At 45.0% G+C, this 72,089-nt stretch overlaps 1 long non-coding RNA gene across 1 annotated transcript; it reads left to right on the top strand.

Moving 5' to 3' along the window:
- The first annotated feature begins 41,276 nt into the window (after nucleotides 1–41,276).
- LOC115082494 lies at nucleotides 41,277–66,432 on the top strand. Its single transcript, XR_003854182.1, has 6 exons — nucleotides 41,277–41,352; nucleotides 55,977–56,003; nucleotides 60,431–60,448; nucleotides 61,648–61,680; nucleotides 66,259–66,288; nucleotides 66,406–66,432. It is a non-coding gene; the product is annotated as an uncharacterized LOC115082494 (long non-coding RNA).
- The last annotated feature ends 5,657 nt before the right edge of the window (nucleotides 66,433–72,089 follow it).

Raw genomic sequence — 72,089 nt, 5'->3', positions numbered from 1 at the left:
ACGGCCGACTTAAATAGGCCGTGGCGTCTGATGTCAGGAAGCGGGCAGAGCATAGAATGGCGGGAAAGGGCCTACAAAGGCGTACTTCTTGCGCGCGTGCGCGCCTAGGGACAGGGCGTCCACCGAAGGCCTCCTATCAACGTTGCCCCCGTGGGGACACCGCCACACAGGCCGCAAACTCCACCAGCTGAACAAGGAGCGAGACCAGGAACATGGAAATAAGGGCCTGGTCGCGGCACTCGCAACCGGGACCGTAACATGAAGCATCATATCATGACCCCAAGTTCTACATCTTAATTTCCAACAGAAAAGTTTTGATGTCCCTACATCTCTAATACCATTTTGATATTTAAGAGTCTATAACTTCAGAGCAGGCAGGAGAGCTTTCCAAGATGGCGACCTGAACGGTTGTGGCGTCAAGAGCTCTGGCTTTTCACAATTTTTCACCTACAAATTTTCCTTGTACGATGCCGCACACAAAGCGAAAAGCACGGGTGAGGGGAGGAGAGAATACCTCCACCCCTATGGATCCATCGCAACCCAGAATTGGTAGCTTTTTCGCCGCTATCCCCCCTCTATTACTGGGTGAGGAGGTCGCTGGGGAGAGATTTCCTGAGCGTGAAAATATCTCCCCGACCGAAACAACTCTAAGTTCCCGGTCTCCAGCAAGACCTGAGCCGCCGGGATACAGCGTGGAGAATAGCAGCGTGAGCGCGGAGGGCCTAGCGAGTGGAAACTGCAGCGAGGCCGAAATACCGACGCAAATGAAAGAGGGACTTACCATGCAGGAACTGAAAGACAAGGTGAGCCCTGAAGGGAAGGAGGGTGAGTCGGGGCAAACCCTTGTAGTAAGGGTGAAATCCGCTGTTCCTGAAAATGGAGTTGGCTCGGCATCGGGAGGGGGAGCAGGAGTGAACCCAGAAGGTATGCAGGTGAAGACGCTGCTCCCTGAAACTGAGATATCGTTGTACTCTATCTGGAAAGCTCTCCAATCTATAGAGAAAGCCATATTGGGTTTAACTAAAGAAATAATGGAAGTTAAACAACAAGGTAAAAATAATGCAACTGAAATCCAAGTGCAAAAGGAAAAAATTGAGACTTTGGAAAAAAGAGTTTCGGGTATTGAGAAAGTTAATACAGAAATGATTCTGAGTCAATTAGAGATAAATAATAGGCTAGAAAAAGTAGAAAATGCCTTAAGGTCACACAACTTAAGATTCACAAATTTCCCAGTCTTTAAGAACATTACTCCGGTTGATTTATTTAAGTTGTATGTGACACAGGTATTGAAGATACCGGAAGAACTCAAGCCTATGATTTCAAAAGCATACTGTCTATATTCACCTGATCAAAATCCAGAAACTGCTGAAGATCAAAATATTCCAGATATGACAACAATATTGAATTCCTCGCAGGATATGACTGTTTCATTTCGTCGACCTTTATTGGTCACGTTTACTTTTCTCATGGACAAAAATAATGTCTTTAAACATTACTTTAGAAGTAATCAAACTTTGTTTTTTGGATTTAAAGTGTATTGTTTTCAAGATATAGTAAAGCAAACCCAATTAAGAAGAAAGGCATTTCTCGCTTTAAGAGGGGAAGCGTTGCAGAACGGAGCAACTTTTAAATTGCAATTCCCTTGCAAATGTTGCTTGATTTATCAGGGGCAGCGATATGTATTTTTTGATCCTTTACAACTGCATGCCTTTCTAGAGGCAAGACCTGAGCCCCCATAATCCTGATTCCTTGGAGTATATAATGTGTGGTGGAGGGATAAGTTCAGGTCGCCATATAAACATTTTCTAATTGTTTTGTTCGCTCATTTTTCTTTAAGCTCTCCCAGCTTTTTCTTTTATTTTACCACAATACTAAGATTGTAATTGAGAACAGATATTCTTTATTCTTATGATATAAAAGAAGTATTGTTGTTGTGGTATATTTCATTAACAAGTGGTTGCTTGTAAATTTGAAAATTGTATAAATAAAGAATTAAAAAAAAAAAAAAGAGTCTATAACATATCCCCTCGCCTTGACTCTCCTTCTGGTAAATTTATTTAGGTTTGTTTGTCTCATTTCATAGATTTTTCATTTATGTTCATCTGTTTCATGTTGAAATCAGGTCACAGAATATGATGTGATTTGTACACGTGTCCTTCCTTGGATTAATAATGATCATGCGTCAGTTAGGGCATCGCTGTGTTCTTTCTTACAGAAGGTCATGATCAGATGTAGGATGTTTGCACTTGTACAAGGCTTGATATTTGCAGAGGCTCCAAAGATCTCACAAATGACGACACCAGGTGCGTTGTCTCCTGAGATCCTGGGTGGAGCGAGAGGGGCATTCAGTGAATATATGAGCTCGAGCACTGACTTCTCTTCTCAGACTCCTCTGTGTATCAAAGCTCAGAACTCATTATACAACCAACCCAACCATGAAGATCGCAGTTGCCTTTCTGGTGGTGGCTCTGATCTGCCTCTATCAGGGTAAGAAATCTTTATATTATCTAAGAATATTGAGCAGAAACCTCTAGATTACTGAAGTCTATAGCATGTAGAAAGCTCCTGAGCACCTATTTGATTACCCTCTCCCTCAGAGTCATAAAGTCATTTTTTTAATACTTTTTATTTTAACAGACTGGAATACATTTGAGAGCAAATGTTAGAACATAGTGAGAGTAAAATGCTCACATATTCACAAAATATAATACTCAGGTTCTTGTCAGGCAATATTGGACCATCCAAACACCCAGAAAACATGGAGGGGTTTAACCCCAATGACCCACACAGAATACGCTGGATTTATTTTTGCAGACAGTCCCAAAATTTCCTCCAGATATGATTATATTTATCAGTTGTTTCTCTTAAGGAATAAGTAATTTTCTCAATAATTGCAATTTCATCCATGTGGGACAGCCACTGAGACATGCTGTGAGCCCTCTTCCACAGCAACACAATCGTGTGCCTGACAGCATGAATACAGTGATCAGTAAAAACTTTATCCATGGCTGAGATTCTTTCCATGGTGTCTTTCCAATAATGCAACAACCCCTAACAGTGAGTTGGAGAAAAAGATTTATTACACATTAATCTATTTCCCATTCCATACTCTGCCAAAAAGACACCACTAGTGGACGTGGCCACCAAACATGTAAGTAAGTACCAGTTAGCCCACAACTACTTCAACGCAATGATCTAGAGAAGCAGTAAAACCAGAGGTACTGGTATGGTCAATGCAATAGCTTAATCATTAGGTAAGTTCTTCTTGCACATATTGATATGGACTGTGCCTCCTGCCATATCTCCTCCTCATCCATGTCATCCAGAGTAAGCTGCAGGTCATCACTGCACAGCTGTATTAGAGAGGTAATTCTATCATGGACCTCATCTGTATAAGTTATAGAAATGTAGATATGAGAATGATCTCTCAAAAATCTCTCTAGAAAATGCAGTGCCAGGGGTTTCACCCTTTACCCTTCAATCTTTCCAAAGCATCTCTCATCTGTAAGTAAAGGTGATGAGCATTCTCCATGATCCAGTACTGATTCACCAGATCGCTAAAGGCCACTCTATTGTCCCCTTGCACATTTACAAATGTAATGGAGACCATATTTTGCTAATTGGCCATATCAGGAAAAAAGGAGCAGTAAGAGAGAGAGGGATTTTTAGCCAGGAGCATCACTGGAGAGCATTCTGTCCAGAAGATGCTCACATAGTAACATAGTAATGACTGCAGAAAAAGACCAAAATGGTCCATCTAGTCTGCCCAGCAAGCTTCCCAAGGTAGTAACTTTCGCTCCATGCAGGTTACCCCCATGTTTCTTTTAAGGGTAGTAACTGCTGCTCCGTGTAGGTTACCCCATGTTTCTCTTAAGGGTAGTAACTGCCGCTTAGTGCCGGTTAAGCTTTTCTATTTATTCCTATCCTCTAGCCTTTTAGGGATCCACAGTGCTTATCCCATGCCCCTTAGAAATTCTTCACAGTTTTAGTCTTTACCACTTCCTCTGGAAGGATATTCCAGGCATCCACCACCCTCTCAGTGAAGAAATATTTCCTGACATTGGTTCTTAGTCTTCCTCCCTGGAGTTTCAAATCATTACCCCCTTGTTCTACTAAGGTTTGTTGACGACCATGGATCATTAAAACCTTTCAAGTATCTTAAGGTCTGTATCATATCAACCCTGCTCCTCTTCTCCTCCAAGGTATACATATTCGGGTTCTTCAACCTCTCCTCATATCTATTTCAACTATCCACAAAACCACCTATACATCTTGGAAACGACCTACATCTCTTATCTCAGGAAGACAGTTCTCTAGTTTACTTACTATAAAAGGTGTTTTCCGTAGATAGCAGGATGAATTAGACATGAGATGCCTGCCCTCCTCCCTGGAGAGTAGACTGGGCACCTCTTAACTTTCGTATAGACTGAGGAGACTCTGAGGCATGCTTGTGTGGGAACTCCTGCACATGATCAGTAGAACTCAGAGCTGTATTAGCTTGAAGAGACTGTTCTATTCAATGCTACTGGATGATGTCTAATTCATCCCTCTATCTATGGAAAACAGGTTACTGGAAGAAATCTTTCTTTTATTGAAAAAATAATTAACTACACCCAAGCAAGGCATAGTTGTTTTATGGAAAATACTGCTTTGTGTGATTCTCCACATGTAATTTTGCTGTGCTAAGATTGCTAATGGGTGGATTTGTATGATTCTTGAGCATATTAGCAATTTTGCATTTTTGTAATGGCTTCACAAACTCAAAATTAAGAGTGGAAAAACCATGGCAAATATGAACAAATCATTCAAGATTATTGAGTGTAATTTTGAGTAACTGTGCAGCTGCCAAGTTTAGGGGTATTTTTATAACATGTATTTCTTAGCTAAGGGCATACACATGTTTTAAGAAGTTATTGTATGGAGGGCAGAGACTAGAATATAGTGTGCATGCTTTTGAAAATCCATGTTTATATACTATGTTTTTCTCCTGCCGTGAATACTCCCTCTGCTCCTGATGGGAGCACCTCTTTTTAACTTGCCAAAATTTATAATAGTTATGGAAGCCTGCGTGTACTCATAGCCAAGCAGAGGAAGGCAGTTTTTAGCTAGTCCTGTTTACCTCAGTAAATCACTATTTACCTATTTACCTAGGTAAAACGGAACTTTTGGCCAGCTTGGGGGGGTCAGGAGGCCCCCCCAAGCTGGCCAAAAGTTCCGTTTGTGTCCAACGAGGGGTCCGGGAGCGGAACCGCGGTGGACCACGTGACGGCCGCGTCACTCCGACGTGACGCGGACGTCACGTGCTCCTCGCAAAGGAATAGAGGAATGGCTTCCTGACTCCCCGCTGGACCACCAGGGAATTTTGGTAAGTCTTGGGGGGGGATTAAGGAGGGTGAGGGGTTTAAATTTTTATTTAGGGAACCGGTGCACGTATGTACATAGACTCAACTTATGGAATTCTCCATATGTCCATATTGACCGAAATTGACCCCCCTTTTCGACTTATGGACTTATGAACATAAACTTTTTGTCTGCACATCCCTAATCCTAGTGAACATCCAGCTCAATCAGGGGTAGCAACCGCCGCAACCAGCAGGCCACACCCCTGCCCCTTACCCACCCCTGTTTTGTTTGCTTGTTTGTTTTTTTTTTTTTGTTTTTTGAGATGGCAGCCCTCCATCCTTCTGCTCCGTGAAGGTGGAACACCAACCACTGGCCACTGGCATCCCGCTCCGTGAATGCCTCTGTGGCTACTGCCGCTCTGTGCAGTGTTTTGTTGCATGAAAGTGGAACACCAACTACTGGCCACTGGAATCCCGCTCCGTGAATGCCTCAGTGGCTACTGCCGCTCCGTGCAGTGTTTTGCTGCCTGAAGGTGGAACACCAACTACTGGCCACTGGAATCCCGCTCCGTGAATGCCTCAGTGGCTACTGCCGCTCTGTGCAGTGTTTGCTGCAGTAGTATAATGGGTACACGATCAATCAAACTGATTGACAGGTGAGATAAGGATGACAGCAGCCAATCAGCGTTCACTTCCGCTCTAAGCCCCGCCCACGCCCCACCCACTCCCATAGAAGTGAATGGGGTGTAGCCACGCCCCCTCCCGCCCCCTCCCGCCCTCGACCACGCCCCCATCCACGCCCCTTCTGCCACAGGCCCCACCCCTTCCGCAGCCAATCAGCATTCACTTCCGGTCTAAGCCCCGCCCACTCCCCATAGAAGTGAATGGGGGCGTAGCAACGCCCCTCCCGCCTCATCCCGCCCTCGACCACGCCCCCAGGCCCCACCCCTTCTGCCACAGGCCCCACCCCTTCCGCCCCTGGCCCCGCCCCAGACCCCATCGATGCTCCTCCCCTCCCAATAGAAGTGAATGGGGAGACCCTCCCACACCCCACCCCCAAACCGCCCCCCCATGATGTCACGGATGACCCCGCCCACACCCCAACCCCAAGCCACACACCCCTGTGACGTAGCGGGTATGACATCACCAGAAGTCCACCCCACACCGCCCCCCAAAAACACACCCCCTAAAACGTCATCAGAAAGGGTCCTGTCACTTTTTTAATGATGTCAGTATTAATGGACTCTGGCTGTTTTTGATGATTTCACCGGAAGTACAATACAAAAGTCCCGAAATATGCGCTCCTAGAACCTCCTGATGCCTTTTAATGATGTCGGAGCCGGGTAGTATGCTTTTAGGAGGCAGGAAAACTGCAGGAAATATGCTTTTTTTTCTAGCCACTCTGTTTTTAAAAAAACAAAACAAAATACAAGCTGTTAGGAGGCAGAACAACTATGGCTCATTCTGTTGACAAGGATTTGGTTTTTTTTAAAACAAGTGATTGAAGCTACCGGTGGTGAATTGCATGAACTGCAGGATCAAACTTTGCAAAAGACAGGTTTTTTGTTTTTTTTTCCAAAAGACTAGGGACCGGGTAGTATTATGGGTATGCTGTCACTCAAACCCCCAAGCCAAACCCCCCCCCAGTGATGTCACCAGAAGCCCAAGCCTACCCCTCCAAGCCCTTGCTGTAGATAGGCATGCCCCAATAAAAAAAAGTTACCAGAGAGCAGGCAGAAAGCCGTGACTCATTCTATACACAGAGACAGGGAGAATCCAACAACACCCCTTCCCCCCGCCCCTCCCCTCTCTGCCTCAATCCGCCCTTCCCCCAGACCTAAATCTGAGCAGAGGATAATTGAAAGCAGTGGGGGGTGTAGGTTTGCAATGGTGAAACACAAGGCTTTAGTTTTGTTTTTAAAAAAACAGACTTCTGTATCTTACAGCCATATAAAAAAACAAGAATGCACCAGCGGATCTTAAAGAAAATTTATAATGAGCCAGGAAATACCGGCAGTTTTGGCGGTAGTATTATGGGTACGCTGTCACTCAAACCCCCAAGCCAAACCCCCCCAGTGATGAAATTGAAAGCAGTGGGGGGTGTAGGTTTGCAATGGTGAAACACAAGGCTTTAGTTTTGTTTTAAAAAAAACAGACTTCTGTATTCTCCCCCACAACCCTTCCCTCCTCCCCTCTCTGTTAGACACGCCCAAACTTGCAAGACCGGATATAGAAGTAAGCATGTGATAGTGATCACGTGAGAACAATCTTCAAGCAGAGTTGTTGTAATTGTTCCTGAAAATGGCCGTATATGAAACACCTAAGCGTCTTGAAATGAAAATCGTTCAACAGCCAAAACTAAAGAGGAGCCATAAATGAAAGCGGAGGGCAGAAGAAGAAGGAGGAAGCACTGACCCAGATTTTGATGAACTTCCGTTGGGACAAAAGCTTTTTGATTCGCAGGATCCAAACTTGATCAATGAAAATGACTCTGAAGATTTAGAGCTGCACAAAGCTGCTCTGGATGCCGAAGCAGATTATTTGTTGGAAAAGCTTGAGTGTAAGGTAAGAAAAAATCTCTTTCCTTCTAATGATGCATTTTAGGGGTGGCGTGTTTGGGAGCTATCTATAATAGAGAGTTTGTTTAGAAGAGGTTTTAATTTAATGTTTACATTATGTTTTATAGGAAAATGAAGGATCTTTACAAACAGAAGAATATGGAGACACACCAGGTATCAAAATGAACTGTATTTGCTGCTTCTGTCCAAGTATAAAAGAACCAGATACATGTGATAAAAAAAAAAAAACAACAATCCTGAAGATGTGCACGATTTCAGCTGGTGGATCTATATAGGATTCCCAAAACCACCGCCGGTGCATGGAGTTTTTCGAAAAACAACATTTAGATCAATCGTAAGGGTGGCTGTCTATAGTATTCTTAAAAAATGTCTGTCTGGCATACGGTATGAAAATTGCGAAGGCTGTGTTCTCGACGATCCGAGTCAGGATGATCATAGTTGCGTTTATTGGACTGCCTCTGACACACAGGAACAATTAAGGACCGCATGTAACAGGTTATGCCTAGAACGTGTTTTGAATCTTGTGGTATTAGCAGCATATAAACGAGGTAAACAATGACAATATGAATCTGATCATATATCTTATACACAGCGTGAAAACTGCTGAAAATCCTGTTCAAAAACTAAACAGTTTGCTTAAACCTACAGATGAGATTTTAATGATAAAATATATAAATGCCATCATCTATGGGAGAAAACACCAGTCCTTTTTTAAAAATGTATAATAAAACAGTCTTTGTTTTTTCTTGTCTGTATTTCAGAAGTATGTATTGACAATGAAATACTTTGTAATATTTTAACAAATTTTGCCATGTGTATAAATTAGTTAATAAAAACAACTAATAAATATATCAGAATTAACAAAATGTGTCAATTGTGCTTTAAGGTGATATGGAAGTTTTTAGGGGGGGATATCTTAAGGTTTTATTAAGTCTCTTTGATATCAATGCACAGGCTGTAAAATGTTTGATACAGCAACTATTTCATTAACTAAGGAATGTATATTGCTACGAGCTATGTGTGGGGGGGAAGTTGTCTGGATCCAAGATCTGTAAATGGTTAATCTAATCAGAATGAGACAATGTTTGGAAGGGAAAAAAAAAAGACCAGAATGACAAGACATTCAAGAGATGCCAATTTTTTTTTTTTTTGTAAAATGTCCCAAGACCTAAGAGGGCGCTGGTAACACACTACCTTTCATGAACAAAAGGGGGGATGTATATTGTAATGAGGTAGGTGCAGATAGCTGTCTGGGACACATAATCTAATTAGGGAGAAACAATGGTCAGCAAACATTAAATTACAAAAAAAAAAAAAAAAAGGTTCAACATACTATAGTTTTGTGAATGGGCTTCAGATCTAAAGAGATATTGATAATACATACAAAAAGCCCTGTAAATGATAACCCAAGCAAGAGAACAATCTTATTCTATAAGATGTCCATCACATGACAGAGAGGCCAGGTAGCTTTTTTTTTTTTTGTTTCAATACACAGGTTTTGAGGTTTGTTGGTGGTTACGCCCCACCTAATGCTGGTGATAAAAGGGTATAGCAGGTGACCAGAAAAGATTCAGCAGTCTGGAGTTTGAAACAGAAATGGATTCTTCAAACAAAGAAAGGCAGAAGCCTGTGTTTATTAATAAAATGTCACTTACTAAACGAAGAAAACAAAGAAAATTAAAAGGTGAGTTAATAGTTTTAATGTATATTTTTAGATATGATTTTTAAAAAAACAGTAGTAAAAACAGTGTTTGTCTGTTTTATCATTAGAACAGGAAAATATTGCAAAATCAGACACACATTTGAACATAGAAGAAGAACAGCCTGGATGCAGTAATGCCTTAGAGAAAAAAGACCAACAAGGCATTTCTGACAGCAATACAAATAATGGTGAGAAATAGGTTTTCCTTAATGTCTATGACCCCCCAAATGTCTCTCTTTTTTTCCTTCATAACAGTCAACGAAGCAGAGATCTATTTACAAAGACATCAAAAGTGTGTGTGACCCTGTGTTTTTTATTTTATTTTGTAATTTTTAGAATGTGAAAATGGTGCAAACAAAACTATTTCCAAAAGAAAGAGAAAAGAGTCTGAAGATGCAGTTGAAGGTAAGAAGTATTTTTTATATATCTGTACGGGTAAAACAACAATTACGGTAGTTCACAGCTGTGTAAAAGAAAAGGTATTACCATTTTTTGTTTTTTTTACATAACAGACCATGAGCAGCATATGCCAAAGAAATCTGACAAAAGACCATACAAAAAACCGAGAGATAAACAAAAAAGTAAGAATCTATACTGTTATAGTTTAAGAAAAATTCTTCTTAAAATATTGCAAAAAAAAAAAAGTATGAGCCCACCCATGTTAATTATTATTATTATTTTTTAATTTTAGACCGTGAAAAGACTGCAAAAAAACCTATTTCCGAAAGAAAAGATGAGAGAGACAGCAACAGACCTGTGCACAGGGTGGAAGTAGAGAAAGAATGTGAAAGCATGTTCTTAGATAATTGTACCGATGACAATGTTTCAGGGGGGTTGGTAAATAATTGTATACCAGAGACCTCTGAAAATGCAGCTGTAGAAAATGAACCGGTTAATTTTGTGCAATTTGTGAGAAGGTGGAACCGTGATTTAGAAAATTTAATGGCGTGCTTTATTCAGAGGAATTTTGTTTTATTAATTTAGATAGAATAGATTCTTTCATAGATGCGCAAAATGTTGTGAGACAAGGCATACAGCATGTTCTAAATGAAATAAGCCATAACGTGTCCCCCCATGATTATATACAGATTCATTTACATTCTACAGGTTTTCATAATTCTTTGTATTCGGGAAAGTTAAACCCTCAGGATTTGAACGCTGATGATTTCTTAGATCAAGTTAGTAAACTCCTGCAGAGTTATAGAGAGATACAGTTTGGTGAGACATTCCGCATAGTCATTCTTGTTATAAGGAACAGAGGGGGCGGGTCACGAAGGGTTTTAAGGTCTATTCTGTACAGTCAAATCATACATAAAAGAGAAGGCATTTAATAGACTTGAATAACACAGATAATAAACTATGTTTTGCAGGGAGCGTTACAGCGCTCATGTCACCAACAAAGCTTACAGATGCAGAGCTATTAGACCGTGCTAAAAAACTGCACACAGAGCTAGGGTGGTCAGAACATAAAAAGGTCATGCTAGATGATGTCTCAACATTTGAACAACGTTTGGGTATAAACATAAGAGTTGTGCTTTATACAAAAGAATGGGGGTGTTTTAAGACAAAGGACAGACCTGAATTCCAGAAAACTGTATTTATATTGCTACATGATGACCATTTTTATGGAATCTTAGATGTAAAAAAGCTCTATGGGGAGCGAAACTTCTGTCATTTTTGCCAGAAACCATATAGTCATGATCATAATTGTACATTATGGTGCCGTCTCTGTTTAACAGCAATGTGTGTAGACAATATTGGGGTACAACAGAGATGTCCGAAATGCAGGCTGTATTGTCGTTCTCAAGAGTGTTTAGAAAGGCATACGGTTCTGGCTTTAAAAAAAGAAGTTGAGTGTTTGCTTAAAATACTGTGTGAAAAATGTGAATCGTATGTTGATAAAAAACATAAATGCCGGGTCAGACAATGTAAGCTTTGTTCTGAGCCCTTGATCGCTGGCGACAAGCATTTGTGTTTTATGCCCCCTATTGATCATGCACAAATATCTGAAAAATATATATTTTATGATTGTGAATGTGTTCAGGAAACAGGCTTTCATGTTCCAAATTATATATATGCAACAGATTTAAACAACACAAGAAACTGGGAGTTCAAAGGTCTTGAGAGTATTTCTAAGTTTGTTAAGATTTTTTGTGACAAAAAGTTCAAAGGATACACCTTCATAGCGCATAATTCTAAAGGCTATGATGGTTATTTTGTAGTTAGAGAGCTGCTAAAGGAAAAGATGGATGTGCGCTTGTTAGCTCAGGGTGCTAAGCTCTTAGAATCACGATAGAACCCCTGGGTATACGGTTTAAAGACTCTTTAAATTTCCTGCCCATGAAGCTTAGCAAGCTTCCGCAAGCCCTGGGGTTTCAAGGCTGTAAGGGTTATTTCCCGCATTTTTTTAACACCAGGGTTAATCAAAATTATGTGGGACCTATGCCCGGTGTTGAGTATTATGGAGATGGGTATATGATGTCTGGAGAAAGAGAGGAGTTTTTAAAATGGTACAGGGACAATCAAATAACACCTTTGATTTACAAAGGAGCTGGCCTATTATTGCCAACAGGATGTGAACATTCTGAGGCAAGCTTGTGTCTTATACAGAAATGAAATCATGGCTTTGACAGAGAGAGATGTGGTTGTAGAGCAGGATGGTGGATCTAAAACTGTGAAAAGGTGTATAGACCCCTTCCAATATATAACACTGGCATCTGTGTGCATGGCTATGTACAGGTTTATGTTCTTAGAACCCAAGACCGTGGCACTCGTCCCTCCAGACAACTATCACAGACACACAAAGAGATATTCAACACCCTCTATACAGCGGCTGATGTATACAGAGGCCACAGAGCAAATACAGATCACCCATGCTCTAAAGGGGGGTGAAAAGCAGGTGGGTCCCTATTTTCTTGACGGTTATGCACTTATTGATGGGGTACCAACAGCTTTTGAATTTAACGGCTGTTTTTTCCACGGTTGTCCGAGCTGTTATAACGATAAAGACCAGAACCCCTTAACGGCTACAACCTTTGGTTTCTCAATTACAAAACACAAATCAAAGCAGATTTCCTGAAAAGAAGAGGGTTTAAGGTCATAAGCTTGTGGGAACACGAATGGAAGAGAATGGTGAAAGAAATATCAGGGGTTGTGCAGACTTTCTGGTTAAATCAGGCCTGCCGCAGCAGCTAGTACCCAGAGATGCCCTCTTTGGTGGTAGAACCAATGCTACATGTTTGTACTATAAAGCCAGGGCTGATGAAAAAATACATTACTATGATTTTACCAGCCTCTACCCCTTTGTCAATAAAACCAAGGAATACCCTGTTGGCCACCCGCAAATCATTTATTACAGCTTGGTCCCCTCTCAGACTATTTTGGGCTTGTTAAAGCCAAAGTGTATCCACCACGAAAGATCTTTTTCCCAGTATTACCGGTCCGTGTGAGTGGTAAGCTCATGTTCCCACTGTGCCGCACATGCGCTGACAACAGTCTGCAGGATATGTGCAACCACACGGATGAGGAGAGAGCCCTCGTAGGGACTTGGTGCACTGTGGAGATGAATGAGGCTGTTGCAAAAGGGTATGTGGTTGCTGAAATATGTGAAATATGGCACTTTGAATGTAAATCTGTCAGCCTGTTTTCTGAATACATAAAAATGCATCTCCGTCAAAAACAGGAGGCCTCTGGTTACCCTCAGTGGTGTACCGATGTAGAAAAACAAAACATGTATATATCTGATTTTTACAAAAAAGAAGGTGTAGTTTTAAGGCCTGAACAGGTTAGTATAAACCCCGCAAAGCGTCAAATTGCCAAGCTTTTCTTAAACTCTTTGTGGGGGAAGTTTGGTCAAAGAACAAACCTACCTGTTACAAGTATTGTGAGAGATCCTGACGATCTGTATAAGTATTTGTTTTCACCTGAATATGATGTTTCATCATGCGATTTTATTGATGATGAAACAGCCTGTGTGACATGGAAGCATTCAAAAGACCGCAGCATATTGTCAGGTAATACAAATATCTTCATTGCCTGTTTCACAACTGCTTATGCTCGTTTAGAACTGTACAAACTGCTTGACAGTTTGCAAGAACGTTGTCTGTACCACGATACAGACTCTGTGATTTTTGTGAGTCGTGAGGGTGCCAGCGATCCCCTTTGGGAGATTATTTAGGACAGTTGACGAGCGAAGATACCCGCAGACGAGCATATCACAGAGTTTGTATCGGCTGGGCCCAAAACATATGGCTACAAACTATCCAGCGGAAAGACCTGTATGAAAGTGAAGGTTTTACGTTAATGTAGAAAATTGTAAAAAGATCAATTTCACTAATTTGAAAGACCTCGTCTTTGACTATAAAACTGACGCCGTGGACAAGAGTCCTAAAAAGATACAGGTACAACAATCTGGGATCATTAGAAACAAAAAGACCTGGGCGATAGAGACCGGCCTACTTAGAAAACACAAAGGGTCGTATACGATAAAAGGGTGATAAAAGAGGGTTTTAACACGCTGCCTTATGGATACTGAATTTGTGGATGTGCGCTGGAGGCACCCATTTTCATGTATTTTAGCCGGACCGTCAAATAGTGGCAAAGCTTCTTTGTTAAAAACCCTGCTAGATCACGCTGGGACGTGTGTTGACTGACATGCCTGATAATATTGTATGGTGTTTATAGTTGCTGGCAACCTTTGTATAAAGAAATGCTGTGTAAATATCCTTTTATTACCTTTATGGATTCTTTGCCTGATACTTTTAATGATGATCAACTGTTTCCAACCAATAAAATAAATATGGTTATTATAGACGATTTGATGGCTTCTGCTTGTAAAAGTGATGAAATTGAGAAAGCCTTCACACAATACGTGCATCACAGAAATCTGAGTATTATATATATTGTACAAAATGTCTTCTGTCAAGGCAAAACAAGCAGAACTATAGCCTTAAATACCAAATATATGGTGCTCTTTAAGAATCCTAGAGACAAGTTGCAAATCGCTATTTAGCCAGACAGATGTACCCCGGTAAGTCACGCTTCTTTTTAGAAGCCTTTGAGGATGCCACCAGAAAGCCATATGGATATCTCATCGTGGATTTAAATGCTACGACCCCTGAGCGTTACAGATTGAGGACAAACATCTTTCCACCAGAATGGACTACGGTATATTGTGAAAAAACACAACCCCTCCATAAAAAGAAGTGAATATATATTCTCCCCCACATATTTGTTTTGTGTGTGTCCCAGAGATCATGTCTGCTCGCTTAAAGCGGAACCTAGCCCTTTTAAAACTTTTAGTTCAAGCCTCTCCGCAACGGAGAAAAGCTATCCTAAAGGCCGCTTCTAACGATTTAGTGGGGGCCATAGCGGAGATCGCACTAAACACTCTGAGAGGTAATGTTCCTTTATCACAACAGCAGATAAACATCTTGAAAAGGAAACGTCAAGCCATAAGGATTTTGGGTGATAAAAGAATAACACTTAAGAAAAAAAAGAAGCTGGTCAAACAGTCAGGGGGGTTTATCGGGCCTCTGCTAGGATTCGCGCTACCACTCATCACAGGGGCTTTTGAGCTAAAATACTAATGCAGCACACAGAAAAAATGTATTTAGTGTCTAGTCAACAACTTGACCGTTTGAGAAGCCCTTCAGTTCATGAGGAAAATATTAGAACCACAGCTGTTCAAAGACTCGATGAAGAAATGAAAGGTATACTTCAAAGTTCTGGTATGTCTGAATATGAGAAAGCCAAACGCTATTCAGAAGTGCTACAGCGCTATCTGGTGCTTAACAGACACGGAGAAATGGAAAAAGAAAGAATAAATCTGTATCTACCCCCACAGGATGATACAGCAACCTCTGCATTTCTAGAGCACCAAAGCCCCCCCGACCCCATCCTGCAGGAAGTGTTAAACAGCATCAGCATGCACCGTAGAAAAAATGCAGAAATACTGCTCAATAAACTGTCAAAGAATAAGGACATTGCATCCTGGGAGAGTAATGGGACTTTTGTATACAAGGGAAGACCTGTAAGTGGCTCTAACCTATTAGACCTGATTCGTGGAGCTACACAGACTCGTGCTCTTTCACATTGGAGGATACCCAAAGGTTGGGGAGAGTTCATGCAAACCCTGGCAGAATTAAACATGCCCTCCACCGTCATGGGTAATCCAGCCAACAGGGATCTGCTGGTACAGCTCAAGGAAAATCCTTCAGCGACAACTGCTGAAATGTACACAAAGACTGTAAAGTGCAAAGACCCCCTCCCCCGTAAAAGACGTAAAGTACTTGACACAAACAGATGCTTGAAGGTGTAATTATATCTTTTCAAATAAAAAAAGGCTTTTTTAAAATATAGACTATAGACGTTTGGTTTGTTTTTCAAAAACTCTCAAGAGAGATTGTTTTTATTTAGGATTAGTACAATATTCTTGGTACGGTACACACACCTGGGGGGTATGAAACAGACAGCGAAAAGATTTAGACATACAACATGTTCTCTGTTTGTTGTTTTTTACAAATTGTAAAACCATTTTGTCATTTTGCAATGGTTCTTCGGAATACAGTTTTAAAATATTTTCAAAAGACAGCCCTTTACAGCGTTGATGTAGGAAAAACACACAGTGGTTACTGCAGGTTGTAGATACAGGGTGTTGCAGTTGTTTGCTGCTGTATAAAACATCCTCACAATGTTTATTGAAAAAGTTCATAATACTGTTAGGGAAGAACAAACTATCAGGCTGTTGCCCGTAGGAATCAAAAAATTCTCCTGTGCCGTTTTCAGTCACGTATATTGCTAGCCAGTGTTCTCCAGGAAGGTCGTGGGGGTGGGTATTTACCACCAAGCTTGCAGGTTTCCTTTCTATTTGTACATCAGGCAGCCAGTCACTGGGTAGGACGTCTACAAAAGATTTTGTAACATACGGATCCTTCTTTAAAATACGGTAGATCTGTACGGTGTTCATCATCATAGATAATCAAAAAGGACGTTCCTTCTGTGGTTAATTTCTATCATGTTGTCAAAGACACCATACACAATCATATTCACCGTGTGTGGCAAAGCGATGGCAAAACGGATTTCAGCCCGCAGATTACCGGTTTTAATCAAAGAGTAGTGGTCCGTGCACTCTTGGTCGGGTGATAGGTCAAAGGCCAGCAAGGTATAACCTTGATAAAACTCTTGACGATCAATCAAGAGAGCACTGTCTTTCAAATGTTTACCCGTTGCTTGAACCAGCTGCATGTATTCTCTGATACAACAGCCATTATCGAAATCCGGCTGGAGAGGTTTCCCTGGGACTTGCTCCCCATCCACATACAGCGCAGCAAAGTTAATATCGTAATGTTTAAAATTGAAGGGGTTTTTAGAGTAATTACCGCTGAAAGCGTCATTATCCACAAAGCCCAATACGATAATTTTGGGTAATTGTCCCAAAAAGAGGTTTTCCTGGTTAGTCACAACGGGCGCCAGCCGGTATGCTAAAGACTTTCAGACTTACACGGTCCACGGCGTACTTGACATTAGCTCTCAGCAGCGCTTCTGCATGCCCCAAGCGCACTCCCGGTGACACTTTCACTCTCCTTACAAAGAGGGCTGCAGATAAAATAATGAGTTTGTACCTCTCGTTGGCATCTCCGCTCATTAAGCAGAACGTATCTTGTTCCGCGTTAGTTTTAATTTTCACATCCACGCCATTTATGAGCAGCTTTTTCTTGAAAAAACAGATCGCTATGTAAATGTCCCAGAAGCTCTACTTTATGGCTAGCGGCTGTAAAAACAGCTCTTTCGGTAAAACCTTTATTACGGGATCCCACGTCTCTCACTTCATGGTTTCCGGCTGTGTCTTTATAAAATAGGCCACTTGTAAACTGTGTTTTGAGAGGACCCTCGCCGTAATTGAGAAACAGTTCTATGAGGGCTCTGTAAGGGTAACAGTTGTTGCTCTGACTAATGAGTCTATCTCCGAGAGTGACATCCAGCTGGCTAAAAATAGAGGCTATTGGATAGTTCACGAGAGCTACTCTGGCCCCTACTTCAAGATCGGACCCATCTTCGTTCACGATTTTGCAGGTCAGGTACAGCAACGTGTTGTTCAAATCCAGGTAATCCTCGCCATGTCCGGCTATATAAAAATCTAAAGGGGCTGTTTCTGACAAGGCAGATAATGGCGGAATCTCCACATAAACACTTTTTTCTATGCTGGTTTGTGTGGGGGCCAGTTGAAACAGATCCAGTTCTGATTTCAAACATTCTTCAGACCCCTGATGTACAAAAGCCATAGTTTTTAGAATATATCTTGCTTCTTGGCGGAGAGGTTTCTCTTCTTCCCCTTGCGGTTAGTCTTTTGAGACTTGACACGTTTGGTCTTCTTTGTTTTAAAAGGTTCAGGAGGCCCCTGTTGATTGGTTCTCTTTCTTTTAACAGCTCTTCTAATAACCACTAACCCTGACCCCTCCTGCTCTGTATTTTTGTTCATTTTATGCAGAACCGCCGTTGTGACACGACCCATAACATCTTTGGCGATGTTTTTTGCTGCACTTTTTACATGAGGTTTAACAATCTCAAAACCCCTTCTCAAAAGAGGTATTGCTTTTCTAAAGAGACTACGAAAAATTCCGCCTATCCCAGCCCCGTACATGACCGGAGCAACCGTAATACCCCGAAAGGCCTTCACCGGCCTGTGCTGCATAGTAATTTCTGTATGCGCCAGGGTCCCCATAGTATTTAACCACAACCATTTTAAAAAATAGTTTTCCGGGGTCGCAGGTGTAGCTTAAGGATCACTTTCCCATAGCGAAATGAGACGTGTTGGTTCTGGTCCGTCTTTATTTCAAATGTTATGGTGTCTATGTGCTGCTTGTTCACAGGAACATAATGCGGTTTATCATAAGTGAAGGTGATAAACTCGTCCTTACCCCCTTTAGTGGGAACACAACGAAGTAGCTGCACAAAATGGTCTCCCACCAGCTGGTGCTCTACGATATCCGTATACAGGTATAGGGTATTAAACCCTCCTGTGATATCCGTTGGAAATAGCGAGCGGTTCATATTCGTTTTAGCTTCTAGCCCCAAAATGGTCGCTAAGTCACCCCCTGCAGAAATTACTGCTTTGTCCTCTGATTTTAATTTGATTCTTCGGATATTGGGGTCATAGATGATTCGTGGTGCCATGGCTTTGAGGACACTGTTCATGTCGTGGTTCATTTGATCCGTCGGGTTTTGAATGGTTGCATAATACCCTCTTCGTACAACAAAGTGATGCTCCGTGCTTCCTTCACCAGTGATGACAACATATTTATGGTCTTCTTTAATATTATCCCATGTGTTCGGGTACTGTATTTCCACCAGACCCACTTCCCATGGGCCCTGTAGGTCCAAAGGTCTAGCTAATTGTGTGGTGAAATTAGAGCTGTTGTTTTGTGGAAATATTCTCACAGAGGCGTTACTAGGCAGCATTACGTAAAATCCCCCTTCATTCATTTTTTTTCTTTTTATGAGACAAGGCCTTTTCAAATCAAATGTTTTGAATCTCTGATGCTTTTATCCAGCTGTTAAATTTTTCAGGCCATCCTCGCCATTTCACAAAGCACTGTTTGTTCTTACCTCTCCCTTTTACCTTTAGAACCTTATCAACGCGGTATATTCTGTCCTGTTGAGGGCTGACTTTCTGTAATTCTTCAGGATAAAAAGAACCTTGAATGGTTTCCTCACCATAATCTTGTATCTTGTACACTGTTTTCTGTCCCCTGCTTAGGACGTCAGTTATTATAAATATCTCATCTGTCCATGTTTGTTCATAACCTTTTTCAAATTTCCCTTTAGTTTTTGACAGTCTAACATGATCCCCCTTTTTTAAAAAAGGCTTAGCAGTTTCATGTTTGTTGTTATTGCCGTAGATTACTTTCCAGAACCGCAGTGAGTTTGAGGTTGGTTACATCGATGGGGCGGGCCTGTATTGTTCTGTGAAAACTGCGATTGTAACTGTTCATAAAAGCCGGAAGCACATCTTCATAGCGAAAAGTGTTGCGCGCTGTAAAGTATCGCCACATTTTGGATTTTAAAGTCCTGTTAAATCTCTCCACAACTGCTGCCTTAACATCGTTGTTGGTCACAAAATGCTGAATGCCCCTGTATTTTAACAAACTCTTCACAGATCTGTTTAAAAACTCTTTACCTCTGTCTGTTTGTATTTTGTTGGGAACACGACCACCTTTAAATATATTTTCAAAGGCCTCGGCCACTTCACGACCTGTTTTGTTGTTTAGGGTCACAGCCCATGCGTATTTTGACAAAATATCTATCACCGTCAAAATGTATTTGTAGCCTCTGTTATAACCAGACAAGGCTGTCATGTCAACAAGATCTGCTTGCCATTGCCAATCCATATCTGGCACTATGGTTTTATTTCTTTTAAATCGTACCCTAGCAGGTTTGTGTTAAAGAATAAGCATCTTGTTCTGTAAGCCAATCAATCACTTGTTTCTTGGTCACAGACGGCATACATGCTTTAGCTGCCTGCAAAAGAGGGTGTTATACCGCCAAAACTGCCGGTATTTCCTGGCTCATTATAAATTTCTTTAAGATCCGCTGGTGCATTCTTGTTTTTTTATATGGCTGTAAAATACAGAAGTCTGTTTTTTTTAAAACAAAACTAAAGCCTTGTGTTTCACCATTGCAAACCTACACCCCCCACTGCTTTCAATTATCCTCTGCTCAGATTTAGGTCTGGGGGAAGGGCGGATTGAGGCAGAGAGGGGGGCGGAGGAAAGGGGGTTGTTGGATTCTCCCTGTCTCTGTGTACAGAATGAGTCACAGTTTCCTGCCTGCTCTCTGGTAACTTTTTTTATTGGGGCATGCCTATCTACAGCAAGGGCTTGGAGGGGTGGGCTTGGGCTTCTGGTGACATCACTGGGGGGGGTTTGGCTTGGGGGTTTGAGTGACAGCGTACCCATAATACTACCCGGTCCCTAGTCTTTTGGATAAAAAAACAAAAAACCTGTCTTTTGCAAAGTTTGATCCTGCAGTTCATGCAATTCACCACCGGTAGCTTCAATCACTTGTTTTAAAAAAAACCAAATCCTTGTCAACAGAATGAGCCATAGTTGTTCTGCCTCCTAACAGCTTGTATTTTGTTTTGTTTTTTTAAAAACAGAGTGGCTAGAAAAAAAGCATATTTCCTGCAGTTTTCCTGCCTCCTAAAAGCATACTACCGGCTCCGACATCATTAAAAGGCATCAGGAGGTTCTAGGAGCGCATATTTCGGGACTTTTGTATTGTACTTCCAGTGAAATCATCAAAAACAGCCAGAGTCCATTAATACTGACATCATTAAAAAAGCGACAGGACCCTTTCTGATGACGTTTTAGGGGGTGTGTTTTTGGGGGGCGGTGTGGGGTGGACTTCCGGTGATGTCATACCCGCTACGTCACGGGGGGTGTGGCTTGGGGTTGGGGTGTGGGCGGGGTCATCCGTGACATCATGGGGGGGGCGGTTTGGGGGTGGGGTGTGGGAGGGGCTCCCCATTCACTTCTATTGGGAGGGGAGGAGCATTGATGGGGTCTGGGCGGGGTCTGGGGCGGGGCCAGGGGCGGATGGGGTGGGGCCTGTGGCGGAAGGGGTGGGGCCTGGGGACGTGGTCGAGGGCGGGATGAGGCGGGAGGGGCGTGGCTACGTCCCCATTCACTTCTATGGGGAGTGGGCGGGGCTTAGACCGGAAGTGAATGCTGATTAGCTGCGGAAGGGGTGGGGCCTGTGGCGGAAGGGGTGTGGCTGGGGGCGTGGTCGAGGACGGGATGAGACAGGAGGGGCGTGGCTACACCCCCATTCACTTCTATGGGAGTGGGCGGGGCGTGGGCGGGGCTTAGACCGGAAGTGAACACTGATTGGCTGCTGTCATCCTTATCTCACCTGTCAATCAGTTTGATTGATCGTGTACCCATTATACTACTTGCTGCCTCCTCTCTATTTATGCCCACTAGACTTGATGGATCCACAGTGTTTATCCCACGCCCCTTTGAAGTCCTTCACAGTTTTAGACTTCACCACTTCCTCCGGAAGGGCATTCCAGGCATCCACCACCCTTTCCGTGAAGAAATACTTCCTGACATTGGTTCTTAGTCTTCCTCCCCGGAGCCTCAGCTCGTGACCTCTGGTTCTGCTAATTTTTTTCCTACGGAAAAGGTTTGTCGTTGTCTTTGGATCATTAAAGTTTTTCAAGTATCTGAAAGTCTGAATCATATCACCCTGCTCCTCCTTTCCTCCAGGGTGTACATATTTAGATTCTTCAATCTCTCCTCGTACGTCATCCGATGAAGATCCTCCACTTTCTTGGTCGCCCTTCTCTGTACCGCTTCCATCTTGTCTTTGTCTCTTTGTAGATATGGTCTCCAGAACTGAACACAGAATTCCAGGTGAGGCCTCACCAAGGACCTGTACAAGGGGATAATCACTTCACTTTTCTTACTCGATATTCCTCTCTCTATGCAGCCCAGCATTCTTCTGGCTTTTGCTATCGCCTTGTCGCATTGTTTTGCAGACTTCATATCATTAGACACTATCACCCCAAGGTCCCTCTCCTGCTCCGTGCACATCAGCCTTCCCCCCCCCCCCCCCCCCCCATCAAATACAGTTCATTCGGATTTCCACTCCCCATATGCATGACTTTGCACTTCTTGGCATTGAATCTCAGCTGCCATATCTTCGACCACTCTTCCAGTTTCCTTAAATCCCGTCTCATTCTCTCCACTCCTTCCAGCGTGTCCACTCTGTTGCAGATCTTAGTGTCATCCGCAAAAAGACAAACCTTACCTTCTATCCCGTCCGCAATGTCGCTCACAAAGATATTGAACAGGACCGGTCCCAACACCAATCCTTGCGGTACACCACTTAAAACCACTCTCTCTTCAGAGAAAGTACCATTTACCATCACACATTGTCTTCTGTCTGTCAACAAATTTGCAATCCAGGTCACGACCTCGGCACTCACTCCTAAGCTTCTCGTTTTTTTCACCAGTCTCCTGTGCGGAACCGTATCAAAAGCTTTGCTGAAATCCAAGTAGATGACATCGAGCGCTCTTCCTTGATCCAATTCCTTGGTTACCCAGTCAAAAAAGTCAATCAGATTTGTCTGACAGGATCTTCCCCTGGTGAATCCATGTTGCCTCTGGTCCATCAATTCTCCGGACTGTAGATATTTCACTATTCTCTCTTTCAGCAGTGACTCCATTACTTTTCCCACCACTGAAGTGAGGCTAACCGGTCTGTAGTTGCCAGCCTCCTCTCTGTTCCCACTCTTGTGAAGCGGGACCACCACCGCTCTTCTCCAATCACTCGGCACCACTCCCGTTTCTAGGGATCTATTGAACATGTCACACAGCGGACCCGCCAGAACATCTCTGAGCTCCCTCAGTATCCTTGGATGAATCCCAACAGGCCCCATGGCTTTGTCCACTTTCAGATTCTTTAGCTCTTCCCATACATTTTCTACTGTAAAATGATTTTCATCTATTCCACTTCCCTCCAGTTTCTTGTTGTGTAGAGATGGTCCTTCTCCAGGGTCTTCTTTAGTGACACAGAACTGAAGTATTCGTTTAATATTTCTGCCATTTCTTCGTCTCTCTCCACACATTGATCATTACCACCTTTTAATTTCACAATACCACTATGGACTTTTCTCTTTTCGCTGATGTATCTGAAAAATGTTTTGTCACCATTTTTTATCTCCTTGGCAATCCTCTCTTCCGCTTGACTTTTTGCCAACTTGATTAATTTCTTCGTCTCCCTCAGTTGAATCAAATATTCTTCTTTGTGTTCCTCCCTTTGGGATCTTTTATATTTCTTGAATGCTGTTCTTTTAGCTTTAATTTTGTCAGCTACCTCCTTTGAGAACCAGATAGGTTTCAATTTTCTTTTGCTTTTCTTTACATTTCTAACATATAGAGTAGTTGCCTTGGTGATTGCTCCTTTTAGATTAGTCCACTGCTTCTCCACATCTCTCTCATTCTCCCATCCTTTTAGTTCTTCCTCCAGGTACTTCCCCATTTCCTCAAAGTCCGTGTTTTTGAACTGTAAAACTCGGGTCTTTGTGGTTCTTTTCCCTATTCTTTTAGTGATATTAAACCATACCGTTTGATGATCACTGGTGCTGAGGTGGGTGCCCACCTGGACAAATCTACAGACCTTCCACCAAAGATTAACGCTGTGTGTGCAATAAGGTGGTTGCTTTTATGGACTCTCCTAGCAGCTACAGAAAGAGAGGGCAGTGTCAGAAGCAATGGTCGTTCTATTCCCTCCATTTGTGCCCTTTACAATTGGAACCATTCACTAGGGCCTCTGGATTGAACCACTCTCATAGACACACCAGTCCTGCTGCCCAGTAATAACACTGGGGATCCAACAACCCCATGCCACCCTGTGACTTAGGCCTGCACAACACGGACAGTTTAATATCTGCCACCTTTTTATGCCAAATAAAACTCCCCAATAGCCCACCCCCCTCATACCTCCTCTTCCGTAGTCCATCTTCTTTCCCCTCTTCCTCCCCTCCTATCCCAGTTCATCCTCAACTTCTTCTTCCCCGGCTCATCCTTCCACCCATCCAACTAGATCAAGTCACCCAATCCTTGCACCTTGCATCTCTACCTAAAATTCCACCCCTCAAATCATCATCCACTGTCTCAATGCAGATCTTCAAGAACTATTGACCTCTTCCCTTTGACCTAAGCTTCTCAACCATAGCCCACTGTCATCCTGTAGATCTTTAACTTAGTTACTATCCTACAATATATGTTCCTTCGTCAGACTTAAGCACCAATTTGTTTTCTACGTTGTTGATACAATGTAATTATTATGATGTTACAATGCCACAATGTAATGTCCTTTCCCGAGACTTTAAGTTCTCCAACTAAGTTACTATGCCACAATCTATTTTCCTTTGTCAGACAGTCTTTAGTTCCAAATTGTCAGACTTGAGTTTCAAATTGTTTTATGAGTCGTTTGATACAGTGTTAATTATCACTATGTTACCATACCACAATGTAAGTTATTTTCTCAGACTTAAGTTCCAAACTGTTCCCTAACTTTCCCTGTTACAATATAATAGGGATGTGAATCATTTTTCTGACGATTGAAAATATCGTACGATATTTTCTAAGTCGTCAGAAAATGGAGGCTCCCCGAAACTGATAGGAAAACCCCACAAAATTGTTTGTGGGGTTCTCTTATCGTTTTGGGGGAGGGTGGGAAAAACAGCACACAAAAACAACCGCTAAACCCACCTGACCCTTCAAAACAGATCCCTTAGCTTCCCCCACCCTCCTGACCCCCCCAAAACATTGTACAAGTACCTGGGGGTCCCGGGAATGATCTACCGCTCTCTGGCCATTGGCTGCCACTAATCAAAATGGCACCAATGGCCCTTTGCCCTTACCATGTGACAGAGTATCCATGCCATTGGCCAGCCCCTGTCACATGGTAGGAGTAATGGACGGCCGGTGCCATCTTAAAAATGGCACAGGCCATCCAGTGCTCCTACCATGTGACAGGGGCCGGCCAATGGCACGGATACCCTGTCACATGATAAGGGCAAAGGGCCATCGGCACCATTTTTATTAGTGGCAGCCGACGGCCCGAGAGTGGGAGATTGCTCCCGGGACTCCCACTGGACCACCAGGTACTTGTAAAAAGTTGCTGGGGGGGTCGGGAAGGTGGGGGAAGCTAAGGGATCTGTTTTGAAGGGTCGGGTGGGTTTTTTGTTTATCGGCTCGGGTGCATCCGATTAAAAAAAAACAAAAAAAAACCCCGATCAGTCCACACGAAAAAAAATTAACGATGTGAATTAGAACGAGAATCGGAACCGATTCCAGTTCCGATTCACATCTCTACAATGTAATAATAATAAGACACCTTTGTCATATTATTCCATGAGTTATAATGTAAACCTATGTGATATACCCCAAAGAATGTTGGTATATAAAAACAAATAAATAAAGACGTGAAGAAGCCTGGGGAACCACATTTATTTATTTACTTATTTATTTATTTATGCATTTATTTATTTGTGCATTTATTTATTAACTCTTTTATATACCGACATTTGTATGGTACATCACATCGGTTTACAGTAAAACAAGGATAGCTGAGAAGGAAATTACATCATAACAGATCGAGAAACAGTGTTTTAACAATAACCACAGGTTATTGTTAAAACACAGGTCTATACGATTAAAAAGCGAGAAGGAGTTAGGAACTTAGTACGCCAGAATGGAATAGGAACAAGTAACAAGTGGGAGGTAAAAAGTAACAATAATTATTGAGGCTGCACCATGCACGTGGGATAGTGTTTTGGGGGGTATGGTGGAGTGGGAGGGAGAGGGGGTTATTGGAAGGTTGCTCGAAGAGCCAGGTTTTCAGTTTTTCGTTTTGAAGGTTTGGGTGTTGGGTGTTGGGTTCAAGCCTTAGGTCGGGGGGCATTGTGCTCCAGATGGCAGGGCTGGCAAGGGAGAATGCACATTCTATTGTAGAGATGAGTTTGGGAGAGGTTATAGGTAGAGTGCCATTATTGGTGGATCTAGTTGATCTTCGTGGGGTTTGGAAGTGGAAGGAGGTGTTGAACCAGTTTATATGTTGGTTGTGTAGGGTTTTGTGTACTAGGGAGAGACATATGGGAGACATATGGGAGATGCTGAAACAAGTACAGTAATTTAGGGAGTATACACTTCTTATCCAGATTTATCTGCCACAACCAAGTAACATGCAAATCAATCCAGAAAGCAGTTGTGAATAATTTAACCTAAATACATTTCTAAAATTAGTAGAGAATCACATGTCCAAGTATGTAAACACACCGACGATATGCTTAAAATGCCACAATCTTCTAAGCATGTGGGTCCTACCTCCAAAAAGAAAGAGTTCAGAATTTGCATAGTTAATTTGATATCCTGACAATATCCCATAATCTCCCAAGAAGTGCATTACAGCAGGGCCAGAGCTATCCAGTTGTGTCAGATACACCAAGATGCCATCTGCATATAGGGATACTTTATGCTGAATCCCATCAACTCTGATCCTGGGGAACCCCTGATGGTTCCGGATAGTATGGACAAGGGTTTGATGGCTTTATCAAATAAGAGAGGTGATAAGGTGCTCCACTGTCACATTCCTCTAGCTATTCAGAAAGGGATATAAGCTGTCCATGCTTTACGTGCATACAGAGGGAAGACACCCATGTATTAAATTCCTCTGGAAATCTGAACTTCTCCAGCATTTGGAATAGATACAGCCACTGGATCCAATCAAATGCCTAATTGGCATCTAGAGCCAGGATAGCCCCTTCAATCTTGCATGTTTTGACCTCACGTAGAATATTAAAGAGTCTTCTAGCATTTAATAAAACCTGTCTCTTCCATATTAATGAAAAGTCACTTTTGGTACACTTTTAGTGGTGCCTATCAGTGTCATTCATGCCAACATGGATGAGCAGTATCAGATAGCAGTCAGTAGGCATGAGCATTACTGGCAATCACTCTGCAATGTCTTAGATTTTAGCACCAGGAAAACAGCACACTTCCTGGGACAGCATATTTGGTCAGCCGACGAATGCCCTTCAGAAGTGAGTGACCAACCAGCAGTACCCTCTGCTTCCTAGTTTCAGTGGTTGTTGAGCCCTCAGCTTTGGGATTTGCAAGTTTTGGTTCCTTCTGAGCTTAGGATGGTTTCCTCTCTTCCACTTCCAGTGCTTAATACCATTTCTTCAGCTCAAGGGAAACTGAAGTCAGGGTAGTGATATGAGTCCAGTTACTATATTGTTTTTTTTTTCCATTTCCACCTTCTCCTCTGCAGTGGTGTAGCCAGAAATGAATTTATTTTGGGGGCCATGGTTAATATGGGTGGGTAGCTGACATACAAGTCAAGGCCCTACTATTTCTACTCTTATCAATAAATAATGCCTTAGAGTGCATCTGACAATGGATTTCTAAGTAGTTTTATCAGGTGTGTTGCTTTAAACTATTTTAATTGTTTTATTTCACGCACTTACCGGTATTAAAAATATCTTATACAATAAATTAATATAGATTCATATTTATTGCAGTTTATAAATACACATCATGTAAAAAGTAAAACATCAGATCCAATTATGTAATAAAACAAATATAAATGTATTCTTTTATGAATCCTCTTTCCAAAAATGCAGAGAATATCATATGTACAATAAAACAGCAATAATCATATTCATCAACATAAGAAATTAAGATTTGCAACAGGTACAGCACAGAACTAAGACATTAAAAAATATAAATTCAAATGTTGGTGCCACCTCAGTGACAGCAAACAAACTTCCTACAATTCCAAACATTTTGTGAAGATAAATCCCTACAATAATAATTTAAAAAAAAACCCAAACCACCTAGAGCCTTCCCATGCCATAGCATAACAGCAGTAACTCTCAGGACTCAAACAGCAGCGACCTTATGTAAAGAAAGGCAGCAAAGGCAAACATTACACCAGGCCCTAGAACACTAATACACTACGTAGTGGGAGTACAGAACAAGCCGAACTGCTACGAATCCTGATTTCTATTTATTTATTTGTAAACTTTTATATACCGTTGTTTGGTGCTTACCTTCACAACAGTTTACAATGATAAAAATAATCAAGGAAGAATTGTGGTCTGTAAAACAATAAAAAAAACCCAGCTTACTAATAGAAAAAATTCTTATTTATTTTATTTATTTATTTATTTATTTATTTAGATGCTTTTTTATACCGGCATTCATGACCGAGTCATATCATGTCAGTTTACAGAAAACTGGGGAACGATAACTTAAATACGTTAACGTAGTAAAGAAGTAAAAAGTTACAATAAAACAGGGCTGCGCAAACTGGGGTAAGAAGAAGACGGAGCAAAGGTAACTTGAACCATAACGAGTTCTAGAAATATTCATTGCGGTGCCTCGAGGCCTTAGTCCTGGTATTAATACATCTGTATTAACTTGTATTAATTATTAATCTGGTATTAAGTTCTGGTATTAATACATCAAACTATAAATAGAGTAAAAGGATTACTCATTAAATATATATAAGAACATAAAATACAAATCCTTACTGAGAAGCTTCACACTAGGCAAAATACTGCACTTCTGCCACACATGTACAACAAGGACAGAGCCTTACCTAATACAGAGTAAGGAGCTACAAATTAGAAACAAACATGCAGACAAAACTGAAATGGAAAGCCTGAGAAACCAGCCTCAGGCTCTGTGAACATTGAAGAAACAGCAAATTACAAGTATATGAGAATTGCACATTCCCAAAGATAGCATATTCCAATTGCTGAAAGTCAAAATATATATATATATTTTTTACCTTTGTTGTCTGATATTATTTTTCTAATTGCTTGGTCCCAGTCTCTGTTCCCCTTATCTGTCTTTTCCTAGTTCCTTTTTCAGGGTCTCTTTTATTCTGTTTCTTCTCTCTCCTCTTGTATTCTTTCCTTCTTCCTTCATGCATGCACATAGATTCTCTCTCACATGCACTCTCTCAAACACAGGCTTTCTCTCACACAGGCTCTCGCTCTTGCATGCTCTCTCTCACATATACATAGGCTCCCACTCTCAAATGCTGTCTCTCATATGCAGGCTTTCACACTCACATGCAGGTTCCCACTCCCACACACTCTCTTTTACCCAGGCTCCCACTTGCACACACAGGTTCCCACTCTCACATGAAGGTTTCTACTCCTACACATACACACTGAGGCTCTTTTACATGTTATTTATTTATTTATTTATTTATTTATTTAGAATTCTTATATACCGACATTCTTGTAGAATTAACAAATCATATTGGTTTACAATATAACAGAACAATCGCGGCTAAGGCGTTATATTAAAACATAGCGTCTAATAGAGTATAAATATGCAAACATGTGAACAATTCAAATAGATCGTAAAGGGGACCCTAAAGGACATAGGCACATTGAAACTTTAAAGCCATGATAGAAAACATTAGCATTAACACCTAAGTATAATAGTTAAGGTTACCTTGGCAAAAAAAAAAAAGATGACACAGGGTGTGAAAGGAGGGACTCTCCCCCATGCAGGTTACACTCCCACATGTTCTCTCTCTCACATCAACTGTCTCTCACACCCACATGCTTTCCTTCATACATACACACCCAGGCTCTCCACCTACGAGTTCTCATACATTCACAGATAGGCTTCTCACTCCCATGCTGTCTCTCATACATACACATATTCAAGCTTCTCACTCCCATGCTCTCTCTCGTACATACACAGACAGGCTTCTCACTCCCATGCTGTCTCTCATATACACATACACACACACAAACACACACACACACACACACACACACTCACAGGCTTCCCATTCCCATGCTCTCTCTTTTTAATTCTTTATTTATAGAATTTTTATTTACAAACATAACACTAGAGTCCAGAGGCTTGAGAAGGCCAGAACAGAGACTCTGAATGCAGAGAAAGGATCAAAGCCAGAGTCAAGGATAGCGTAGTCAGCCAAAGCAGGGGTCAATACCAGTGGTCAGTCCATGAATAGTCAGTCAGGCAAAGGTCAGGTTCCAGGTGGTGGTCAGGCATGGTCAGTATTCAGGCAGAGGTCAGTTCCAAGCAGCATGCAGACATGGTCAGTAGACAAGCAGAGGTCAATTCCGAGCAGCATGCAGACATGGTCAGTGGACAGGCAGAGGTCTGTATCGAGAAGACAGTCTGAAAGGTACTACCTGGGGAGATGAAGGAACAGGAGGATGTTGGAATAGGAATACACTGGAACAAGACTAGAACAAGACACTGGGAACACAGAGAGGCAAACTTGCTATCACAATGTGATCGACCCGATTGCCAAGGCAAGGAAGTGCAGGTTCCTTTTAACCAGTGCTCAATCAAGGGGTGCTGTGAAGCTGGGATCCGCACCTGGCCCTTTAAGGAGCAGGGTGGTCTGCATGCATGCACGTGCACCTAGGGGCCGGGTCAATGCCACGGAGGATGCCGAGCTCCACCGTGAGGCCTGGTGGAAGGCCCATTGACCACCACCGCGGGACACCAAGTCCTGGCTGAGCTCGCAGCAGTAGTAGGGGAGGATGACCAGGGAGCCGTCAGAGTCGTGGAGAGGTGAGCAGGCCTGGGCATGGGCTGAGCATGGACAGGACATGCAATAGTACCCCTCCCTCTATGCCTCCCCCTCTTCGGTCAAGACTTCTCTGGGTGAGCCAGATGAAAATCCCGTAAGAGAGATTTATCAAGGATATTTGTGAGGGTTCCCATGAGTTCTCTTTGGCCCCAAACCCTTCCCAAGCAAGAAGATATTCCCAGCGGCTTTGACACCAACGGAGGTCAAGGACCTCTCTTACCTGAAGGGTATCGTTGGGTTCTGTGGATACTTGCGGAGGTGGAGGAGCTCTGCAGGAAGGCCAGGAGAGGACAAGTGGCTTCAGTAGGGAAACATGAAAGGTATTATGGATTCTCATTGATCACAACAACTGGAATTGATAAGTTACCACTCCGACATGGCGGAGGACAGGGAAAGGTCAAATGAATTTGGGTGCCAGTCGCTGTGAAGGCAGTCTTAGCCTTATATGTTTAGTACTGAGCCATACCTTCTAGCCTGGTTGGAAGAGTGGAGCAGAGTGTCGGTGGGCATCAGCCATTCATCTGGAGCATTTGGAAGCCTAGTTTAAGCATTCTTTGACTTGATTCCAGACACGTCAGATGCACCATGAGCATGAACTGGGCAGCTGGCGAAGATACTGAGAGGGTTGTCAGCAGAGCTAGGTGTGGTTGATGCCCAAACACCACAGAAAATGGTGAAGCATCAGTGGCAGCAGCAATGTGCATGTTATGTGATATCTCGGTCAGAGATGATAGGGATGTGAATCGTTTTCCATATCGTCTTAACGATAGAAATCGTGTGGCAGGGCAAGAAAATCGTCTTAGGCATGATTTTTTAGTTAAAAAATCGTTAAAAATCGTTTTTTCCGATTAGTGCGCACTAACTCGAGTTAGTGCGCACTAACGGGAGTTAGTGCGCACTAACTGGGAGTTAGTGCGCACTAACTGAAAATGATACAATTTGACACTTTTCAGGTCAGTTGTCAGTTTAGGAATGAATATGTATTCCTGTTGGCTGCCCTCTTATTTATTCATGTTACCAAGTTTCCTACTGACAGTATATGGGGGATGGGAAATGGAAACAGTTGGTAGCTTGACAAAACAAGTAATGTGATCAGTCAATGTGACTAGAACTTGTGCCCTAACCCTGATACCAGGGGTATTGTGATCTTCCTGCACACAGTGCCCTATCCCTATTAATACCAGGAGTGTTGTGATCTTCCTGCACACAGTGCCCTATCCCTAATACCAGGGATGTTGTGATCTTCCTGCACACAGTGCCCTATTCCTGATACTGGGGGTGTTGTGATCTTCCTGCACACAGTGCCCTATTCCTGATACCGGGGGTGTTGTGATCTTCTTGCACACATCCCGATATCAGGGATAGGGCACTGCATGCAGGAAGATCACAACACTCCTGGTATTAATAGGGATAGGGCACTGCATGCAGGAAGATCACAACACTCCTGGTATTAATAGGGATAGGGCACTGCATGCAGGAAGATCACAACACCCCTGGTATCAGGGATAGGGCACTGTGTGCAGGAAGATCACAATACCCCGGAGGAGTGAGGGTCAGGCAGCTCCCCCCTGTCTGTGAAGCCAGCCTCTCACTAGTAATGCAGGGAGGGAGCTGTCTCAGACTTCACCATCCACCCCCCCCCCCCCCTCACCCACACACCATTCACTAGCTGGGACATGGGGGAAGTCAGGAGTGAGGGACAGGCAGCTCCCCCCTGTCTGTGAAGCCAGCCTCTCACTAGTAATGCAGGGAGGGAGCTGTCTCCGACTTCACCATCCTCCCCCCCCCCCCCCCTCACCCACACACCATTCACTAGCTGGGACATGGGGGAAGTCAGGAGTGAGGGTCAGGCAGCTCCCCCCTGTCTGTGAAGCCAGCCTCTCACTAGTAATGCAGGGAGGGAGCTGTCTCAGACTTCACCATCCACCCCCCCCCCCCCTCACCCACACACCATTCACTAGCTGGGACATGGGGGAAGTCAGGAGTGAGGGACAGGCAGCTCCCCCCTGTCTGTGAAGCCAGCCTCTCACTAGTAATGCAGGGAGGGAGCTGTCTCCGACTTCACCATCCTCCCCCCCCCCCCTCACCCACACACCATTCACTAGCTGGGACATGGGGGAAGTCAGGAGTGAGGGTCAGGCAGCTCCCCCCTGTCTGTGAAGCCAGCCTCTCACTAGTAATGCAGGGAGGGAGCTGTCTCAGACTTCACCATCCTCCCCCCCCCCCCTCACCCACACACCATTCACTAGCTGGGACATGGGGGAAGTCAGGAGTGAGGGTCAGGCAGCTCCCCCCTGTCTGCGAAGCCAGCCTCTCACTAGTAATGCAGGGAGGGAGCTGTCTCAGACTTCACCATCCTCCCCCCCCCTCACCCACACACCATTCACTAGCTGGGACATGGGGGAAGTCAGGAGTGAGGGACAGGCAGCTCCCCCCTGTCTGTGAAGCCAGCCTCTCACTAGTAATGCAGGGAGGGAGCTGTCTCAGACTTCACCATCCTTCCCCCCCCCCCCCCTCACCCACACACCATTCACTAGCTGGGACATGGGGGAAGTCAGGAATGAGGGTCAGGCAGCTCCCCCCTGTCTGCGAAGCCAGCCTCTCACTAGTAATGCAGGGAGGGAGCTGTCTCAGACTTCACCATCCTCCCCCCCCCCCCTCACCCACACACCATTCACTAGCTGGGACATGGGGGAAGTCAGGAGTGAGGGTCAGGCAGCTCCCCCCTGTCTGTGAAGCCAGCCTCTCACTAGTAATGCAGGGAGGGAGCTGTCTCAGACTTCACCATCCTCCCCCCCCCCCCTCACCCACACACCATTCACTAGCTGGGACATGGGGGAAGTCAGGAGTGAGGGTCAGGCAGCTCCCCCCTGTCTGTGAAGCCAGCCTCTCACTAGTAATGCAGGGAGGGAGCTGTCTCAGACTTCACCATCCTCCCCCCCCCCCTCACCCACACACCATTCACTAGCTGGGACATGGGGGAAGTCAGGAGTGAGGGTCAGGCAGCTCCCCCCTGTCTGTGAAGCCAGCCTCTCACTAGTAATGCAGGGAGGGAGCTGTCTCAGACTTCACCATCCTCCCCCCCCCCCCCCTCACCCACACACCATTCACTAGCTGGGACATGGGGGAAGTCAGGAGTGAGGGTCAGGCAGCTCCCCCCTGTCTGTGAAGCCAGCCTCTCACTAGTAATGCAGGGAGGGAGCTGTCTCAGACTTCACCATCCTCCCCCCCCCCCTCACCCACACACCATTCACTAGCTGGGACATGGGGGAAGTCAGGAGTGAGGGTCAGGCAGCTCCCCCCTGTCTGTGAAGCCAGCCTCTCACTAGTAATGCAGGGAGGGAGCTGTCTCAGACTTCACCATCCTCCCCCCCCCTCACCCACACACCATTCACTAGCTGGGACATGGGGGAAGTCAGGAGTGAGGGTCAGGCAGCTCCCCCCTGTCTGTGAAGCCAGCCTCTCACTAGTAATGCAGGGAAGGAGCTGTCTCAGACTTCACCATCCTCCCCCCCCCCCCTCCCCCACACCCCATTCACTAGCTGGGACATGGGGGAAGTCAGGAGTGAGGGTCAGGCAGCTCCCCCCTGTCTGCGAAGCCAGCCTCTCACTAGTAATGCAGGGAGGGAGCTGTCTCAGACTTCACCATCCTCCCCCCCCCCCTCACCCACACACCATTCACTAGCTGGGACATGGGGGAAGTCAGGAGTGAGGGTCAGGCAGCTCCCCCCTGTCTGTGAAGCCAGCCTCTCACTAGTAATGCAGGGAGGGAGCTGTCTCAGACTTCACCATCCTCCCCCCCCCCCCTCACCCACACACCATTCACTAGCTGGGACATGGGGGAAGTCAGGAGTGAGGGTCAGGCAGCTCCCCCCTGTCTGTGAAGCCAGCCTCTCACTAGTAATGCAGGGAGGGAGCTGTCTCAGACTTCACCATCCTCCCCCCCCCTCACCCACACACCATTCACTAGCTGGGACATGGGGGAAGTCAGGAGTGAGGGTCAGGCAGCTCCCCCCTGTCTGTGAAGCCAGCCTCTCACTAGTAATGCAGGGAAGGAGCTGTCTCAGACTTCACCATCCTCCCCCCCCCCCCCTCACCCACACACCATTCACTAGCTGGGACATGGGGGAAGTCAGGAGTGAGGGTCAGGCAGCTCCCCCCTGTCTGCGAAGCCAGCCTCTCACTAGTAATGCAGGGAGGGAGCTGTCTCAGACTTCACCATCCTCCCCCCCCCCCCTCACCCACACACCATTCACTAGCTGGGACATGGGGGAAGTCAGGAGTGAGGGTCAGGCAGCTCCCCCCTGTCTGGGAAGCCAGCCTCTCACTAGTAATGCAGGGAGGGAGCTGTCTCAGACTTCACCATCCTCCCCCCCCCCCTCACCCACACACCATTCACTAGCTGGGACATGGGGGAAGTCAGGAGTGAGGGTCAGGCAGCTCCCCCCTGTCTGTGAAGCCAGCCTCTCACTAGTAATGCAGGGAGGGAGCTGTCTCAGACTGGTATCAGGGTTAGGGCACTGTGTGCAGGAAGATCACAACACTCCTGGTATTAATAGGGATAGGGCACTGTAAGAGATGACTGTAGTAGATTGAATAAAGATCTGATGTTTCTGCTCTCCTCACACCAAACAAAAACAACACACAAGCAGAGAAGCCCTTCTTACAAAGCTGAGCTAGTGAGTTAAGTAGGAGGAAAAGTAAACATACTGGTGCCAGTGTGGCTACTTAAAAAATACACTTACCAACAATCAATTACATATATTTGAACTGTGTACAGTTCCAGCCAGGACCACCTTTCTAAAATGCACAGTGATTGGCAAATTCAACATGCACTAGCATTTCAGGTGCCTGCTAACAAAAATAATAAACAAACAAGTTCTAGTCACGTGAGTGCTGATCATTACATTACTTTTTTTGTCAAGCTTCCAACTGTTTCCATTTCACATCCCCCCAACCATATTGGTAACATCAATAGATAAGAGCACAGCCAGCCAATAGGAATACATACATACATATTCATTCCTAAGTGACCTTTACTGACCTGGGAAGTGTGAACACTTTGTTTCATTTTCTGTTGGTGTTCGTTAGTTTCCAGTTCCATTTCCCATCCCCCCAACCATCACCTCAGTGGTAACCTTGGTAATATCAATAGATAAGAGGGCAGCCAGCCAATAGGAACACATATTCATTCCTAACTGACCTTCAGTGACCTGGAAAGTGTTTATTTGTATCATTTTCAGTTAGTGCGCACTAAATCGAGTTAGTGCGCACTAACGGGGAGTTAGTGCGCACTAACTCGAGTTAGTGCGCACTAACACGATTTAACGATTTTTAACGATAAATCGTTAGAATTTCTATTGTATCGTGTTCTATAACGATTTAAGACGATATAAACATTATCGGACGATAATTTTAATCGTTGAAAAACGATTCACATCCCTAAGAGATGATATATCCCAGGAAGGGCAGACGATTGTGTTCAAAGATGCACTTCTCCAGCTTTGCATAGAGATGATTCACTCTGAGGCATTGAAGAACTATCCTGACGTGGGTGCGATGGGATTTTAGGTCCTTTGAGATGTCATCAAATATACAACTACGAATGAGTATAATAGATCTCGGAGGATCTCATTCATTAGGCATTGGAATACCGCAGGGGCATTGCATAAGCCGAAAGGCATCACTATGTATTCGTAGTGTCCATTAGGGGTGTGCATTTGGTCCCTATGTATTGGAAATCCACAATGGATGTAGCCATATTCGTTGTATTCGTGGGGAAGCAAAACATATCACGATTCCCCACAAATATACAAATCTTCACCGAATTATTAGGCCACCTAAAGAAACCAATCTAAACAAACACCCACACTCCTGACCCCCTCAAGACTTACCAAAATTCCCTGGTGGTCCAGCGGGGGGTCCTGGAGCCATCCGGGAACAATCCCCAGCACTCCCCTCCCCTTGGTGCCGGTTTCAAAATGGCGCCGATAGCCTTTGACCTACTATGTCACAGGGGCTACCAGTGCCATTGGTCAGCCCCTGTCACATGGCCATCAGCGCCATCTTGTGCTCCTACCATGTAACAGGGGCTGACCAATGGCACCGGTAGCCCCTGTGACATAGTATGGGCAAAGGCTATCGACGCCATTTTGATTACTGGCAGCCGACGTTCTGAGGGCAGGAGGACTCTCCCAGACCCACACTGGACCACCAGGGACTTTTGGCAAGTCTTGGGGGACACTCCTGACCCCCACAAGACTTTCTAAAAGTCCAGCGGGGATCTGGGAGCGACCTCCTGAACTCCGGCCATCGGATGCCAGTACTCAAAATGGCGCAGATCGCCTTTGCCCTCACTATGTCACAGGGGCCGACAGTCGGCTCCTGTGACATAGTGAGGGCAAAGGTGATTGGCTGCCAGTATTCAAAATGGTGCTGATCGTCTTTGCCCTCACTATGTCACAGGGGCCGACTGTCGGCCCCGGAATGCAGGAGGTCACTCCCGGACCCCCGCTGGACTTTTTTCAAGTCTTGTGGGGGTCAGGAGGGTCCCCCAATACTTGCCAAAAGTCCCTGGTGGTCCAGCAGGGGTCCAGGAGTGACCTCCTGCACTCGGACCGTCGGCTGCCAGTAATCAAAATGGCGCCGATAGCCTTTGCCCATACTATGTCACAGGGGCTACCGGTGCCATTGGTCAGCCCCTGTCACATGGCAGAAGCACAAGATGGTGCCGATGGCCATATGACAGGGGCTGACCAATGGCACCGGTAGCCCCTGTGACATAGTAGGTCAAAGGCTATCGGCGCCATTTTGAAACTGGTACCGAGGGGAGGGAAGTTTAGGGGATGGCTCCTGGACTCCCTGCTGGACCACCAGGGCGTTTTGGTAAATCTTGGGGGGGTCAGGAGGATGGGGGGTTGTAGTTAATTTTAATTTTAGCTGGGAAACGAATAGAAATCGATGATTTAACATATTGGGGCGACATACGGCCGAATGCAACGTATCTTCCCCCAGACGAATATGAATCTCAAATGCAACATATGGCTTCCCTCTGCACATCCCTATTGTCCATCCTTGGTATTGAAAGTGGTCTTCCAAATGTCCTCAGGCTGTATTCGGATGAAATTGTACACCCCCCGATTATCCAGCTTCGTGAAGATCTGGGCCCCTTGCAGGAGATCAAACAACTCACTGATGAGGGGCAATGGATATTGATCCTTGCGGGTAATGGTGTTAAGCCCACGATAGTTGATACATGGGCGCATCCTCTGTCCTTTTTGATGAGGAAGAAGCCCGCTCCTGCCAGGGAGTCAGAAGGTCTAATGAACCCTTTCTCTAGATACTCTTTGATATACTCGGACATTGCTTTAGTCTCAGGGAGTGAGAGTGGATAGGTTCTGTCATTGGGGAGGCATGGTGCCCGGCAGAAGCTTGATAGGGCAATTAAATGTTTGGAGTGGAGGCAGTGTGTCTGCTTTCTGCTTTGAGAAGACGTCCTTGAAGTCAGAGTTCTGAACCGGTAGGCCGGTGAGAGTTGTAGTCTTCAGGACAGTTACTACTGGGAACACTTGTCTCAAGCAGTGTCTCTGGCATTGAGGTATCCATTGAACCAGCTGAAGGGACTTCCAGTCAAATTGGGGTCCATGTACCTGGAGCCATGGAAGTCCTAGTATGACTGGGTGTGTAGAGTGTTTCCTTGTGGAGGGTTCCTATGGTGAGGCGGAAGGCCACCGTGCGATGGGTGATGCGTCTGGGGAGATGTTCCCTTGGATTGATGCGATACGGAGAGGTACCTCTAGGGGTTGCAGAGGAATTTTCAAGAGGTTGACAATGTCGTCTATGATGACGCTGCCACTTGTTCCAGTGTCAATAAGAGCAGTGGTGGTGAAGGAACGGGATTCCATGGAGAGGGAAACTGGAAGTAAAAGTTGGGGGCCAGTAACTGTAGCACCCAAGCTCGGGATCCCCACCAGGCTCAGGCTTTGAAGTTGTATGGATGGACAGGACAAGACTGCCGTAGGTGTCCAGAAGCACCGCAGTATAAGCAGAGGCCTTCCTTCTTGCGCCGAAGATGCTCTTTGAAGGACAACCGCCCATGGTTGATCTGCATAGGTTCTTCTGTGGATGGTGGTGGTGCCGGTAAAGCCTTCAACTGAGGGCTTGCGGCACATACTGGGCGTTGAGCAGGAGGCCGGGGTGCTTTCACTTCTTGGTACCATTGCTGGAAGCAATGGTCAATTTTCCCAGCGAGGGAAATCAAGTCCTCTAGAGACATAAGAATCTCATGGACAGTGAGCTCATCTTTGAGAGCTGGAGATAGGCCTTCTAAATAGAGTACGCGGAGGCAGTCCTCTTGCCATTCCAGTTCTGTGGCCAGTGTTCGAAATTCCACCGTAAACTCAAAAAGGGATCTTGAGCCTTGACAGAGGTGGAGAAGATGATGGCCCACAACCGCCTGATGACCAGGGTCTTCAAAGGTCCGCTTGAAGGCAGCGATGAACTGGGACAGTTGAGTCAGGATCGGATCAGAACATTCCCAAAGTGGAGAAGCACATGCCATGGCATTTCCCTTGATGCGTGAGAGGATGAAGGTAATCTTGGTGGATTCTTTCAGGAACAATGAAGGCTGAAGAGCAAATTGCATAAAGCATTGGTTGAGGAAGCCTCGACAGAGGCATGGATCCCCATTGAATCAAGGAGGTGCTGGTAGAGTCAGTGATGCTCTTGGTAGCAGGATAGAAGTCAGGCCTGTGGGATTGGCCATTACTGCATCCTGCAGGTGAGAGCAGAGCTCTTCTACCGAAGAGGCTAGAGTCTCTAGAGCTCATCATTGCTCTTGGATAGTTGCGGCCAGACCCGGGATGGCCCATATGGCAGGAGACTCTGCCGGGTCTATGGCCTTGGCAACCTGTTGTGCTGGGAGGTGAACCCTTGGCCTGGTGCAGGATTGGTAGGCACCCTAGTCAGACCACCAGGAGGTGGAACAGAGACTCTGAATGCAGAGCGAGTATCAAGGCCAGAGTCTAGGATAGCATAGTCAGCCAAAGCAGGGGTCAATACCAGTGGTCAGTCCGTGGATAGTCAGGCAAAGGTCAGGTTCCAGGTAGTGGTCAGTCGTGGACAGAGTGTTCAGGCAAAGGTCAGTTCCAGGCAGCCTGCCGAATTGGTCAGTAGACAGGCAGAGGTAAGTTCCGAGCAGCATGCAGACATGGTCAATGGACAGGCAGAGGTCAGTACTAAGAAGACAGTCTGAAAGGTACTACCAGGGGAGATGATGGAACAGGAGGATGCTGGAAAAAGACTGGAACAAGACACTGGGAATGCAGAGAGGCAAACTTGCTATCACAACGTGATCGACCCGATTGCCAAGGCAAGGAAGTACAAGCAGGCACTTCCTTTTAAGCAGTGCTCAATCAGGGGGCACTGAGGAGCTGGGGTCCGCCCCTGGCACTTTAAGGAGCTGTGCGGTCCGTGCACGTGCGCCTAGGTAGGGGGCCAATGCCACGGAGGATGCCGAGCCCCGCCGTGAGGCCTGGTAGGAGGAGGAAGGCCCGGCGACTGCTGCAGCGGGAAGTTGAGGCCTGGCTGAGCTCGCAGCAGTGGTGGGAGAGCATGACCCGGGAGCCGTCGGTGTCGAGGAGAGGTGAGCAGGTGCAGGCCAAGCGCGGACGGGATGCGCAACATATACAAAATGAATGCGTGCCACACACTGCTGAGTCTAATCCTCAGATTGCCAAGCACCTCTTCAGTATTCTTGGGAACTGGAACCTTGATAAAGGACGACTGTCCTTGTGAATCAAAAGAAAAACACCCCCCGATCCTGGCTGAGGGAGATTAACTTCACTGCCACTACCCTTGAGAACACAGTGCTTGGCAGACTGTAGAGGATTATTTATTTATTGTTAGACTGCCGTGCTGCTGAGGAAACGAAAGAGACTCTGAGCTAGGACGCGCCAGCTTATAACGGCTGAAGCTGCAGCCTAAGCCCTACCTCCTATGTCCCCAACCTCAAACCCGACAGTGAGTGCTGACCCCACTGCGTGGCTCACTGCCCCATCTCCTCCCCCTGAGCAGGTGCATAGAGGGAGGGCCGTGCACACTGCCTGGACTGTGGCCTCGCCGGGTAAGTGTGCCAGCTGCAGCTACTGAAGCCCAGTTACACAGGTAAAGTGCATTTATATGTGTAAAACCCAATGTAAGCATATAAATGCTTTTTAAAATCAGGCCCTATATGTCTTAGCTTGGCAACACATAAAAAATTGTCATGAAAATAAACTTATCTGAATCTGAGATTCCCATTAGTGTAAAATGGTTTCTTTTCATTATCAAAATAATTTCATCTTTTTTTGATGATGACTTTCCAGTATTTTTGCTGAGAAATTGTTGTTTCAATGAGCAAAAAATTAAGAATGATCTGAAAATGATAGCTTCAGTGACAGAGCAGTCTTCAGTTACTCAGCTTGTTTTATCTCTTTATTTCCCACATGCAGCTGCCGTCCTCGACACTGCAGGTGCTGCTGCTGCCCCCATTAATGGAAAAGTTTTCAGAGAGTTGCTAATTCTGGTAAGTGTGCATGAGCAGCACTAAAGCAGAGCAGGGAAAGAAATGTGCGATTTTAAGTTCACATTTTTAATGCTTTGTTGTTATAAAGAATCCTTAGTTTATAAAAATGTAACAAGGGCAACTTCCACAGCCAAGGCCTTGATCCACAGCTCCCCCCTCCCTATTCCCCCAGGCTTGATTCCCCACTGAACCTCCATGAACCCCGACCTCTACCCGCCTCCTCCCCTCAACCCCTAATGCTCCTCTGTCAGCTGCTGCCTGTTCTTGGTCCTCTCTTGAGAGTCCTGCACAGGCAATTCAATGGTGCCTGCCTCCAAGGATCAGAGACCCAATTTTTTTGCATATCCCAATTTTTTGTTTAAATCTAGATACACATTTCACTGCTGTTGTGAAAAAAAAATCAAAATGATTAGATAAACAATTTCAGTGAAACACTTTGAAATAATTTATTCCAGAACATTCCATAATAAGTCCAAGGTGACTTTTATAAGCTTTACCAGGCAGAGCCTGTCCTTTCTAGCTACCACTCAAGTAGGTTGACCCATTACAAGAGTTGGTCACCGCCTCTCTGATGCTGAGGAACATGTACAAGAATTGTCAATTTGTAATCTTGTAAAGAATATTCCAAATCAATACTATGCTGTACGATTGGAGCAGAGAGTTGACCTGTACGATGCTCAATCATTGCACCTTAATGGGCCTTTTTGTTCATCCAAAATAAAGTTTGGGATAAGGACATAACACATATACCAGAAACAATGTATCACAATTAGTAGGGATCTTACGTTTATTCAGACAACAACCAACAAGGACTGAATTGCCCAGGCTGTGTAAACAAGCGTGGGAGTAGCTTGCTTATTACGGCGGTTACTACCCCTAAACAATTAGCTAGATACTTCACTTAGATGCAGCACCAGCACTGCTATCTATATCTATGGTGAGGGTGGAAAGGAAATAGAACCAAAAAGTTACTTATAAGGGCCAAGAGTAACAGCTAAGTATGAAAAAAACAAGTGTGAAATCTTGCTGGGCAGACTGGATGGACCATTTGGTCTTCCTCTGCCATCATTTCTATGTTTCTATGTTAATTGTTCTCCACGTGACTAAATCAGTCCAGGTAGTTCTTGTGACAGTACTATTACAAAAGTCACATTTCTCACATGCTGTATGAATAAACAAGGAAGAAATTTGAGTGAGAGGTTCAGTGAACATCACATGCACTAACTTATCTCCAATGTTGTATCCTCTGGAATATGCGATCATAGGAAGATCTTTGAAAATTGTATGTAAAGAAAGGACATGCCAGTGCCTTATGATGGAAATGCCACCTTCATAACTCTGTCCGTATTTTTTAACACAAAAAAACAGTTGATTGTGATCTGGTTGATTCTTGTAAATGAGTAGATCATCTCTATAAGAAAGAAGTTTTGTATGATTGCTTCAAAACTAATGATGGACAACCACTAATTTTGAACGTTTCTGTCAATTTAGCTGCTTAGGTTTGAACTCTTCCTTAGTTGCACAAATGCAGTGCAATCTGAGGTATTGGCTTAAAGGAAGCAGCATCTTCAGGGATCTAAGATGGTGATTGTCAAATTTTAAAAAGGAATTATGGTCAGTGGCTTTTGTATGGACTGTGATGGAAAACGTCCCCAGTGTATATTCCATTCTAACATCCAAAAAATTAATGGAATAACAGTTGCTATGTAATATAAATTGCTAATTTCCATCCAATTGACTGATCTATTTCTGAAGCCATTCAATTTGTAGTTGAGTATCCAACCAAATGTAAAAAATGTCATAAATATACTGATACCACTATGAGTGACATCCATCGAGAATAATAGATGAAACATTCTTCAAATGCAGCGTCTTAAAGATTAGCTAAAGGTGGAACTGCTGGGGAATCCATTGAAAGACCATGAATTTGGTGGCCAAAAACTGTCCAAATGCAAAATAATTATGAAATAGAACCAATTTAGCAATGCTTATGATAAATGTGTTAGGGATTTGCATGATATCACTTCTACTTTCTAATACGAAAAACACCACCTCTAGAGCTTCCTGTTGAGGTGTGTTCGTATATAACAAGCTAATATCCATCTTTACCAAAATGACATCTTTGGAGTGAATTTGAGCAGTCTGCAGATTTCTCAGGAAGTGTGCCATATCTTGTATAAAGAACTTAGCAAGTGAAATTGCTGGCTTCAAAAAATGATCCAAACAAATTCATAAGGGCTCCAATAGTGTGTTATAAAATGGCCAAGTCTCTTGACTTGAGCCGGCATATGCACATACATGTACACCCACGTGGCTGTTTGAAAGTTATCCTTCCTGTGTGTACCTGAGACAGTGGTATCTGATCATCTTAAAAACTGACTTTTTTCTTGATTAATTAAAACAATCTTAGTAAATGCTAATCAATCCAGTTGCATGGCCTCAGATGAGGTTTTTTTTTTATTGTTTTCTTTTGTCACTACGTCTTGGGAGTGGGTAATTTGTGTTCCTGTGGCCTTATTTGGATGTGGTAACTGTTTCTCAGGCTCCTCTCTCTGGAATCAAACCCAGATTCTTCATTGCCTGGCGGTCACCATGGTATGGAGCAAAAAATTAAAAGTTTCTAGTGCAGATATTCAAATATAACATCATATCAAAAGGACATGCAATCAACCCAAGTTTGTCTAGGGTCACCAAAATGGCAGGACAACATGCCCTTCACAAACAAAAGAGAAATCTCCCTGAGATACCTACTAGCTTAACTGGAACCAGTTTGTTATCTCTCTGGATGCCACTCCTGTCTCCACCACTATGGGTTTGGAGTTATTGCCAAGGCCAAAGGAAGGCATCTTCCACTTCTTCCATATAACGCTCACCTATCTCCTAAGACCAACTGGCCCATGTTCAACTGCTGATCACATACAATCCTTCTCTCTTGGTGCCTTCAACATTCTCTTTTCAACATTTGCTACTGCCACCAACATCTGAGTTGTGGGCATGAACCATTGGACTAAGGTGGAGTTGCTGCAGCTTAAGGGGTAATCCCTGCAAGTCACCACAATTGGATGGTGGAGTTGGCTGAATCAGAGGCCCAACTGGAGCTTCACCTATACCAGCCCACGTTCCCCTTAGGTTGAGTCCTTGAGTGCTGGGGCCAGCAGGTCTTAGGTGGGAGACTTTGCCAAAAAAGAAAACATACATAGGTGTGGCTGAGGTGAGCAGGGGCAGTCACATCCAGACTCGGGTCAGAGCAGGCAGAGTTCACAGATGGTCCAATAATTATGCAGTAGTCAGTGGCAGGTGGCATTCAAGGATGGTCTAATAATCAAGCAGTGGTCAAAGGCAGGTAGTGATCAAGAGAAGTCCAGGATGCAAGCCAATGTCAAAACTGAGGATTAATCCAAAGGAATGCAGAATGGATTCACAGGTCATGAGGATGAAGAGAAAAACAGGATGCAAGGCACACTAAGACTGAAAAACTGAACACTTACCTTAGGAATTGATGAATGAGATGAAGACCACAAGAACTGAAGACAAGGATGAAGACAGGGAATGGAAGACAAGACTGGACGTCATGGAGAAGACCAGGAAATGAAGATAAGGGAAAGAGCAGGAACTGAAAACTGAGATGACCAGAAACTTGGAACACTGAGGCAACTCACTCTACACAGGCTTATAGGGATACTTGTTGCCGAGCACTGGATGAGTATTTACAGAGACCTTTTATGGACCCGAAGAGTGATGTAATCAAAGAGTGCTTTCACGCTTTTCCCGTCACTGGCCCTATAAAACTGAGGAGGTCAGGAACACATGCACTGGAGGAGGAGTGAGGCCAGGAATCACTGGCAAAGTCCTGCCATGGGAATTGGCAACAGGGTCCTTCTGCATCTTGGCATGGCTTCCTGCTGCATTGGAGAGAGAGGCAATCTGGCAGCTTCGGGAGATGGCAGTGGAGGCCCAGTTTGAGGGGTAAGTGTGGCAGTTTGCGGGTCCTCCCCTTGGAATGCCATATGCAAAAATATGCTACTTCCATGGCTCTTCTGGGATCAATCCCTGGCTTCTGTAGCCACTACCATAGCCCTCCTACTCATCATAACTTAGGCCATGTGGCTACTATGACCCATAGTAGCCAAGTATTTGCTCTTTACTCCATTACCATCCATTTACTGGGCTATCAATTTATGTATGTGTGTATTGATTTATTTATGCATTTCAGTTATATTCTGCCTTTCAGACACTTTAGAACTGGTTGCATTCAGTTACCCTAGATAATAGATTCAGCATTGGGCATTCCTTAATGGATTATGACTTAAATGGCCACCGTCCTCATCCTGCATTCTGTATTAACCAACACCTTTTCTGGCATCTGAAGAGAGTTGACTTCAGGCACTTTAACCTGTTATATGGTTCAGCCCACAGCACCACTGCTGCTAACCAAAAATGTCCTATTAGACATGCATATTCCTTTCCCAATTCCACAGCATCAAGCCAAGCATCAGACACATTCTGTAGAGAACCAGATATCAGATTTTTTTATTACTCTTTTATCTCTACACTGAGTCAGGATGACTGATTTCCACCTCCACTAGAGAAACGTCTGAATGGGACATGCCAAAGTATAGTCAAACATGTTCTGGGTCAAAGCGCGTGCACTCATACCCCACCTGTCCGTTGGGGCAGGTGAGACAGCCCAGTGATGCACAAACTGTCGGATGTAGTGGGATCCCACCTGAGCTGGCAGGTGCTGACCATCACTTTCATTCTGCTGCAACGTTTCCAGAACCCTTCAACTTAGACGTGCATTGTTGAACTCCTTCATAAGTGTTCCAAGATGGGTCAAGTGGATCAGTAATATTGCTGCACCTTCGCGGCAATGTGCATAGCTTGCCCACTACTAAGCTCTGGTTAACAATCATGCTGGAAGCAGTGGGCCCCATCTGCATTACTATGGGGGCACAGTGTCAGACATCTCCCTCAGCCCTGAAGAAAATGACAACAGTACTGCCTTAGCCCTGGGTCTTTGGATAACATTCTTCATGCAAGTAGGCTCTCCAGGTACACTTTTGAAGTTACAACTACTCTTGCAGTATTGCTCTGCGCTTAAGGTTTCAGATTTATTAATTGCCACTGCTTTTGCCATGACTCCAAACCAATCTTGGTATATTACTGTACTTCCTCCTCTGTTCTGTTCTGGCTGTCTTCAGGCTTCCTTACAAATCACCTTCCTATATATTATTTGGAGAGATTGGTTCCTACTCTGGACATCCATTGCTCTCCACTGCCGGATAAGCCAGGTGCAGTTATACTTTGCTAGGGAGAGGCATTCCCCCCTCTCAGATGTCTATGAATTTTCTCGCCCTACTGTAAAAGGTGACTCTAGCTCTTGCCATGCCAAGCAATTGCTCTTCTTGGTTGCGGCACCATTCCCTGAACCATAACTGATTTCCTGACCTATATACCAATGACACAAGCATATACTACTGGACTGGTGGATCAGTGAGGTGTAGCCATATATCGACAGGGAAAGGCATCCCCCTTTACAGTTGTTTATGAGGTTCCTTGCAAGTCCCATTGCCCTACTTTTCGGGGTGACTCTAGATCTTGCCCTATCAATCTGCTGCTCCCCACAATGGTGGAACCATTCCATGAGTCATTACTAATTTCATGGCCCATTCACAGTTCATCTATACCGGCCGATATGATGGCAGGTGTTCTCCAAGGATTTCCTCTGCCTTCTCCCTGCATTATTGTCAATTTAGGGTGCTCTTACCACTCAAAACAGCAGCTTCACATCTCTTATGATGCTTTGGTTTCCTCATATCACTCTCTCTGTTACTTTCACCCACTATCAATGTTTTGAGGGATTTTCTGCCCCTTCTGTGGCTTTCTCCCAACTTCTTTGTACCTTAATATTTAACTCTCTCATATAAATTTAGTGGGTTCATAACAAACGTTTTGGCAGTGGCAGCCTCTTTTGAAGCCCACTCTACTTATCCTCTTTATTAGTTATGCTGGGGTATTCTGGCCCCAGATCAGAATGAGATGGTCATAGAATACAACTTTATCTTCCCACGCCACCTGGTTTGGTCCTTCAGTTTCTCCTACCCTTCCAGTCTCAGCCTGGTTGTCTTCTCACATCATTTGTTTATTGATGATAGTGGGATGATTTATACACAAAATCCCTCAGTCAGCCGAAGAAAATACAAGGAGAATAGAAAATGAGATCACCATTTCCTTATTCTGCGTGTGGTTGGAGTTTCAGTCAGACAGATTTAATTTATACGAAACCAGGAAATCTGCTAAAAATTATCCCGGGGGCAGAGTTTCAAGATGGCCACTAGCATTGACTCTCCATGCTGAGGCTGGCCTTCCACTACATTTCCTCAATAATGGTTTCCTCATTACTGTTCTGATGGACAAACGGAAGGGGAAAGCTCGTACCTACTCTGAGGTTTCCTCATCACCTGTGACCGGCTCCTTTGACATGTTTGTCCTTTGTAGTGAATAAATGGCTGAGAGTGAAACTGGAGAGAGATCCTTGTGGATTTGGTGTGCGTAGGTGCGGCTCTGGGTTCCTCGGATACCAACATCTCACTAACCCGGGACATCCATCCCCCTCCTGATCATCCTCTGCCTGTAGTCAGGTTAGACGCTGATGCCTCTCCTACACCGGATTTGCAGTTAGAAGTCTTTGAGACATCAGACGGGCATTTCTTTAATGCTCACAGTGAAGGGGATTCAAGGACCAGGAGTTAGGGGAGCAACTCAAGAATGTGTCTCTTCTACGCCCCTCGATGTGGACAAGCTCTCTATTTCCTTCCAGACTCAGTTAAAAGGTAGAGAAGAATTTGCTTTGATTAAACTGCTACTATAACACTTGAATCAATCTGGGAAGCTATTTCTGGCCTTTCTTCTCAACTGGGCCAATATGTTGTGTCTCAGCAATCATTATCAGAATCTTTACACAATTTAGTAAACAAACTGGTTAGTCAGGACCTGCAACCTAAGATTTCATCACTGCAAGATAATTTCAGGACTTTATGCACCAGTCACATGGCCCTACAATATAAAACTGAGACATCAGAGAATGTGGTTAGGTCTAAGAATATCAGATTGATAAGTTTTGCAGCACAAAAGTCTGTATCACCTGCACAGATACTGAGAATGTATTTTATGGAAGTTTTAAACATTCCTGAAATTATTTTACCCCGTATTACTAAAGCACATTTTTTGCCTTCAAGAAATAAATCTTCTCATCCTGAGCCTGATTTACAATCATCTTTGGATGCTCTTAGTGTTTCTGAATTTCTTGAAAGCTCTGCTCCTGAAGGAATATCTGTTTCAGCGTTAGTTGTTACTTTCGCTTTGGATTCAGACTGGGACTTAGTGATGAAATATTTTTTTCGTAGTAGAGAAAATTCCTTTTTGAATCACTGGGTGAACATTTATCCAGACGCTGCAAAATCTACTCAGTTCAGAAGTTTCTTCTTTTGAGAGCTGGAGGCCACATTTTGGAGCATTGATTTGTTGAATTTTCCATGTAAATGAGTTGTGCAGTTGCAAGGGGTTAAGTACATCTTCTTTTCCCCTCAACAATTCTCTAAATTCATAATTCAGAGACAAACTCTTGTCTCTGCAATGGCCTCATCTTCCTTTAGTTCACCAATGCCCTTGGACAGTAATTATTATTAATACCTGAGTCAGATGCCAGATTAAGATGATTGTTTCCTTTTTTCTTTTTTGTATAAATTCTACTCATCCTTGGTCTCCTACCACCCTCTGAATGGTGGACTAAAGATTTTTATCCAAGGTTCTTTTTAAATGGTATCAGTTTAGCCTCTGACCATTTATGACCCCCCCTGTCGTCCATAAGTTCCTGAAGAGCTCATTATCGAATCTTAATTAACCACGATTGTTTTACTGTAAACTCCTCTAATCTCCCCTAAGTTCATTTATGCTCCTTTAAGCTCCGTCATACTCCTTTATGTTCATCTGTTAATTGTTTACAATGTTATTTATAATGTTTTTTGTTAAAATGTAAGCCCCCCTAGGCGACAGTTTTATTTCCTTGTATACCGGTGTGATATGTATATTATACAGGAACGTCGGTTTATAAAAACTAAAAATAAATAAAATAAATAAATAATGTGTTTCTATTTTTGATACAATATGGTTTTTCTTGTATTTATTGAAAAAGCAATACATAAACTTATATTAGAAAGGAACCAGGAAATCATCAAATAGAACAGACTCACTTCAACTACAGAATATGGGAAATGGTTTCTAAATGGAGTAACCCTCACCAATTTCCTGGAAAACCACATAGCACTTATTTGAGAAACCATTTAGATGTCCTGCATGTGATAATAGGCTCCTTCAGAAAGCCTACTTCACAAGTAAATCACTTGTCCCACCCAGTAGAGAATGTAATCAAAGCTTATTTCTAGACAAGGATGCTTATCACAGTTCATGCTCTTGTACTGATACTAACACTTGACAAAAAAACTTGAACACAATGTTTGACTGGTATCTCCCATGCCACTCTGCCTTACTGCTAGGCCCATATTCCTACACCTTAGGGTCCTTGTGCCACTTGGCCTTGCTCCCAAACACAGATTTTACATCTCGGGGTTCTTTCTGTCACTGTGCCTTCCCTACCTTCTCCAGCTCATACACCATGAGGTGTCAGTGCTACTCTGGGGGGCTGCTGAGCACCTCTCATGTGCTTTTATTTATCTATTTATTTATCAAGCTTTATATACCATCGTTCGGTTATTGCCATCACAATGGTTTACAAAGTTTCGAGGTTTACAAAATTTTGAGGTTTAACATAGTGTTCACAAGGTTCATACGATTGCTAACATAGTTCATGTAGGCTTTATAAACGTAGTTCGGATTTCAATCTGTACAGGTTATATATTACATGCTTGCATTGGTTCAACATGTTTACACAGGGCCGGTTGGAAGTGAAATAGTAACAGAGAGTCATTGGGTGTTTTGGTAGGCTTTGTTGAACATCTTCAAACCATTTTTCTGATTCCCTTTATCAGTGCCTTGGGATTTAACCTGCTAATTTGCCTGCTTTGTTCCCTCTTCATGGTGCCTTAGACTGCCGATGCTACTTTTGGTGTCACATGGCCTCTCATAGTGCAATCAAGTGTTCCTGTCTCAATTTCTGGAGCCCTATGCAATTTATACCAATTTTGGTATTATTATTATTTAAAACCTTTTTTATACCGGTGTTAGTGTGAACATCACATCGGTTTACAATATAACAAAATGAGTAGAAAATACAATTAACAAGGGAATAAAAGATGGGCGAAGAGAAACGCGGGAAAGCAGCATAGAAAGATAGTACAACTGGTGTAGAGTTCTTAACATAGGTAACTAGTGGAACATATCATGTTGGATAATATCATGAATGTTAATTATATACATTATATACATTATTAGAACATAAAGATCACAGTATACTATGGTAGAAGAGGATGATAGATGGTTATAGCAGGGGGGTTTGCTACTCAGGAAATGCCTGTTTAAATAACCAGGTTTTTAGTTTCTTCCTAAATTTGAGGGAACATGATTCGAGATGGAGTGCTGAAGGCAGGGTATTCCAACGTGAGGGGCCTGCGATAGTGAGGGCACGTTCCCTTGTGGTGGAAAGGTGTGCTATTTTTAGAGAGGGCTCGTGAAGGGTTCCTTTGTTGATTGTTCTAGTGGGACGATTAAGGTGTGCAGAGGTGAAAGGCAGGTCAAGCCAGTTGGAGTGGTGGGAGTAAATGGCTTTGTGGATGATAGTGAATATTTTGTAAAGAATGCGAGAGGGGATGGGGAGCCAGTGGAGGTCTTTGAGAATGGGGGTTATATGGTCTGTTTTACGGGCATTTGATATGACTCTTGCCATAGAGTTTTTGAGCATTTGGAGAGGGCTTATTGTGGAGTACGGGAGACTCAAATGTAGAGAGTTGCAATAATCAAGTTTAGATGTTAGTGTGGTTTGGATTACAGTCCGGAAGTCATGGGAGTGTAGTAAGGGCTTGAGTTTTTTTAGTACATTAAGTTTAAAGAATCCTTCTTTAAGGATGGAGCTGACATATCTCTTGAGATTTAGTTGTTGGTCCAGGAGTACTCCAAGGTCTCTTACAACAGGTTGCGAGATGAGCTTGAAGGCTGGGTCAAGAGCAAAGGGTGGTTTAGGGGTGGTGTGGTGGGAGATAAAAAGTAGTTCGGTTTTTGTGGTGTTAAGTGCAAGGTGGAGATTAGTGAAGAGAGAGTTGATAGATTTAAGGCAGGTGTCCCAGTGCGATAAGGCATCTCTGATAGAGGAGTGGATTGGTATGACGATTTGCACATCATCGGCTTATAGGTAGAATTTTAGTTTGAGATCTGAGAGGATTTGGCAGAGCGGGGTGAGGTATATATTGAAAAGGGTAGAGGAGAGGGAGGAACCCTGAGGAACTCCATGTAAGAGAGGATAGTGGGCAGATGTGGCGTTACCTATTTTTACAGAGAATTTTCTGTTAGAGAGGTAGGAAGAGAACCAAAGAAGGGCTAAGCCTGAAATGCCGATATCTTTTAATCGGGTGAGGAGGTTGTGATGGCATATGGTTTCAAATGCAGCTGAAATATCAAGGAGGGCAAGAATGTAGCTGTTCCCTTGGTCCATGCCTCTGAGGAGGTGGACGGAGAGAGTGAGGAGGAGTAATTCCGTGTTAAAATGTTTACGGAAGACAAATTGTGTGGTGTGAAGGATGTTGTGGTCTTCAAGGTAGTTAGACAGTTGTGAGTTGACAACTCTTTCCATTATCTTGGCTATAAATGGGAGGTTTGAGATGGGGCGGAAATTAGCAGGGTCTTTCGGGTCCAGAGAGGGTTTCTTAAGGTGGGGCTTGACCACTGCAAGTTTGAGTGTGTCTGGGACTATGCCTGTGGAGAGGGAACAATTGATGATGTCAGATATAGATTTAGCAATGGAGGTTGGAATGGAAAGGAGTGCTTTGGTGGGGATGGTGTCTGAGGGGTGGGAGGTAGATCTAAGCTTTTTTAGGATAGATTCAACTTCTTTGGCGGAGGTAAGCTCCAGAGTGCTTAGGGAGGCAGTTGGAAGGTCAGTCCCTAATGGTGTGGGGTGCAGGGGGGTGGTGAATCTGGAAAGGAGGTTCGCTATTTTATTGTTGAAGAATTGTGCCAGTTCTTCACATTTAGCGTGGGCTTCAGAGTCAGGAATCCTGTGTGAGATAGATTTGGTAAGGCTTGAGACAAAGGAGAAGAGTGCTTTGGGGTTATATACGTATTGGTGGATTTTTAAGGCCTAGAAATCCTTTTTTAGTTTAAGTGTGGTGATTCTGTAGCAGTGAAGGGCTGATTTGTAGTTGGAGGTATGCTGGGGGGTGGGGTCCTTACGCCATATTCGCTCTTTTTGTCTCAGTTTATTTTTCATAGTTTTTAACTCTGAGGTGTACCATGGGTTTGAATGTTTAGAGTCAGAATTTAGTATGCGTGTGGAAGCTGGGCAAAGTTTGTTGGCTATCTCCAGCATGAGATTGTGCCATGAAGAAAGGGCTGCATCGGGGTTGGTGCAGTCAAGGTTGGGCAGGGAGATTGCTAATGCTGAGATGAGATCATCAGTGTTGCAGGACTTTCGAGAGATTATGGTGGAGTTCTTGTCAGTGTTGCTAGGGGACGAAGTGTTAATGGAGAAGAGGGTTTCAATAAGGAAGTGGTCAGACCAGGGGACAGGTGAGCAGGAAGGGGGTGTTGACGGATGGAGTCTGGAGTTGGTGAAAATCAGGTCTAATGTATGTCCAGCTTTATGTGTGGGGGATGTAATGAGTTGTTTAAATCCTAATGCCAGGAGGGAGTTTAGAAGTGTGTCATATGAGGATGTTAGCGGATGGGAGTTGACATGGAGGTTAAAGTCTCCTAGGATGATGGTTGGGATATCGGAGTTGATATTATCAGCAATGAACTCAATCAGTGTTGAAGGGTTGGATTCTAGAAAGGCGGGTGAGGAGTAGACTAGACATACTTGTAGTTTGGATGACTTAAAGAGTCCGATTTCAAGTTTAGGCTGGGGGACTATGTGGATGGGTTTAAGATTTATGTGTTTCTTGGCAGCCAGTAGAAGGCCACCACCTCTTTTTTTGGGTCTAGGGATGGATATAATATCATAGGAAGAGGTAGGGAGTTGGTTGAGTTGGGTTGGTGAGGTGAGGAGTTGGTTGAGTTGGTGCCACTTAGGCTCAGTCTATGCAGCTTGGAGTTCTTTCTCCCTTCTCATGATTTCTACCCACAAGTTTCATGAGAATTGATAAGAAACCCAATGTTCTGTGCGTGACTGATTTATCAGATATTACAGACTGAACGGCAGCACAGGGGAGAGAATTCAGTAATCTGGACCAGGGGTGGGAAATGCTCTGCTGGGCCTGTGAGAGAGGGACTGGTAGGGACGGGGTGAGGGATTCAGAGAGAGAGAAAGACAGAAGCTGGGCAGAAGGGAGAGGGAGAGAGAGAGGGAGAGAGAGAGGGAGAGGGAGAGGGAGATGGTGGTAGAGAAAGGAGGGGACAGCATGGGAAGATTGAGAGAGACTGATGGACACAGGGAGAGGAACTGAGAGAGAGGGACTGTTAAGCACAGAGTGGGAGGATTGAAAGAGACTTCAGGTGGTCAGGTTGGAGGCATTGAGAGAAAGAGAGAGATTGATGGGGAAGGGGGACTCCCCTCCCCCACCTCACCCCTCATCTCTTGAAAACCTGATGCTCTTTGGTGATGTGCAATATTCTCCCTTGGCTCTAAGGAGCCAATGCAGTAGGAGGATTGGAGCCTATTTAATGCGCATCTGACGCAGAGTGAATGAGATAGCACTCATCACATGCAGATGCCTATTACGCATTCACTCAAAATGCAAAAAAATAAGGGGCGGATTTTAAGAGCCCTGCTCGCCTAAATCCGCCCAAATCCGGGCGGATTTAGGCGAGCAGGGCCCTGTGCGCCGGTGAGCCTATTTTACATAGGCTTACCGGCGCACGCAGAGCCCCGGGACTCACGTAAGTCCCGGGGTTTTCGGAGGGGGGCGTGTCGGGGGTGTGTCGGGGGCGGGGCCGAGTGCCACGCCGTTTTCGGGGCGTGTCGGCAGCGTTTTGGGGGCGGGCCCGGGGGCGTGGTTACGGCACGGGGTGGTCCGGGGGCGTGGCCGTGCCCTCCGTACCCGCCCCCAGGTCGCGTCCCGGCGCGCTAGCGGCCTGCTGGCGCGCGGGGATTTACATCTCCCTCCGGGAGGCGTAAATCCCCCGACAAAGGTAAGGGGGGGGTTTAGACAGGGCCGGGGGGGTGGGTTAGGTAGAGGAAGGGAGGGGAAATGAGGGGAGGGCGTTAGAGGATTCCCTCCAAGGCCGCTCCGATTTCGGAGCGGCCTTGGAGGGAACGGGGGTAGGCTGCGCGGCTCGGCGCGTGCCGGCTATACGGAATCAATAGCCTTGCACGCGCTGATCCAGGATTTTAGCGGATACGCGCGACTACGCGCGTATCCGCTAAAATCCCGCGTACTTTTGCTTGCGCCTGATGCGCCAGCAAAAGTACACGAACGCGCCGTGTTTGAAAATCTACCCCAAAATGTGCATTAATAGCTGAGCACATTGAAAAAAGTACAGAAAAGAAGAAAAAAATGCTTTTCTGTGCATTTTTAAAAGGAACAAAAAAGGACTCCTCTGCTGGCCACTTTGAAGACCTACACCGATAAACTCAGAGTCAGTTTTCATAACTGCAGTCAGCCAGCACAAGCTACCCTTGTGCCTCCTTGCTACCGTGACTCCCTAATTTGTTTATTGCATGCACATGTTAAGAAAGCGGGCGTTGAAAAGTCAGCATCCACTTTCTGCATTTAATATTGCATCGGCCCCTTAGTGTGTAAAAGCTTGGCCACCCCTGAGCTAAAGGTTTTAAATGGAAAACACAAAATTGTCTGCTCTGTTTGCCATCGCAGGATGCAGCTTCTCTTACCCACAGAGGGGGAGGGCAAATGTCAGCCCCCACTTTTACCCAGCTAAAGGTTCAGTAAAATCATTTGAAATTGCCCTCAGAATTCAGGCCTGGAATGATTCAGAGATGATAAAGTCTGTGTGTGTTTGGGTATTAGTTTTATATTTATCCTGCTATATCCTGGTTTGGTAATTTGGGGGGAACTCTGAGATGTACATTTTTCTCTTACCCTGCAGGTTCCTCCTGCTCCGTTGGGTCTCCCGCTCAGTTGGAAGCAGGGAGGGACTCCTGATGTCATGAGCCCTCATTCACAATTACCCCAGGATCTTCCTCTGTTTTATAATCCCCAACCCCTGCTGTGCTCCTCATCACATCCAGTGTTATCATTGCAGAGGAAGTCCTGGCCTGAGACCTTGCACCCGGGCTCCTTCTGGGACCCTGCAATGATGGACATTAAATCTGGATCACAAGGGGTGAAGCATGAGTATAACACCAGGGGTCATTCGATGAACCTCTCCTCTTATCCCCCAGGGGCTGTGAAGGTTACATCCACAGCATCCCTACCCCAGATAAACAGGGGAGCACAAGATCTGACGTAGGGCTTGTTAAAGATGTGTATTTTAATCATTTCTATTTCTATTTCTTTCAGAAAATAAATCTAGAAATTGATTCTGAGGTAAGAGCAATTTAATATATGACATATAGTTTCCCTAACTAGAGATGTGAATCGTGTCCTCGATCGTCTTAACGATCGATTTCGGCTGGGAGGAGGGGGAGGGAATCGTATTGTTGCCGTTTGGGTGTGTAAACTATTGTGAAAATCGTTAAAATCGTGAGCCGGCACACTAAAACCCCCTAAAACCCACCCCCGAACCTTTAAATTAAATCCCCCACCCTCCCGGTGTGCCAGTTTTCCTGCCCTCCCCCTTCCCCCGATTTATGATTTTTTGATGATAAATCGGGGGAATTGGTATTGTATCATGGCCCTAACGATTTTTGACGATTTAAAATATATCGGACGATATTTTAAATCGTCAAAAAACGATTCACATCCCTATCCCTAACTGTTGTGTAATTTGTATCTAATTTTTTCATTCTACATAATAATGTGTGTATGTATGTGTTAGGGATGTGCAGAGCAAAATTTTATGTTCATATTTTTTATGTCCGAAAGGGGGTCCCACTTGCGGCCAATATGGACATAAAAAAAATCCAATGAGTTGGGTATATGTACATATGTGCAAAAAAAAAAATTTAAACCCCCTCACCCTCCTTAATCCCCCCCCCAGACTTACCACAACTCCCTGGTGATCGAGCGAGGAGTGAGGACGTCATTTCTGCAATCCTTGGCGAGAAGCATGTGACGTCGGTGGCACGTCGAGTGACGCGGCGTCACGTGATTCCCGCGAGTTCGCGCCGGACGGCTCGTTCGGCCCAAAAAGAACTTTTGGCCAGCTTGGGGGGGCCTCCTGACCCCCTCAAGCTGGCCAAAAGTTCTTTTTGGGCCGAACGAGCCGTCCGGCGCGAACGAGCCGGGAATCACGTGACGCCGGCGTCACTCGACGTGCCGCCGACGTCACATGCTTCTCGCCAAGGATTGCAGAAATGGCGTCCTCACTCCTCGCTCCATCACCAGGGAATTGTGGTAAGTCGGGGGGGGGATTAAGGAGGGTGAGGGGGTTTATATTTTTATTTTGGCTCAACAATCGCGATTTCCCACATATCGAACATATCTATGTTCGATATGTGGGAAATCCGATCGTTTATGTCGAATCAATTTTTTAAGTAAAAAAAAAATATGAGTTGCGTTTTACTAATGCGGTCAATCCGAATGCACACCCCTAGTATGTGTGTATTCACTGATCTGTGGTTTAGATCCTTTTAATTCTACAGGTTCATTAAAGGGGTAAAACGCTTAAGCTCACAATAAAAATGCTTGATTGATCCCTGGTTCAGTTCCTCCTCGCTGCTCCTGGGATTATTGACTGAGTGCACACAAACGTTACATTACACAAAGCTGCGCTCGCTCTAAGCAGATGTAACTTGTGCGTGTGGATTTACATGTGGACTTTTTAACATCAGAAGCTCTGTGTGTGAATCCCACCTCTGCCCCCTGGATCACTGTTGTATAAATGAGATCCATGAATACGTTTTCAGAAACTGAGGCTTGGGATAATTATTTACAGCCATTTACAGCTCCAGCTGTTCTAGCTATGGTCGGCATCAAGAGAGATGTCCTGTGAGGGCAGCAAGGCTGTGGCACATTGAGGTGGGGGATGAAGTGGTAACTGAGAGGGTGCACTCATGCTCACACTACTCTCTGTAGTGGCCACTCTTTCCTGCACTATACACCCACTGTGTCTCTGCTTCTAGTGCTCCCGTTCACACCCCCTACCCACCAGTATCTCCTTTATTTAAGTGACATCCTGAGAGCCCCTGTTACAGGTTCACTGTGTGAGTTTGGTAAGGCACAGGGTCAGTATCCCCCAGGCAGGCCCTAGGTCATGAAGAGGTGTCTGCAGCTCCAGTGACCTCTGAAGCATCAGAGAGGAGGAATTCCAGCAAGAGCCAACATCTTGAATGAGACAATTATGAGGCATCTGAAATTCTTCCTGCTTCTCACAGGGAAGCCGCCCATCCTTTATGCTATGATGAAAATGCCCCACTATTTACCCCCACTTCTCTATCAGGTCCCTCACATATCCCGTGTCCCTGGGCCCCAGTCCCAGGGTATCCCATACTGCCGGCCCTCTAGCACTGCTGGGAGAATAAACTGTGGCAGCTTCTGACAATGTGCAACTCACTCCTGCCTGGAGATTTTAGGGTCCAGAGGAGTCTGGGGAGGAAAGGGAGACTCACATAGGAACATTTTTATTCTAAAAAGGAATCAGAGAAGGGGATGTTGTGTCCTGACCTGCGGATCCCTCATCATTGGTTTTACATTCTGCAGGGACTTGGGAGTTGGGGAGTGCATGGCCCGGTAAGATCAGGTAGGGAATTTGTCAGGGAGAGGAGAGGAACTGGGCCACAGGTCTGCTTCACATTTCTTTTTATTGACAGCGCTACTTTACCAGGAATCTTTGGTGATTTTCGGTTAAGTGGCAAGTTCTGCAGTCACTCAGGGCTGGATAAATATATTCCCTTTGTAAATGGCCATTTCTGTGCATAATACTGAGTGTCCCTTGTGAAATTATCCTCCTTATATTAAAGAGAAATATCAGGAAGTATTGAGGGATGTGGGAAAGATGGTTCAGTGCAGCCTTAATATTCCTTCTCTTCTTCTGTCTCTAAGGTGAGGGTCCCAGACGTCAGGAAATGTAACTTTGTTAGAATGGGGGAGAAGCTCAAGGAGTCGTCAGCTGGAGGGGAAAATATCATAAGGGAAACAAATCTCATTGTTAGGAAAGTAAATAAAGGGAAGAGGAAAAAGAGACCATTCTGGTTTTCTAAAGAAGAAGCTGATAAAGTGAGGGAGGAAAGGTTCGCATTCATAAACTGCACGAGATCGCAGAAGGAGGAAGACAGGCGGAAATATCTGGAAAAATTAAGAGAAGCTGGGAAAGTAGTCAGGAATGCGAAACTTGAAAGAGAAGAGGAAATAGGAAATACAGTAAAACAGAAGGTCAAGGCTTTGCTTTTACATACGTTACAGAGAGAAGGAATTGTAAAAGTGGCATTGGGAGACTGAAAGGTGAAGGGGAGGAATATGTAGGGGCTGATAAGGAAAAAGCAAAATTGCTTAACAAATAATTCTGTTCCTGAGGAAGGGCCTGGAGCAGGACCACATAAATCAAACACTAGTAAGATTGGAAGTGAGGTAAACCTCAATCGATTTTCAGAATAGTGCGTTTGTGAGGGGTAACTAAACTTAAAGTAGATAAGCGATGGGGCCGGATGGGACACATCCGAGGGCACTAAGGGAGCTGAGAGATGTCCTGGAAGCTCCTCTGTGTGACCTTGTCAATGCTTCTTTAGAGTCTGGAGTAGACCTGGAGGACTGGAAAAGGGCAGGAGTGGTTCCTATTCATAAAAGAGGAAGTAAGGAGAGTTAGTCTGACCTCTGTGGGGAGCAAACTAATGGAATCACTGCTAAAACAGAGGAGAGGGCAAACTTTGCTGTTCAATGGATTGCAAGATCCAAGGCAGCACGGTTTTACCAGAGGTGAATCTTGTCAGAAGAATCTGATCAATTTCTTTTGGGTGACCACAGAACTGGATCATGAGAGAGCAATGGACATAGTGCACTTGGACTTCAGCAAGGCCTTTGACTCGCTTCCACACAGAAGACTTATAAATTGTGAGCCCTTGGCATGGATCCTAGAGCGACTGACGGGGTTAGAAACTGGCTGAGAGGGAGGTGACAAAAGGTAGTGGTGAACGGCGGTTACTACCCCAAACCAAATGTGCCTGATACTTCACTTTCGATGCACATCCAGCATGGCTCTCTGCTTCAACGGCATGGGAGAAGAAAATCAACCAATAAGGGCTGTATAACATAGTCTGGGTAAAACAAATGGACATGGGTGCGGCTTGCTTGTTGCGGCGGCTTCTACCCCTAGCTAATCGGGCTGGATGTTTCACTTGGATGCAGCTCCATCAATGCTCTCTACATTGGGGGTGGGGGTGGAAGGGAAATAGAACCAAGAGCTAGGAGAAACGGATAAGTATGAGCGAGAAAGTTTGCGGGGCAGACTGGATGGGCCATTTGGTCTCCTTCTGCCGTCATTTCTATGTTTCTATATGTTTCTCTGTTACTGCTGGGGGACCTGAGGGATAAATCCTTTAGACTGGTTATTTTCAACATTTTTCTGAATGTCATAATGGAAGGGTTGTCAGGAAAGGTTTGTCCTTTTGTCCTGGGCTGAGGCCATGCACCCAGGCTCCTTTTGCATCCTGCTATGATGATCATTAAATCTGGCCACAAGTGGTTAAACTGGAGTATAAAACCAGGGGTCATTCGATGAACCTCTCCTCTTATCACCCTGGAGCTGTGAAGTTTACACCCACAGCATCCCTACCCCAGATAACCAGGGGAGCAAAAGATCTGATGTAGGGCTTGCTAAAGATGTGTATTTTAATCATTTCTATTTCTATTTGTTTCAGGAACTAATTCTAGTTTTGGTAAGAGCAATTTAATATCTGACAAATAGTTTCACTAATCTCATTTTTTACTTTCTAAATAATAATGTGTGTCTGTGCGTGTATTCACTGATCTCTGCTGTTAATATTTTTAACTCTATGAGATACATTAAGGGGGTAACACGAATAAGTTCATATTGAAAATACTTGCTTGATCTCTGGTTCATTTCCTCCTAGCTCCTGGGGTTATTGACTGAGTACACATAGGGGTAGATTTTCAGACCGCGCGAATAGGCGTACTTTTGCTGGCGCATCAGGCGCAAGCAAAAGTACGCTGGATTTTAGTAGATACGCGCGGAGCCACGCGTATCCACTAAAATCCGGGATCGGTGCGCGCAAGGCTATGGATTCTGTATAGCCGGCGCGCGCCGAGCCGCGCAGCCTACCCCTGTTCCCTCCGAGGCCGCTCCGAAATCGGAGCGGCCTTGGAGGGAACTTTCTTTTGCCCTCCCCTCACCTTCCCCTCCCTTCCCCTACCTAACCCACCCGCCCGGCCCTGTCTAAACCCCATCCTTACCTTTGTCGGGGGATTTACGCCTCCCTCCAGGAGGCGTAAATCCCCGCACGCCAGCGGGCCGCTAGCGCGCAGGGACGCAACCTGGGGGCGGGTCCGGAGGGCGCGGCCATGCCCCCGGACCACCCCGGGCCGAAGCCATGCCCCCGGGCCCGCCCCCGGAACGCTCCCGACACGCCCCGAAAACGCCGCGCGGTTCGGGCCCGCCCCCGATACGTCCCCGACACGCCCCCCTCAGAAAACCCGGGACTTACGCGAGTCCCGGGGCTCTGCGCGCGCCGGTAGGCCTATGTAAAATAGGCTCACTGGCGCCCAGGGCCCTGCTCGCCTAAATCCGCCCGGATTTGGGCGGATTTAGGCGAGCAGGGCTCTTAAAATCCACCCCATTACTTTGGCATTTCCGAAAAATTTAGTTTTTAAGGTAAACTGCTAGATTGTCGGTATTTGTCTGCATACCTCTTTGTCTATTATGATTCATACTTGGTGCATTCAGTGGTAAAACATGAGATATCTCCCTGCAACCTGATGACCAGGACTTCTTTCAATCAGGGTCTGAGAACGCTGCCTTTGCAGCTTCCCTATCCCCAGGCATCCAGGAGAGCAGAAGATTCAACTCTAATGGCAAAAAAATCTGCATTTTAATCACTTTTGTTTCTTTTTCTTTTAGAACATCAGTAAAGAATCTGTTAATAAGCCTATGGTAAGAACAATTTACTAAATGACAAATGATTTCACAAACTCATGTATTTTAAAACTAATTTTTCACATTGTATATAATAAATGTGTTTGTGTATGTGTGTCTGTGCGTGTGTTCATGTATGAATGCATGTGTACATATTGATTGATCTCTGGGTCAGCACCTCAAAATTATACCGACACAAATATTGGGCATAAATCCCAACTCTTCCCTCTGGAATACTTATCTACAGGTTGGGTAAACTGGGGTACATAGATACCTGTACACAAACTGAGATACAGGTTACATATATATATATATGTATATATGTAACCCCACCTCCAGGAGCGATATGCACTGTGGTGGGGGCCATAAAAGATATTTCAATAAGTCTTCAGGGCTATATCCCTGGCTAGCTGTACCACTGTCTCTTATCTCACCAAGGAGTGAGTTCTTTCTTGAGTGAAGGGAAAGTTTCCTTTCAATGGCCCAAGTGCTAAATGTGTTGCTACTTTCACCAGTTGTGGGACTTACCTACCCCTAGCTCATCTAGCTCCTTCTCTGGCAGAGACACCATCACTTGATAATGCCGATGCTCCCAGGCTGCCATTTCCACTGCTCAACTTGCATCACGTGGCTGCTCTTAAAGGCTCTGCCTAGGAATCCCTGTTGTGTGCTCCAATGACATCATCAAGGCTCCTACTTAATCTTCAGATCCTCAGCAAGCAGTCGCCTCAGCACTGGGTCTCCTGCCTTGCAGTACATGTTGCTTTCATTCGTTCCTGGTTCCTGTGTACTGCATTCCAAATTCCAGACATCTCTCCGGCCTGCCTCATCCAGCCCACCTCATCCAACCGCACCCTGTCTTATTCATCTTATTTAGTATATTCAGTGTGCTTTCATCCACCCTTGGCTTGACTCTCCTGCAGTAGTACATGGAACATGGCAGGCCGAGGAACTGAGCTGAGTGATGATACAGCAGTTGTGCTTGGGAAAATGCATATAGGGAACTCAGTGGATACATGACCACACATTGGTGCTTGGAACATGGAACACCCTCACCATTCTTCCTCTGAGCAATGTGCCACTGGTTGCCCCAGAGCTGGACACCACCGATTCTCTCCTGCTGCACTTTTCCTTAGGTGTATGTGCACATGACATCACCGCATTTAAAAAGCCCATGGCGGGAAAGCCCCATGGTACCTCTTGATGACTTCAGACAGTTAGGCCTATAAAAGGCCATCCAACCTTCATTACTAATCTCTAGAGATGTGAATCGTGTGATCGATCGTCTTAGCGATCGATTTTGGCTGGGGGGGGGAGGGAATTGGATCGTCACGGTTTTGTTTTTTTAAATATCGTGTAAATCGTAAATCGGGGGAGGGCGGGAAAACCGGCACACTAAAACAACCCTAAAACCCACCCCTGACCCTTTAAAATAAATCCCCCACCCTCCCGAACCCCCCTCAAAATGTCATAAATTACCTGGGGTCCAGTGAGGGGGTCCCGGTGTGATCTTCCACTCTTGGGCCACGGGTGCGTTGATAGAAATGGCGCTGGCACTACCTTTGCCCTGTCATATGACAGGGCAAAGGTAACGCCGGCGCCATTTTGGTTCCTGTACCCCGACGTCACGAGCGAAGGAGATCGCTCCCGGACCCCCGCTGGACCCCCAGGGACTTTTGGCCAGCTTGGGGGGGCCTCCTGACCCCCACAAGACTTGCCAAAAGTCCAGCGGGGGTCCGAGAACGACCTCCTGCACTCAAATCGTGTTGCCGTATTGCAAAATGGCACCGGCCATACAGCCATATGGCCGGCGCCATTTTGCAATACGGCAATATGGCCATACGGCCGGCACCATTTTGCAATACAGCCCGAGTATTGCAAAATGGCGCCGGCTGTATGGCCATATTGCCGTATTGCAAAATGGTGCTGGTCATATGACAGGGCAAAGGTAGCGCCGGAGCCATTTCTATCAACGCACCCGTGGCCCGAGAGTGGAAGATCACACCGGGACCCCCCCACTGGACCCCAGGTAATTTAAGACATTTTGGGGGGGTTCGGGAGGGTGGGGGATTTATTTTAAAGGGTCGGGGTAGGTTTTAGGGTTGTTTTAGTCTGCTGGTTTTCCCGCCCTCCCCCTTCCCCTCCCCCTTCCCCCGATTTACGATTTTTGACGATAAATCTGGGGAATTCCTATTATATATTGCCTCTAACGATTTTTGATGATTTAAAATATATCGGACGATATTTTAAATCGTCAAAAAACGATTCACATCCCTACTAATCTCTGCAAAGGTCTCCCTACCTTAGAAGTAGTGTGTGTTGCTCCAGCATCTTGTTCCTTGCTTCAGCATCCCTGTCTTCAGTTCATCAGAATCTCCTTCATTGCCCGCCTGCTCCATGCCTTCCTGCCCTGCCAAGCTGTCCTGCATTTCCTTCAGATGAATAACTGGTATTGACCACTGTCTTTCCATGGATATGCAAGACCATTGCTTGCCTCTGACAGCTGCTTGCCACCAGACCCTTCTGTCCCTTGTCCTCTCCAACCCAGCTGTTCTACAGATCCCTCCACCATTATCAGAGTCCCCCAATCAAAGGGAAGGTAGGCTGGTAGACGTGAAGCTCCAGCTGGGGGTCTGCTTCATCCATATCCACCTGCCGATGGTGGGGACCTGCAGGGCTCTTCTCTGCAGGTTGCATCAACCCTGCCTCATCCTAAGGGTCCATGAACATAACAGGTTGCTGAGTCCATGAATCTGGGGGACATGTCCTCCTCACAGGCTATCCTGGGTCTAGACCATCAGTTGCAGGACCAGCAAAGAATCATGGAAAATTTGACAGCCTCCATGAAATGGTTGTCCACTCACCTGGATACTTTGTCTATGTCAGAGATGTCACCTCCTCTGTCCTTATAATCACTGCCCTCCGAGCTTACAACCATACAATACTGCAGCTACCGGCTTCACTCCTGTACACTAAGGACCCTAATGTTATAAATGCTGGCATGGCAAGCCGCAAACGGCACTTAGCACCATCCCCAGGGGCCGGTCGGACCGCCGGCACTAGGCGGGTCTCCTGGGCTCCTCAGCGGCAGCTATCGCTGCAAATTCAAGATGGCCGCGGCGTCTCTCCCCGCGCGGCTTAGCTCCGCCCACTGACTTCTGCTAGGGCCGCGCGGGCGGCTCTGGCCCTAAATTTAAAGGAACACTCACAGGATGTGAGCTGGTTCCTTCCTGCGGTTTCCTATTGGCTGGGGACTATTTAAGCAAGGTCTGGACCTCCAGACCTTGCCTTGACTTCTTGGCTCCTGCGCTTGTTCTGTTCCTGGTACCTGTTTGTCTTCTTGAGTTGATTCCTGGTCCGGCTGACGTCCCCTCTGGTTCCTTGATCCCTGGCTTGGCGACGTACCTTCTCTGACTCTCGACCCCTGGACTGGCTGCGGACTTCTCTGGCTATCGACCCTTGGACTGGCTGCGGACTTCTCTGGCTCTTGACCCCTGGACTGGCTGCGGATCTCTCTGGCTCACGACTACTGGATTGGACTTCTTTAAGAGATCCGCGGGGTTTGTTCCTCGACCCGCTGGAGGCGCCAGCATCTGGATTACACGACCAGCAGGAGGCGCCTGCGTCCAGATCTTTTCCTACCTGCAAACCCGAGGATCAGCCTCGCCTACTGACGGTGGTCTAATCGGTCATCATCGAACCAAGGGTCCACTACTCTGACCATAACACCTAAGCGATGTAAAGGATTTCTGAATCAGTGCCATATGCACTTTTCTCAATTCTCTACAGGCACCATTGCTCCCTGATGAGCAGACAAAGACAATATATATTTTGTCTCTATTGGATGGAGCAGCCCTAGCCTGGAATTCCTAACTCTGGGAGCATAGAGAGACATTTTTTGCACAATCTGCAACAATTTAAGATCATCTTTGAAGAGCCTGTATGTACAGCCTCCTGGGCATCTGAGATACTTTATCTCTGCCAAGGCTCCAAAACCCTGGCTGAGAACGCCATGGAATATTGGACGCTGGCCACAGATCTGAATTGGTGAGAGGACAGTCATGCTGAAACTTTCCTCAAAAGCATCTCCTCAAAGATCCCTGGTTCCTTAGAAGGGCACATCACATTAATAAGGACAATTAACCACCTTCTCCAGCAGAGGGTTGTGTGCATTTTTCCAGCTGCCCTCTGAACGCCACCATTTTTCAGGAGCAGATAAATACATGTCAGTACTGTGATATCTGAGACTGGGGCCTCCATCCATCACCATACTTTCTCTTTGTTTATTAGATCATTTACCTTACTGTTCCTTTGCAACCAATGCATGGCACATCTTATGTTCTTATGTGCTGGAGATTTCCTCTGCTGATCTTTCACATCCTGAGATATAATGCTGAAACCACATGGGGCTTAGAACCCAATGGGATGAACACAGGAGAACCAGGAGTAGGAGGGAGCCCCTGCTGCTGGTCCTGGTGGTTTTAGCATCTGATCACTGTGACATGGACTTCAGTTCTAACTCTGCTGTCTCCCCTATAAAGTGACCTTCCCAGGAGATCCTCTCCCTAATCTCACTGCTCTCTTTCTTTCCTTTAGGAATCAGCTGCTACCTCTGTGGCTGCTAAGGTAAACCTAAACTTATCCTCAGAATAATTGTTCAAATTAACTCTTGCTAGGTATACATTTGTGTTACTGCCTCAGAAACTTCCTCTTTCTAACCCCTGTTTCTGTTCTCTCCTGTAGGATAGCAAGAGCCCTCACTAACTGCTGGTAAAACCACCTTCCTGAATTTTACCACAACATTTGCAGAATGTGGCAATTCTGCTTCCATGAGCCCCAATTCAATCCCCCCCCCCCCAAAAAAAAAAAAAAAAACAACTTTATGCAGCTTTAGGGGAGTCCTGGGGTTCAGTGCCGTCACCGTGTGCATTAAACTGGAGGTTCTGGGAGGAGACCCGATCCTGCTCTAAGACTTCCTGGTTCTGTGATTGCTGTGGAGGGGGTGAGAGCTGCTTCCTGTGGGGAAAGATTGGGGAGGAGAGCAAAGGTGACTCTTACTCCAGCAAATACCTGCAGCCTCCTTCCTTACAGCCGGAGTCCTCTAGGATTTCTGGTTTATTAATCAGAGAGCAGGAACGGGACCGGAGTTCATTAGAGAAATATTGTGTGGATGAAAGTGAGCATGGAAATATAGAAAGTATCAAAGCAGTGCAATAGAAGTTAATAAGCAGGTACAGTCAAGGTCAATAAGCAGCCAATCAGAAAGCTTCTGCAGTGCAGTCAGAGCCAATAAGTAATCAGGACTCTCCCATAGTGCAACCAGAGGAAACGAGCAGCGAGTTAGCTTCTCCCCATGGTGCCCTTGGATCATCCCCCTCATTAATAGAGATCCACTCTCACTGATCCCTTCAGAAGATTTTGTATTTTTCTGTCTCAGGCTGACCCTGCTCTGTATTTATTGCTCTTATTCTCTCTCTCAGTGAGTCCTGGTCCATACCTGAATATCAGCCGATGGATCTGCAAAGTGATGGCTGACGGCTGAATCCTCTCTGCTCCTTCCTGCTCAGTACAAGGGATCTTCTTCCATTTCTGCTGGCACACGAAGCATCTTCTCCTCCAGAGACTTCTCATGATTCTGCTCTCCCTTGTATCGCTTCTTCAATAAATCAAAAGCATTCACATTCCTGCTTCTTCTAATTTGTTGCTCTTTTCCCAGCAGGAAAATGGGTGATTTGAGGGCTCGAGTAATTCAGTCTTTCCCCTTTCCCCTGGTTTCTAGGATTTATACAGGTAGAAAGCTCTCATAAAATAGCCCAGGGCTCGATGTGCTTAAAGAAATGAGAAATGTTCCATCAGCAGAATCTGTAAGAAGTAATCTGCCCACTCAAGATGTGACACATCCTACATTCATGCAAAAGATGACAGAGGCTGTATCATAGTAACACAGTAATGACGGCAGAAAAGGACCAAATAGTCCGTGCAATCTGCCCAGCAAGCTTCTTAGGTCTGTAAAGTTATCCCCAAACCTTATGATAACCCATAAAAATTTACTGCTAGCAACATTTTTAATGAGTGAGTCATCTTGAAAATTCAGGCAGGTCTGCTTAACATGCTTTGCATATGGATTTGCCCGTAGAAGCAATCCTGTGCATTTTCCCTTATGTCTTCTATCAGTAACCCCAGACTGTAAAAGTCAGGGTCTGTGTTGGCTGTCTCTGGAATCAAATTTCCATTCCTTCCACTTTTGAAACGAAGAGCAATACTACAGCTGTGTCCAAAGCATCAAGGCTTATTGATTAATGGTAGCAATCCCATGCCTTCTTATAAGGGTAGTAACTGCCGCTCCGTACGGGTTACCCCCATGCTTATGAGAACCCCAGAGGATCCTTCAAAACAGAAATTCACCATCAGAGGAAAACCAAAACATATTAAAATGTATTCAGCCTCTTAATGAAAATAAACCGATCCCACTACATAAGGTGTTGCAAAGAACATGGGGGAAGATATTCAGCCGCTGTGAAAATATGTAATCTCGTGTTTAGTGCTCCTAGATCCTTGGGTTACTGACTGAGCACTCACACAGGTTGCATTGCACAAAGCTACACCTGCTCCAAGCAGGGAGTAACCTGTGCATGCGGATTTATTTACATGCAAGCTTTAAAAAATCAAAACGTTTGTGTGTAAATCCAAAATCCCCAACCAGAATACTTTTCAGAGTTGCAAGTGTACATTTAGAAAATGTGAGACCCGGGATATTCAGCCTTGAGAACTGTGTCAAGAGTAACTGTGAAAGGGCTCTGTGCATTTTTCAAACTGCCCCCTGACCTCCCAGGACAAGATGAATACACATCGAGCCCCTGAAATCTGAGACTGGGGCCTGAGTCTGTAACCCTGCTTTCTCTGCGTTCATTATTCATTTACCTCACTGTTCCTTTTCTATCAATGTTACAATCTCCTACATGTACTCTACATATTACAGTGTGTTTCATGTCAAAGCATCAGGGCTTTTCTCAGGGGTAAATGAAGGTACTGAGTACGTGCACCTTTCCTCTCCCTGCTTGAATTGCTCTTTGGTGCCCTCTTAAACCTGCATCCAGCACCACCTTTATTCCTCCTCCCTGTATCCTCCCAAACCTGCATCCAGCACTAGAATCGTGTGATCGATCGTCTTAACGATCGATTTCGGCTGGGAGGGGGAGGGAATCGGGTTTTTTAAAAATCGTGAAAATCAAAAACCGTCACACTAAAACAACCTTAAAACCCACCCCGACCCTTTAAAATAAATCCCCCACCCTCCCGAACCCCCCCAAAATGCCTTAAATTACCTGGGATCCAGAGGAAGGGTCCAGGTGTGATCTTTTACTCTTGGACCTCCGGTGCTTGTAGAAATGGCGCCAGCGCTACCTTTGCCTTGTCATATGACAGCTCAAAGGTAGCGCCGGCGCCATTTTGTTTTTTGTCCCCCAAGGTCAGGAGCGTAGGAGATGGCTCCCGGACCCCCAGGGAATTTTGGCCAGCTTGGGGGGGGGGGCCTCCTGACCCCCACAAGACTTGCCAAAAGTCCAGCGGGGGTCTGGAACGACCTCCTGCAGTCGAATCATGTTGTCTACGGCCGGCGCCATTTTGCGCAAAATGGCGGCGCAAAATGGCGCCGGCCGTAGACAACACGATTCGACTGCAGGAGGTCGTTCCAGACCCCCGCTGGACTTTTGGCAAGTCTTGTGGGGGTCAGGAGGCCCCCCCAAGCTGGCCAAAAGTCCCTGGGTGTCCAGCGGGGGTCCGGGAGCAATCTCCTGCCGCAAATCATTTTTCCATACGGAAAAACCAAAGGTAGCGCCGGCGCCATTTCTACAAGCACCAGAGGTCCGAGAGTGGAAGATCACAGCCGGACCCTTCCTCTGGACCCCAGGTAATTTAAGGCATTTTGGGGGGGTTTGGGAGGGTGGGGGATTTATTTTAAAGGGTCGGGTGGGTTTTAGGGTTTTTTTAGTGTGTCGGTTTTTTCGCCCTCCCCCTTCCCCCGATTTACGATTTTTTGACGATAAATCGGGGGAATTGTTATTGTATCGCGGTTCTAATGATTTTTGACGATTTAAAATATATCGGACAATATTTTAAATCGTCAAAAAATGATTCACATCCCTATCTGATACAGCTGTGCAATGATGACCTGCAGCTTACACTGGACGACATGGATTGGGATGAGTTATGGCGGGAGGCACACTCCATATCAATATGCGCAAAAAAAACTTACCTAATGGTTAAGCTATCGATTTGATTATACCAGTACCTATAGATTTTACTGCGTTCTCTACATCGACTTCCCCGCTGTGTTGGTGTGGTTGCGAGCTAAATGGTACATGCTTGCATGTTTGGTGGCCATGTTCACTAGTGGTGTCTTTCTGGCAGGATATTGAATGGAAAGCAGGTTAATATGTAATAATTCATTTCCTTTGTCTCCCTGTGTGGGGTTGTTGGGATATTGGGAAGACACCACGGAAGAAATCTCAGCCATGGATAAAGTTCTTATTAATCATTGATGCCAGACACACGATGTGTTGATGTGAAATAGTGAACATAAGAACATGCCATACTGGGTCAGACCAAGGGTCCATCAAGCCCAGCATCCTGTCTCCAACAGTGGCCAATCCAGGCCACAAGAACCTGGCAAGTACCCAAAAACTAAGTCTATCCCATGCTACTGATGCTAGTAATAGCAGTGGCTATTTTCTAAGTCAGCTTGATTAATAACAGGTACTGGACTTCTCCTCCAAGAACATATCCAATCCTTTTTTAAACACGGCTACACTAACTGCTCTAACCACATCCTCTGGCAACAAATTCCAGAGTTTAATTGTGTGTTGAGTGAAAAAAGAACTTTCTCTGATTAGTTTTAAAAGTGCCACATGATAACTTCATGGAGTGCCCCCTAGTCTTTCTATTATCTGAAAGACTAAATAACAAATTCACATTTACCCGTTCTAGACCTCTCATGATTTTAAACACCTCTATCATATCCCCCCTCAGTCGTCTCTTCTCCAAGCTGAAAAGTCCTAATCTCTTTAGTCTTTCCTCATAGGGGAGCTGTTCCATTCCCTTTATCATTTTGGTTGCCCTTCTCTGTACCTTCTCCATCATAACTATATCTTTTTAGAGATGCGGCTCACATAATCTCTCAGTGGTATTCCAATAAGGATGAAATTGCAATTATTGAGAAAATTACTTATTCCTTATGGGAAACAACTGATAAATATAATCACATCTGTAGGAAATTTTGGGACTATCTTCAAAAATTAATCCAGCGTATTCTGAGTGGGTCATTGGGGATAAACCCCTCCATGTTTTCTGGGTGTTTGGGTGAGTCTGGTATTGTCTGACAAGAACCTGAGTATTATATTTTGTGAGTATGCGAGCATGTTACTCTAACTTTGTTCTAACATTTACTCTTGAATCTATTCCAGTCTGTTAAAATAAAACGTATTTTAAAAATGACTTCATGACTGAGGGAGAGGGTAAATCAAATAGGTGCTCAGGAGTTTTCTACATGCTATAGACTTCAGTAAATCTAGAGGTTTCTGCTCAATATTCTTTGATAATATAAAGATTTCTTACCCTGATAGAAGCAGATCAGAGCCACCACCAGAAAGGCAACTGCGATCTTCATGGCTGGATTGGTTGTATATTGAGTTCTGACCTTTGATACACAGAGGATTCTGAGAGAACACGTCAGTGCTCGAGCTCATATATTCACTGAATGCCCCCCTCACTCCACCCAGGATCTCAGGAGACAACGCACCTTGTGTCGTCATTTGTGAGATCTTTGGAGCCTCTTCAAATATTAAACCTTGTACAAGTGCAAATATCCTACATCTGATCATGACCTTCTGTGAGAAAGAACAGCGATGCCCTGACACATGATCATTATTAATCCAAGGAAGGACACGTGTACAAATCACATAATATTCTGTGTCCTGATATCAACACTAAACAGATGCACATAAATGAAAAATCTATGCATTGAGACAAAAGAACTTAAATAGATTTACCAGAAGAAGAGTCAATACGGTGGAATATGATATAGACTTTTAAATAATAAAACGGTGTTAGTAATGTACGGAAATCAAAACTTTCCTGTTGCAAATGAAGCTGTAGAACATGGGGTCATGATATGATGCTACAAGTGGGTAGACTCGGAAGCAATGTCATGAGGGAAGGATGCATTTTTGTTAAACTCCTCTCAGAAGACCCCAGAAGACCCCAGGTTTTATTATACTAGATTTCGGCATGAGACCTGGTAGCAAGACTTTTCAGGACTCTATGATTATAACATAAATCATCATTAAATATGTGTACAGTTCTAAGAACGATGATCCTTCTCTGTAAGTACAGGAGCTGCTCACAGTTTCATCAATTACTAGGAAAGATAT

The sequence above is a fragment of the Rhinatrema bivittatum genome, chromosome 1, assembly GCF_901001135.1.
Source record: "Rhinatrema bivittatum chromosome 1, aRhiBiv1.1, whole genome shotgun sequence".
NCBI classification, from domain to species: domain Eukaryota; kingdom Metazoa; phylum Chordata; class Amphibia; order Gymnophiona; family Rhinatrematidae; genus Rhinatrema; species Rhinatrema bivittatum.
The sequence above is the reverse complement of the archived record's forward strand: the minus strand, read 5'-3'. Positions and strand labels throughout refer to the sequence as shown.